Consider the following 72,089-nt stretch of genomic DNA (forward strand, 5'->3'; position numbering starts at 1 on the left):
GAAGAAAACCAAATATTTCATACTTCAAAGCATTTGGTTGTAAGTGCTATATTTTAAATAACAAGAAGGATAACTTAAAGAAATTTGATGCTAAATCCGATGAAGGAATCTTTCTTGGATATTCAACAAAGAGTAAAGCCTATAGAGTGTTCAATAGAAGAACTTTAGTTATTGAGGAAACTATTCATGTTTTGTTTGATGAGACTAATCCTTCTATCAGAAGGAAAAATATTTGTGATGATAACAATGAGCAGGTATTTGGAAAAGAAAATATGATATCAAGTCAAGAAATGGAACAAATTGATGACAAAGATGAAGAAACTAAAGAAGATACCACAATAGATATCCATGATGCCAATAATGATCAAATTAATGAAGAAATGCCAAATTTGGAAGAATTACAAGTGAATGAGCCCCAACATGAAGATTTACCTAAAGAATGGAGATTCCATAGAAATTATCCCCAAGAAGACATTATTGATGATCCATCTCAGAGGATGATGACTAGAGCACAATTGAAAAGATATTTTGGTAATGTTGCTTTTGTTTCACAAATTGAACCTAAATGTTTTGAAGATGCTCAAAATAATGAAAGTTGGATTCTTGCCATGCAAGAAGAACTAAATCAATTTGAGAGAAATAAAGTTTGGAATTTAGTGCCTAAACCAAAAGATCATTCAATTATTGGTACTAAATGGGTTTTTAGAAACAAAATGGATGAAAAAGGCAATGTTGTTAGGAACAAAGCTAGACTAGTAGCTCAAGACTACAACCAAGAGGAAGGGGTTGATTTTAGTGAAACCTTTGCTCCGGTTGCTAAAATTGAAGCTATTAGAATGTTGTGTGCCTTTGCATGTTACAAGGACTTTATGCTTTATCAAATGGATGTCAAGAGTGTATTTTTAAATGGTTATATTGATGAGGAAGTGTATGTTGCACAACCTCCAGGCTTTGAAAATCATGAGCATCCAAATCATGTTTATAAACTTACTAAAGCTTTATATGGTTTAAAACAAGATCCTAGAGCATGGTATGAAAGGCTTAGTAAATTCCTTTTACAAAATGATTTTCAAATAGGCAAAGTGGACACAACACTTTTTGTTAAGAAGCATCATAATGATATGCTCATTGTGAAAATTTATGTTGATGATATAATTTTTGGTGCTACTAACGAATCTCTTTGTAAGAAATTTTCAAAGATTATGCAGAATGAATTTGTGATGAGTATGATGGGTGAGCTTACATTCTTCCTTGGACTTCAAATTAAGCAAATGAAAGATGGCATCTTCATAAATCAATCAAAATACATCAAGGATATGCTAAAGAAATTTAAAATGGAAGATTTGAAGAGCATGAGCACTCCTATGAGTTCAACAATTAAAATGGACAATGATGAAAGAGGTAAAGAAGTAGATACCAAGCTTTATAGAGGTATGATTGGCTCTCTTTTGTACCTTACTGCATCTAGACCAGACATACACTTTAGTGTTTGCTTGTGTGCAAGATTTCAATCATGTCCAAAAGAATCCCATCTAAGTGCAGTTAAAAGGATCTTTAGATATCTCATTAGCACATACTCAATTGGTTTATGGTATACAAAATGTGAATCATTTAATCTTGTTGGTTATAGTGATTCCGATTTTGCTGGAAGTAGATTGGATAGAAAAAGTACTTCAGGTACTTGTCAATTTCTTGGTCTTGCACTAGTTTCTTGGCACAGTAAGAAACAAACTTCATTAGCTTTATCTACAGTTGAGGCAGAATATATAGCTGCTGGTAGTTGTGTCGCTCAAATTTTATGGATGAAACAACAATTGGAAGATTTTGATTTAAAATATAATGTTGTTCCAATTAGGTGTGACAACACAAGTGCCATAAATTTGATCAAAACTTCAGTCCAACATTCAAGAACTAAACATATTGAGATCAGACATCATTTCATTAGAGATCATGTTCAAAATGGAAATATCAAAATAGAATTTGTTGCCTATGAAAATCAACTTGCTGATATTTTTACAAAACCACTTAATGAGGAAACCTTTTGTAAAATTAGAAGGGAAATTGGCATGAGTGAACCACTTGCTTGAAATTTAAGTCATAGTAATTTAATATATTTGCATTTTATCTAATGTGTGAGTAATTTGCTATGATATAAGTTTGCTGAGAAAACTCTAAAGAACATTAGCTAACTTGTTTGTATACTCGAGAAATTAGTTTACTAAGTTGTATGATAATGTAGCGTGACTAAAATTAGTTTGCTATATCGTGTACTGTTCAAATTTCAAACCAAAAGGTGATTGTGCTTGAAACTCTCTGCACTTCAAACAATTCACTTACCTATTCACATTTGGTATCACATTCTCAGTGCTTTGTCAGACATATAGAAATATATATTTGTGCATATAAAGATAGATAGACATATTTGAAATAAATTAAAAAAAAAAGTTCAGATAAAGTACACTAGAATAGAAAAGCGCGAGACTCAAGAAACTTAAACCTCTGCTACACGAAACCGTCACCCATTTTTCCTCTCTCCTCTGCATTGGCTTACGGCATTACCCTCCAAATTTTTTTTTTTCGGCAAATCTAACCCATTTTCATCAAACCACTCATCTCTCTCTTTTCTCCTTCATTCATCACTACTCCGAAAGCCATTTTAGATTTCACCATTTTTTTTGTCGATGGCTCGCACTAAACGCAAATCCCCTGCTGCTGCTGCTTCGTCATCCTCATCAGCATCTGACGATCTCTCTGTCACCACATTATGGAAGAAATTGAAAGAAAAGAAGAACTCACGTGAACTTGAATCAACTGGTGCATCCTCTGACCCATCTAAGGTTGTCGAACCCACTGTATCGACACCAGAAAAGAAAAAGAGGAGAAAAATGTGAGGGATTGATACCCAACGCAAAAAAGGGTGCTACCCAATCTTCGGGTTCTATTGATAAAGCGCTGCTTGATTGTAAATTCATCAAATTGGATTACTTTGGTCAGGTAAATTTTCAATTCAAAGAACTTTTTGAGTTTCAAGAATGGATGACTGTTTGCGAGTGTACAAATGCGTATTACCCTAGACTTGTTCAAGACTTTTATAAAACTTTAAGAACAGTTGATGATGAAGACAAATTTGAAGTTGTTTTGAATGACAGTGTGTATGTTGTTTCTATTGAGATGATTGCTACGGCTTTGAAATTGCCTAATGATGGAAATAAAATCTCCACTCATAGAGATGTTGCTAGGGTTCTAGGCTTTAACTTGGCTGAGTTTGAAAATGAAGTCTTCCCTGCCAACACTGCCACCAATGAAAAGTCTACTAGTACAAAAGCTATTCAACATATTAAAATCATTCACAGTATGATGAACTACATTTTTTGTCCTAAGTCTGGCAGCTATGGCTATTTGAGTTACCTGGATATGTGCATCATGTGGCATATTGTTAACAAAGTAAGGATGAATTTGGCTTATTTGATTTTCAAGAATATGTGTAAAGCTTATGGGATTGGAAAATTGCCTTATGCACATCTCTTGACTGCTTTGTTTAAAGAGCTAAATATAAATGTCTCTAAGGAAAGTTCTAGGACAGACTTGATTGTGCTTAGAGAAATTCACTCTGACACTGATGGAAGAAAGAAAAGGTTTGAAAAAGGTGGTTCTTCGTCAGCTAAGGTTGGTTCAGATTCTACAAATGAGTTTATGAGTGAGCTTCAAGGGCTAAAAATTACTATTAATGAGCAATTTAGTACAACCCATCAGTCCATTGAACTTCTGAGAAAATTTATGGATGTGGTTGACTACAAAGTGAGTCACTTGCTTACTCAAAATGAGGAATTAAAGAAACTGATTGTGGATCTTCAGCAGGCCAAGGAAATTGGTTTCCCAACCAAAGTTGAGACTGCTATACCTGCAAATGATGCCTCATCTCCAGCCACTCAAGTCTCTATTCATGGTACTGATAGGGGTGAAGGTAATAAGGTTGATGAGTCTCCAGCTGCTGTAGCACATAAAAGTGAACAAGGGGTTGAATCTGAAATTGAACCTGCAGCTGAAGCCCTTGTTGAACATACTAGTGAACAGGTTGTTGAACCTGAAGTTGGACCTGAAACTGATGTCCCTATTGAGCATGGTAGTGAAAAAGTTGTAGAACCCGAAAGTGAGCCAGCTGTTGAACCTCAGAGTGAACCACTTCTGGAACCTGCAGCTGCCTCTACACAGCAGAAGGAAGCCTCTCTAAAGGATCACCAAGAGAGTGCTCCATCTCAACTATCTGCAGCTGCTGCACCTCCAGCCAAGAAAGGTAGAAAAAGATCTAAGTCTACTATGTCAAATCCATACCAGTCCCTAGCTGCTGCCCTTCAACCACCATCTGATGAAGAAGAAGCACAGAAGCATGATCAGTTGGCTGACCAAGGTTCTCAGCCACCTGCTGCTAAACCCACCAGGAAGAAGATGGTGCCTTCCAAAGCCACTCGTAGAAGCAAAAGACTTAATGATTAGCACAAAATTTGAATTTTAGTTTCCTATCTGCATTTTTAGTTTACTAGTCTGTTTGCTACTATTGTTGACTGCCTTTTTAGTTTGCTACTGTTTACCTTACTGCGTTTAAGTTTAGGCTAACATGATTCTTTTTGGGTTATTTTCTCCTGTTTCCTTTTTGAATGATGACAAAAAGAGGGAGAATAGGATGGATATGTGTTTATACTTGGATATGTGTTTATACTTGTGTTTATACTTTGACAAATGGAAGTATGTATATGTGCATATTATTTTTGAGAATATTGTGAAGTATGTTTATGTGCATATTATTTTTGAGAATATTGTGAATACCTTATGAATATGCTTTATAGCATAAACTCAGGGGGAGTTTTTGTATAGCTGATAATTGTCTTGAAAATTATGTGCATATATTTAGGGGGAGTATCTTTCTGCATACTAACTTGCTTGGATATACATGAACTTACGCTTATTCTTATTGATTCTTGATTGATGATTCAATTGAGTTTTGTCATCATCAAAAAGGGGGAGATTGTTGACCCCGTGTAGCTCAAAATGAGCATTGATTTTGATAATAACAAAACTCAAATAGAATCTATCTAACCCAACTTTAAAGTGATGTGTAGATTTTTTCTATTCTTTATAAAAGAACCTTTGAAGTTGCACCTAAGGAGAAAGGATACTCAAAGGCATTTCAAGACAAATCCAAGATGAGAAAAGAACAAGATTATGAAAACCAAAACCCAAAGTAAAGGTATAAAAGTCATAGAGTTAAAAATTAAGTCTTAGGACTTATGTGAAAAGAATAAATGAGAGTTTAGTCGAATGGAGCTCAAAAATGAAATTTTATTTTCTAATTATTTTATAAATTTTTTTCTCTCATCATGACCTTGGATACTGCTATTGGAACATATTTTTTTAAGGTCTAAATCAGATTTTTTAAATATTACAAGTTGAGACATGCAGTTGTTGACTTAGTTTGCTAACTGCTTTGCTAAAATATTAGTTTGCTAATGTGTTTGCTAAAACATTAGTTTACTAACTAGTTTACTGCTGTTGCCAAAATTTCATTAGTTTACTAAATGATCAAAGCTGCTCAACTTTGCACAAAAAGACAAAATAACGGCCATTTTGTCTTGAGTAGTGTGTATAACGTACCAAAAAGGTTTTAAACGGTCTAAAATGATTTGGGACTATAAATACACCTTATTTACTTCATTTTACATTAGATGAAAGCTTACATTTGAACTCGAACTTTGATTTTTTATTTATTGCTTTCATTCAAGAGCTTTAAAGTCTTTGAGCTACCATTGGCAAATCAACTCATCTCTTCTTTATAGTTTGATTTGTATTGAGTAAGAGTGAGTGTTACAACATTGAATTGCATTTAAGAGAGGTTGTACAAGCACCTATTGAAGCTTGAGAGTGTGAGTGCTTGAGATAGCACTTGTCAAGGGTTCAAGCTACCTTGGTAAAAGCTTGGTGTTGAAAAAGTGTAAAGGGCTTTTGGTCTCTTGCCTTTAAAAGAGCTAATAGTGGAGAGAAGACTCAAAGAGGGTTTTTTGAGAGAGTGGATGTAGGCTAGTTGAGCCGAACCACTATAAAAATCATTATGTTTGATCTCTCTAACCTTGACCTCCTTACTTTTGTGCAATTTAAATTTTATACATGATATTGAATGTTGATTGAATAGATTGAATTGACAAACTTGAGGATATATTGAGTGAGTGAGAAATTGGTTGAATATTGTATGATGTATGTTATGTTAAAAATTGCTATAAAAATTGATTAAGACTTGAATAGCAACTTAGGAACACATTGTTGAAACACATATTACTTTCATTATATATAAAGAAGTACCTAGTTGAACAAAGCCACAATTTTTCATTAGACTACAAGCAAGGGCCGAAAAATTGTTAAAGTTCAATTCACCCCCACCCCCCCCCCCCCCCCCCCCGGACTATTTTGGGACAACACTTTGTAAGCAATTTTCATTATGTGCTTGGATTTTAAAGCTGTATGGTTATTTGGGTTTCTGGGAATTAAAATTTTGTGAAAGAAAAAACATGGAATGCTGAAAATATAAGTATCATGAGGAAATAGATCTGTTGGGGACTGCTTTCATTGAAAGTTGCTGTCATATTGAGAGCCACTATATCTACAACGACTGGATGTTCTTTTTGCTAATTATTTGATGAGCACTTAGTGATATGAAAATTACTGAAGTTGCCAGACATTTCAGCAGCTATTGTCAGCGCTTGACCTTCAAGATTCTCACTTTTTTGTGCATGTAGGGATTCCCAGATAGCTATAAGTTTGTAGGAAATATTAATCACAAGCATAGGCAGATCGGAAACGCTGTTCCTCCTCCTTTGGCAATTGTTCTTGGGAGGAAGCTCAAGGAAGCAATAGAATAGAAAAAAGCTCAACATAATGCAGCTTCTTCATGTATACAGTGAGATTGCTAAATTGGATTTGAAGTTTGGCATCCCAAATAAATCAAATCTATCATTTCTTTCATTACTGTAGGTGCTTGTGCAAGAAGAGTGAAGATTGTTGTTTAGAATAGTTAGCCATGCACTTGCATTTTCACCCAATAAATACAAACTCGGTTGTAAAATTTGTTGTTTATAGTGCCAAACAAAGCTTCAAAGTTTCCTTCTGCCATCAATGTGTTAATGCTGCATGCAACTGGCCTTAAATTTTCTCTTCCCCGAACCTTATTAGCATCTTACCTTATTAAACTAAAATACATGTGATTCTATGGTATCTTGACCTCCCTCCACGACCTACTGGAATCAGAACCAACTAGAACCAACCAATGTGGGAGACCATGGACTTGCAAGTTTGCATACAAGGAATTGAACGATATGCCACTGGAATTCATAACCTTTGACAGCAATGTTGTGTTTGTGTGTACATTTGATATGGACCAGAAAAAGATACATATTATCAGCTGCAGATTTTAATTCCCTAAGCTGTAATTAAGGATGTTACCCTTTTGATTTAGATTCCTAGCGTTGTTAACCTTTGTTCCAAGTATCATCAACTCCATTGCTGTTCCTGGTTTTACTCAAATTTATGGCCTAACCATTCAAAAAATGCGTAAGGGCATTCAAGAAAGGCATTGAAACTTCAATAATGATCATCCCATGATTCGTTGCCAACTTCACTAAGCCGGAAGTTCAAAATATTATGCGTGGCTGAGGCGAAGAGGGGAGAGGGAGGAGAAATCATTCAACTTATCGTGGTTAGCAAGTTAAAACTCATTTTTAGTAAAGCGGGAGAGAGATGTTTTCATTGTATTTAAATAATAGAGAGAAGAGAGGAAAATTATAATAAAAGCCACATTTAAACTAATGAATTTAAACGAATCAACTTTAACTTAGTAGTCATGAGATTTTGAATTTAAAACATAATCAAAATTAATTATATTAAAAAATTAAAAAAAGAAACTTTTAAGAGGGAGTAAACATATAATCAACACCAACTTAATAGCAAGGAAATAAAAAAAGAATCACTATGGTTGAGGTCGATGGGTCAATTGGACGTGCCAAGAGATTGATCTTTCAAGATCTCATATTGGATGTGGAGTGTGCATATGTGTGAGTTACACAGAAAAAAAAAAACTATTAAAATTACTATAATTTTAATAACGGTTTGTTTCTACCGTTACCTTGTGTGTGTGTTTTATTTAAAAAAAAAAAAAAAACTTTTCTCTCCTTTCTTTAAAAACTTAAAATGCCAAAAAAAGTGAAAGAATGTTAAAAAAATTTCTCTTTCTTTCCTTCTTCCCCATTTTAGCTTTTGGCATGCATTGTAGTGTATCCTAAGATTATAATCAGGGGCCAACAGCTTACAAGAAATAATTAATACAAACTCCAATGTGTGAATTCCAATTGATTTAATGTGGGTTAGAAAGGAGAGAGTTACCTCATATCATTTAATTCAAACTCAATTAATCTTTGTGGGAAATTGTAAGAAGTGAACCTAGAAATAGCAACGAATAAAATATTTGCAAGTGCTTAATTGAATCAAATTTTAATATAATATATAATTAAATTTAAAATAAATTTAAATTTAAAAAATAATACATTTGAGTTGAATTCAGATTTTATATATTAACTACTGATTATTCAAATCTATTTATATAATTAATTAATTAAATATAAAATATATGTTTATTATAGTAATATTTATAAATGTTTATATATAATATTTTAAATAAATAGAATTTTTGCTAATACAGGTGATATTTATCAGGCAGTTTTGCTTTTATACAAGCTTCCTAGAAGTATATTCATCTCCCCAGCATCTTACTTTTCCAGGCCATCCATGGTTTTGTGCAAATATAATGGTGGCAAGAAAGCTTGGAAACCGTTTGCCGTATTATAATTTATCATAAGAGTGCACCATTACTGCAGCCGAATAATGCCAGATATTTATTATCTTCAATATACATTGACAAATACTAAAACTGAGAAGAAATTAACATACAAATTTAACAAGAAAGAGAAATCCAATTTGTAGCATGCTCATGACAAGTAAAATGGTTGGATAGCAATACATTTTCACTACAAGAACAATTATAGTTAATTTCATGATAAAAAGATTAATGACATACCCCCAACTGCTCATTGATTATAGGTAATTTCATGATCAAAAGCTCAATCCATATATCACAACCATCAGACCTTAAAGGTTAGACGCCACATTCTTTTGCCTCAGCCAACCAGTGCATATAAACAATGAACATAGTAAGTTCCTCCTCTACCTAAAGACTATTTTCAGTAAAAAATATGGAATTCGTGGTAATTCAATTTTAGTATTGACTGGTGAAGAATTTTTTGTTTGAAAGGCGTGATACTGTTCATAATGAATAAATGCCCAAATGGTGATGATGAACTCTCGTCACAGTGAGAGACGTGCTACCATATGCTTCTCTTTGAGCATCATTACAGCCTCAGAAAATTTCATCACACTGTAAGAGATGCACCATTATCAGCTCCTGTTAGATTGAGTATCATTGTAGCTGCCTTTGAGGCCCTGATGATTCATGAGCAACAGGTTAAGTGAAAATTAGAAAAGCCTCCAGGATTTTCACAATTAGGAAATGGAGTAGAAGTTATTTAATATATATTAACAAGCAATATCAACACAAAGTCAGTGAAATATACATATAGTATAAACCTAAGTTGGTGGCACAACTGCACAAGTTGGTTACTAGACCTGATATACATGCGTCACAACTCACAAAGAGACCTGTCTGCACATGGAAGCCATGTCGTATAAATTGGCCAACAGCAGCATGAGACTTATTGGTATAAAATAGTGGTAACTTATTGGTATAAAATAGTGTTAAGAGGATAAGAAGGTTCTTCTGTGTAGAATATGAATGAGAGAGAAATTATATAAATTAAATCTACAAATTATTACGTCCATTTCATTTTTTTTTCCCCACGTCAAGGAAGTTCGTTGCCTATCATATTTATAAAGAAACAAAAATAAATTGAGAGTGAGGCATCAAGGCTTTGGCTCAAGTTTGGAGGGTTACATTACTTCATAACTAAGACAAGCTTCTTGGCATTTAACACACAATGAGCAGATCCATAAACAATTTCATCATGTCTCTGACTTCACATGTTAACATTGCAACTTAGCTCCATTTCCTATGGTGATATAATTGCTCTATCTCTGGGAGTTTCTGGTTCAAGAAGATTTTGAGAAACAAAGTAGACACTAACAAAGGACATGTAACAAATAAGTTCTGCAAACTGTAATTTTCAGTAAAAGTTTATACACAGGATAAGATTTATACTCTGTGTTTTTATAGGAGCAACAGCTCAATTCAATGATCATTTGCAAGTTTTTCTTCAATGGAAGTAACATAATTACATGCACAGACTGTTAAAATGGGAACAATGTGCAGACAATTTTTTAAAAATATATATAAGTAAGCATATAGATAATCTAATTGAAGGAAAACTAATTACCATGCATCGGGTTCCTGGTAAATTGAAGCTGAAGTGCCAAAGCATGACTGGAGCATTTCAGTGTGTATCACTCCCGGATTAAGTGCAATAACTGCCATCCCATCAGGCAACTCTTTTGCAACTGATCTGGTCAAACCCTCAACAGCCCATTTAGATGCACAATAAGGCGCAACCTGTTAAAATATAATCAGATGAAAATCTGGAAAGTGAACTTGAAAGGAAGAACCAACATAAAGCAGAGGATAAACATTTAGCACAAAATCCTACTACCATAAGCGTTGACACTCCACCAGCAGACATCACAAATAAAAACTAGCATTTGTTGAATGAGCTAAATCCCACATTTTTATACTGATTTTACAATCAATTAAAAGGAAACATTAGAGCATGGCTACAGAAAATCAATTTTGAGGAAATTCATCTTACCAGGGCAGCACCGGATCTTCCCCATCCAGAAGAGAAGTTAACAATAATTCCTTGCTTGTTTGGTAACATTATAGGGATGAAGTGACGCAAAACATTAGCTATTCCTTTCACATTCGTATCAATTACAGCGTCAAACTCTTCCTCTGGAACTTCCCATATCTTGTTGTTTCTGTTAATGGTACCCGCATTGTTCACTGTTTAACAAAGTTAACAAGTAAAGGAATTTTCTTTTTTTTTTTTAAGAAATTATTAAAATTTAAAAAGAAAAGGGAAATTTTTGTATATGAAAATTCACCTATGATATCTGGAACACCCTTCTTTTCTATTACAGCTCTTGCCAGCTCTTCGACGCTACTATTAGACCTCTAACAATCGCCCGCCATTGAAATTAAACAATTAAAAACCAAAATAATGAAAGAAAGATTAAAAATTGATCAAGAAAATGTAGAATGGGGGGAAATACCACGTCGGCGATGAGGAGCAGGTGGTGGTTGTTATGGTCGGAGGAGAGTTCAGATTGGAGGGAATTGAGCTTATCCTGAGCACGAGAGCAACCGATGATGGTGTGACCTCTCTTGGCTAGTTCTAGAGCTAAGGCTCTGCCTAGTCCTTTGCTCACTCCGGTAATCATTACCGTCTTACCGCCAGAGCTCGCACCTGCAGCTCCAGCCGCGGCTCTGTTAACCGCCCCAAACGACGCCGCTTTCATCTCATCTGCAGCAGAGGCAAACTGCTAAAGGGAAATGAAATGATTCAGATGGAAGGCTCTGTATTTGAAGTTTCAATGGCAAAGGCTTTTGCCGCTCTCCGGGCCATTGCCACATTGTGGTTTACATATCCTATGGCAGATTCTAGATGCACTGCCTGGTTCCTTGATATGGCTCACAAGTTAGTCATATTTATTTAGATTAATATTCATTTTAATTTATAAATTAAAAAATTATTTAAAATAAAATAAAAATTAAAAGTAAAATAAAATTATATTTTTATTTTTAAAAAATTTATTAATCAAATAAAAAACTATATTATTTTAATAATTTAAAAAAATATGAATACTATTTTTATTTTAATAATCATAAAACTCAATGATATATTTATTTTAGTTATATTTTGACAAATTAAATTTTTTAAGTGTCTTTTAATTAAATAATTCAATTATTTAAAAATTAATTTAAAATAATTTTATTAAATATTTATTTATTTATTTTTAAATTAAACTTATAAGTTAAAAGTAATTAATCAAGTCAAAAAAATTTTTTTTCCTATTAAGTGAATATTTGGCTTGGTTTATAAATCAGTTAAACCTATTTAAGTAAAAAATCATATATATATTAGTGTTTAGTTTGACTTATAGGTCAAAAGTTATAAGTAAAGTTATTTATGATTTAATTATTTATTTTAAAACTACTTTTAATTAAATGAAAGATTATATTATTTTAATAATTTTTAAAAATATCTATATTATTCTCATTTTAACAGCTACAACACTTAATTATATATATATTTTTATAATTTTAACTAATTAAATTACTTATAGTCATCTTCTAACTAAATACTTAAACTATTTAAAAATTATTTTTAAATAATTTTATTAAATAATTAACTACTTATTTTAATTTGACTCAAAATAAAAAAAATATATTTTAAATGAAGAATTAAAAGTAAGTAGCCGAACTAAAATAGTCTTTAAATGCTAACACACCAAGCGTCTACATAATTTTCATGCTTTTATTGATACTAGTATATTTGAAGCATCGTAACAGTACATGTGCATCAAATAATTTATGATATATAATTATTTTATTTATATATAATAACTAAATATAGAATTCAATTATTTAAATAAAAATATTAAAATAATTAATATTAACATTTAATTAATGCATGTAATATAATTTATAAGAATTTAAATTTTTTTCATATCTATATTTTGCTATTATCAATTTTTTTCATAAGATAAATTTTCTTGAAATATGCTAATTTCATTATACTTGAAAACTATATTTTGTGTGAGTGAATCTCAAATTAAGACAACCAATTTTAGTTTGATTTTGAATTTTAATAATATTATGGACATGCTTAGTTGAACTTTCTAGGTGATCATAAGTCATAAAGGTGTGTGGCTTTAATTTCATTTTCGTAGTTAAGAATGGAACCGAAATCATATTTTAGTTTGATTCTTCAATATTTTAATTTTAATTTGTTTCATTTTTTATACATAAATTCTTGTTCAATTTGATTAGATTTCAATTATAGAAATAATTTCATGCAATTATTATTATGATATTTATACATTATTATTTAAGTTCTAAAGTTAGTTGTTAATATATAAGATATCATATAATATATTTTTTTAATTATCTTCAATTATATAAATTTTAACTATTGTGGGTATATATATATATATATATATATATATATATATATATATATATATATATATATATATTTGATTTTAATTTTGATTCTTTGAATATAAGGGTATTTGTAGAAGGCATGGGTTGGGTTCAAATCTTTCATACCAAAATCGAACTTTGGGCCTTTATTTATTTTTTTTTTTTAATTTTTTTTAACAAGCTTGTCAAACTGTGGTCATGTCCACCTAATTTAACGGCATTTTGCGTTTATATTATGATCAGAATTTTGCCCTCGCATGAGCGTAATTATTATTAATTAAATAAAAATATAATTATACAGTTCTTTTGAAAATATTTATATTTAATTTATTTAAAATATTTTAAGAACAACTTAATAAATTTAAAAATAGATATAAAAAATAAATATAAAAAATAAATATAAATTAAAAATAAATAATAAGATTATATATAAATAAATTCTGATCAAGATTACCTTAGTGATATTTGTTTATATTGTTTTCATCTTCTTTTAATGTCTTAATTATTAAAATATCATTTGATAAGTTTGAAAAAAAAATCTTGATTAAACATTATGTTTTCTATTGCATTAGAAGAAGCCTAATTTAATTTTTAATATGTAATTTTAATTTATATAATTTATAAATATGATTTTTAATTTTTTAGTATTAATTAAATTATAACCATTGTTATAATTTTTTTATTAAAAAAATTAAATACATGATTATGCTGACAATAAAAAAGTAGCTTTAATTTATATAATTTATAATTATGAATTTTAGTTTTCCTAATGTTAATTATTTATAACTATTATAGTTTATTATTATTATTATTATTATTATTATTATTATTAATTTTCCTATTATTAATTAAATTATAACTATTATCATAAGTTTTTATTATTATTAAATGTCTTATATATAGATTTATCTTCTAACAATATTTTAAAATTATTAGGAGAACAAGAGTAAAATTAAAAAAAAATTAATGAAGTGTAATTTGTCACTTTTTGGTGAAATTTATTTTGAGACTTAAAAATGCATAAATATTAATATAAATATTTAATTTAAAAATTATTAATTATGGATATTTTCATTCATATAAAATTTAATTTTTTTCTCTATGTTCATATTTAATAAAAAGACTACGAAATGTGTATTAAAATTATTTTTTAAAAATATATAAATATCCTATGCGCTATTATAAAGTAGATCCTTTTATTTTCCTTTTTCTTTTTGTCAAATTTCATCCTTATTAAATCCTGTCTAAAACGCGTTTATAGACGTGAAAGGGAAAAATTGTTGATAAATAATACTTCTTTTGACATTTTCAATTTCAAAGTATTCTTTAACTTTTCTTCATGCAAATTTACATAATCAATGGGGTGCAATTACTTTTCTATTTTTTTATATTAATTTTTTTTTCATAAAATTTATTTAAAAAATTTAAAAAAATTAAATTCAAGTTTAGAAAGAGCTCAAATTTAAATTTGAATTCCATTCATTTAAATTTTATTAAGTTTGGGCTTCGATTTAATTTGGCTTTTAATTTATTAGTTTATAAATTTAATTATGAGTTTGTTTTAAATATAATTTATTTTTTAAATTCATAAATTTGAAATTGACTCATTAAACTTAATTAATCAATTTTAAAAAAATTTATAATGTTATAGCTTCAATAAATCATAATTATTAAATTAATAATTATAAACATACTACTAATTAAATTATGATAACTATAAATTATGTATTTTAATTATATATTTGATTTTATAATAATATTATCACATTTAATTATTAGTTAAAATTATATATATACATAAAATAAAAATTAACATATTAACATATAAATTAGTTGGCTTATTTTTCAAATTTTTTTCTTAAATAGTTTAGTCAAATTACATTAATTATATTACAAGTTACAATTAATGAAAATTCATATATTTAAATAATGATATTTAAAATTAAATTTAACTAAAATAATTAAAAATTTTTAATCAAATTTAAATTAATTAAAATATTAAAATTATTAATAAATTTAAAATTAGGTAAAATTTTTATGAATGTTCTATCCATCCATCGCTATGCTTACTTATTACATTAATGTTCAAAACGCGTTTAAATTAAGATTTATTTAAAAATTTATTTTTCAATAAGACTAGCTTTATTATATTATATTATTATATATACATAGATAGATTAGTTATACAAATTAAATAAGCAAACTTATTATAATAAACAAAAACATTCTTCAGTAACATGATTTGTTTAGTAAATCAAGCATGTTGCTCCCTTTGGATTTATGATCCAGTACAAAATATGCAAGTATCTGCTACTCCAGGTATGCAAAAGTTTGATAACAAGAGCTGATTTAGAAGAGTCTGTCTCCATAGTTGAGTCTCAATTGAACAAATGAAACAGAAAAAAGGAACTGACCCAGAAATCCAGGATTTCTATATTAATAAAAGAACTTGAAAAAAAAATTCCCCACAGCTGATCACGTTTCAGCTGCCACAATTTAAGCTGAAATTAATACAAATTTGTCAAGAACGAGTGTAGCTGCAGCCTGCCAGCATTCACCTATTTATTTACAAATGGATGTTCTAAAAGCTCAGCAGCAGTGGGACGATCCTTTGGATTAACTTGTAGACATTGCTGGATAAAGTCTCGCGAATCATCTGACAGAGAATCTGAAAGAGAAGGTGGGTGGCCTCTTCCAATCCGAAAAATGAATTGACCTTGTTCCAAACCCAAATCAGAGTATGGAGGTTTTCCGGTTAACATCTCCAATACAGTGCACCCAACGCTCCTATATCAGCTTGAAACCCATACCTTCCTGCTATCTTGCTATTAAAAACCTCAGGAGCCATCCAGCATGCAGTCCCTTTACAGGACTTAATGATTGCATTTGAGTTGGTTACTTTTGCTAATCCAAAATCTGCGATTTTCACACATCCATTTTCATCCACCAATACATTGGCACATTTGATGTCCCTGTGAACAACATTTCGCTCATGGAGATAATTCAAGCCTTTCAATATCTGTTTTGTGTACACAGACACATGGGAATCCTGCAGCGGAAACTCTTTATAAACCTTTTCAAGGGAGCCCTTACTAACAAGCTCGAGGTAAAGATAGAGCTTCGATTCATCCTTGTGCCAAAGTATTTAACTATATTTGGATGAGTGAGCTGACATAATAAATCAGCCTCTTTCTCAAGCTGGCAATAGAAGTTCCTTCACAGCAAAGAAGAATCCATCAACCCCAAATCCTTCATAGACTGATCCAAATGACCAGCTCCCCAGTCGCACACCCCTCCTCCAATTTGTAATATTGCGACCCTGTCCTCTTACCTGCCAAGTAAAATTGCTTCTATGAGTTGATTTTAGAAGATTCACAGCATGTATGCGTTTTACTGGGAAAGTGAATTGGTAATCATTGTTCAAAGCCAATGAGCTTTAGCTTAATAGTTTTAGAGTAATCTCCACAATTGTGAAGTCTAAGTTCAATCACCGATTGAATTCAAATAAACTAAAAGGGAAAATCATGCTTCAGAAATTATGGACTTCCTATTCCACATACCTTTTGGAACCGATGCATCAGGGTATCACTTGTATTGCAGTCATTGTTCAAAAATTTTCTCTTGTTGAGTTGTGAAGTTCCACTAATTATGCATCCACGTAGTGACTCATTAAGATCTTCAAGCTCCAGTCCATTAGAAGAGAACAACTGGTCGATTGATGTACCAAAAACATCATCAAATCCTTTTCTGAAAAATAATAGCTGATAAGAGATAGATTTGACAAAGCGATGTTGAATTAGACGATCAACAAAAGACATCCTGCTATATTTGCTATACAAGTGGCTCAGTTCTGTGCTCCATTGGGGCCCCAATTCAGCTTCAGCGAATTCTAGAATTTCAGTGTCAATGAGCTCAGCATCTATGACCTTCTTGCACCAACGATATAAGTAAGGATCTACCTCTATTACATCTTCTAGTGAAATTTCCTCTTTTCCAGCCAGTTGCAAAAGAAACAAATGGGCAAAGGCAACACCCACTTGTATTTCGTACATCAAAGCTAATGCAACCAACTTCCCAACAAATTCCAAGCAATCGAAGTGGAAGGGTTCGAGCTCAATTTCAGTGTATTTAAATAAAAAAAATAAATAAATACTACATACATACGCTATTCTTGATGTCATGAGCCGGGATACTAATATATATACATAGTGATCATAGCTCAAACCAACTTTTAAAATCAAATTGCTTGCAAGTTCCAGATTTAATGTTTGAATCATAATCCAAAATTATATAACAAAGCATTACGACAGATTAGTGAATTGATCATGTCAAGATTGAGAAGGAATAAACAAACAGTAACAAATAAATGTCAGTTAAGTAATCAAAGGCAGTGTAAGCGTACCATGATTAGGATAAAACCTATTCGGAGCATTTGGGCAGGCTAGGAAAAGGGGTTTTGTGGATTGAATATAGCTCCACATAACTTGCATAACCAATGCTGCAGTACTCCACGATCTGTAACTTGCTGATTTTTGAATTGCATATACAGATTCTTGTTTAGATATATTTAGACCAATCAATGAGCATCTCATAAAATTTTGCATCATGTATTTTAGGAAATTTCCATGCCTGCATTTAATTAGGAAAGTGAATTAGTAATCATGCTTCAAAACCGTTGAGCTCTAATTCAGTGCTATTAAATCATCTCCAATCTAAGTCAAATTAAAAATGATGATTCAAAAATTATGCACTTCATATTCCAAACACCTATGGCAACCGAGACATCAGGGGATTACTTTTATTGTCGAGCTGTAAAGTTGTAGTAATTATGTGTCCGCACAGCGACTCATTAAGGTCTTCAAGCTCCAGTCCTTTAACAGACAACAACTTGACAATTAATGTTCCAAAAACACTGTTGCAAGGGTTTTGTGATCGCCAGACGATTCTCACCGAAGTGGAAAAGCGAGGAGTCGCCACTTTAATTTTGAGGAAAATTAAAAAAAAAAACGAGTTTTATTTTTGGAAAAGGTTTGACCACTTCTAAGTCTGAGATTCTTGGCTCGGGGTCCGTATACAAATGGGGAAGGTGTTAAGCACCCCACATCGTCCCTCCACGAGGGTAAGTAGATTTAAACGATGTGCTCTTTATAACTTAAGACCGATAAAGTCTAAGATTCTTGGCTCGGGGTCCGTATACAAATGGGGAAGGTGTTAAGCACCCCACATCGTCCCTCCACGAGGGTAAGTAGATTTAAACGATGTGCTCTTTATAACTTAAGACCGATAACCTTTGGGGCTTGAATTATGATATTGGTTCCCGTTATTTATTAAACGAACATTTGATATTTCACTAGTCCGGGTTTCCCAAGAAAACAAGTAAATGGGAAACCCTAAAGTGAGTTAAGGTTATGTTAGTTTAATTTTGTTACATATTTATTAAATTCCTCCTTCCTTGAATTAGGACTCTAATTCCGGAGAGGTATTATTTGATCTCTAGAGATTCACAATCAATAAGGAGGACTCTCGGCTTACTCATTATTTACCTCATCGTTGGCGTCTCAAATAATTGAGGGTGTGGTGTGTGTAGTGAATATACATGAACCAATATGGGTATAGGTTTTCATTCCTTTTAATTATGACTCTAATTCAAAAGGGATGTATTAACTATGACCTAGAGAATTCCCTTCACTAATGAGGACTCTCAGTTAATGAAGGAATATCTCATCATTGGCATAGTTATCTGTAAAACCTTCACCTGTATCGTTTCATATTTAATATATGTGATGTTTTATTTGATTAAACCGAACTGAAGAAGGAGCTTCCTTAATAATATTAGCACATGGACTTTAGGAGGGACTCTCCATTGAGGTCCCAAATATAAAGTTCGGAGTTCTTGAAGGGACTCTCCCGCGAATCGAACACCAAAATGTATTCGATAAATTTGTTGAAGAGTTTGTATAATTTTATAAAAAGGGAAATAAGCGCTGGGATTTCAAGGAAAGGACTCTCTCCCGATCTCCCCTATTTGCGCCAAATGAGTCTTTATAAAACATACAACTACGGGGATTCAAGGAAGGAAAGATCTTTCGAGCTCCCGTATTTATAAAAAACAAGCTTCATAAGGATATAAGACTATGGGAGTTCAAGAAAAGGACACTCTCCCGAACTCCCATATTGTAAAGGATGAGTTTTATAACAGATAAAATTGCAGGGTTCGAGGAAAGAACTCTCTCCTGAACTCCCATTAAATGATAGAAACAGTCGAAAAATGATGTAAAGGATAAAATAATTCCATATGTGAAATGTATAATTGCCGGTTATTTCCAATCTCTTATTCTGTGAACTTTTTTCACTCTCTATGTTTTCGATCTCTTATTAGTTATCTGAACTCTCCATTGTCACTTGAACTTATGTCTAACCTTTCCACTTTTATTGTTTCCGACCTCTCTAATCAAATCCGAACTCTTTATATCGAGCCAGATTCCATTATGTCAGACCTCTTTATTTCCATCATTCCCGACCTATCTCCAATCAAATCTAAACTCTCCATGTCAGCGCCCCCATTTTTACCTCGCTCCTCCCATCCGAACTCTTCAATATTCTTCCAAACATCAAGTAATATTTATACCACCCAAACTCTTATTTTACTAAAAAAATAAAGAGAAGTATACTTTTGAAATGACATATGCATTACTGTAGCACGCAGAGAGTAATATTTGTGTGACAAACTAATTTATTCTAAAAGTTTGGCATGATTAGATGTTCTAACAGTTCAAATTCTAGCCTATGTAACAAATACAACCTAATTACATTCAATCGGAAGTAGGGCTATTGAGGAGTTTACCTGTAAGGATCTATCAAAGATAACGGGTGTGCTCCTGCTAATATCTCACGTTAAAAGAAATCGTAAGAGATGGGCTGACCAAGAGTGCCTTTTGAGATGCCGAAAGTGATAGGAACAAGACCTTGATGACGAACCAAGATTGGACCACTAAGGTATTGCATGAATCTATCGAAGAGAGGGACCAAAGAGTCAGGAGTTCTGGTAGCAAGATCCTTCAAAAAACTAGTTTCTAAAGTCCCTTAAAGACCAAGAACTTCAAAGCAATGGCCAAGAAGCTAAAACAATACTTAAAATCAGAGATCCCCCCACTAAAGACTAGCAACCAGAGACCCCTTCTACAGTAGCATTCATATATTTATAGGAAACGGTGTCTTAAAATGGAGGTTAGGATTTGAGTAGGAAAAGATAAAGAGTCTGGATTTAGAAGGACACAATCCAATGGCTTGGAATTAAAGAGGATCAAGATTGAGAGTTGATATTTAGTTCAGAATTCTTTTGTCTTTTCTTCTCTAATCCAATGGTTGGGGGTTTTGTCTTACAGAATGGATCCGAAGGCTGGGAATGAAAGGTGCCAAATCTGTTTTTACTTTTAATCTAATGGCCTAAAACCCATCCTTACAAGTGAGATCAATGGTGCGGATTAAGGCATACTAGGAGGCTTTAACCGCCTCGGATCCAATGGTTTGGGTTTGTCCTTACAAATGGGATGGATGATGAAGATTAGATTGTACTCCAAATGCTTTAACTAACTCAGATCCGACAGTGAGGGAAGTTAATCTTGCAGATCAAGGGTCATAACTAGAGGTAACTTTTGAACTCCTGATTCCCCAAACCTTCCGATCTATATTGGCCATCTCTCGATCTACCCAATCTCTCATTATGGTTGGCAGCTCTGAGACCTTATATTCTTATCTCTTAAACCAACTCTATCCATGTTTGATCTCTTCTCGTTTCTCGATTTCTTTTCTATCCCTCCTCTGTATTTGGTATATGTCAGTGAACCTCGAATAATGGTAAAGCATTAAATCCTCCACTTACCAATGAGCCACTTTGGGTTTTGCAGACATTAAATGCCTAGGCCTATATATACTAGGGGCAGTAGGCTACCATTCTCACGTTTGCACCTTTCCTTCTCCGGTCAATTTTTGGCCTGTTTTTCACCATGCCTTACCTTTCCGGTACTTTTTTTTTTACTATGACAACCGCTTTGATCTTTGTTTGATTAATTCCTTTGCCTGTCACCTGAAAATGGATCACACCGATGGTTAGAGAATTACGAGAATGTCATCCAATGATGATGAGGGAATCGGACTAAATGGCCGACCAGGGTCCAAAATGACTATCGCACCGATATCTGATCGGCCTATCGGCCCGAGTCAAAGACCGATCTTGGGCGAGGGGGCTGCTAATTTTAATCTTGATATCGGTGATCGCCTCTTGAAGTTCATATGGCTCCTAACCATCTTAGGGGTCCCGATTGAGGCTTGGTTCTGGTTGATGACATCGACGATGACAATGAGCTTTCCCTAGTCTTTACCATAGTTGACGAGAGCCACCTTCTCGATCTCCACGTATCTCTTAAACGGCATCTTGAGATCGGGAAGTGTCAAACTGCGAAAACAAGGGTAAAACGTAGGGTAGAGTAGGTAGGAATATCTATAATTAATGATCGGGTTGGAGAGATCACCCAAATGATGTAATCTGATCTTTTAGAAATGAAATGGACTTTTTATTTAAGCTTAATTCCATTTTAACTCTTTATTATGTTTTTATTTATTTATTATGTTTTATTATTTGCATGGTTCTGATTACCCTTCTAATCGGTTTCCTAGCCGATCTCTCTTGTCCAGACTCTCTTACTCGATCTCTAATCATAGTCCTTTCAATAGAACTCTTTCGGCCCCCCTTTATATTCAATCTCTAAACAAAATCCTTTTAGTTGACCTTACATGTCCGATCTCTCCCCCTCTGGAACCTTCTCTAGGCGTACATGGAGAGCTGTGATAACATTTAATTTTTCGCTTACTGATGTGACGCCTAGGGTCTTGCGAGCATTCAATGCTCGGACGAGTATAAATAGGGAGGGGCTAAGTTATTTTCGCACTTTGCTCTCTCTATTTTTTCAAGCCTCTTAAACTCTCTCTCTTAGTTTCCTTGACTTTTCTGGTGCCGATTTGCAACCTGGTATTAGTTTGATCTTTTTTCGGTTAATTTTAATTTTATTACATAAAAATGAGTGCCACCGACGGTCAGAGAGTTACAATCCCGCCCTCTATTCACTTCTCATGGTCCTCAGAAGAGGGTGATGAGGGTGGACCAAGTGGGCAATCCGATCTTGCTATAACTACCATTTCGACCACTAGTTAGCCTACCGGGCCAATGCCAAGACAAGCTCTGGTTACGAGGAAGGAGAATCTACTTATGGACGAGCTCCCATCAAGCCTCAAGATATCTGATCTTGAGTTAATTATATTAGTAATATGCCCTAGAGCATATCATTTAGTATGTTTCTTGTACATATTTTATTAATAATAGGAAATTTCACTTTTTCGTTTACATAACATATTTATGTGTAATAGAAAAGGTCCATTGATATTTTGTTAAAAATTCTATTATTAAGTTTTTGAGAATATGAGTGACAGTATCTCTAGCACAAAGTATCATAAATTGGTTCACAATCGAGGATACTTCACAATAAGGACATGACTTATCTAGAAAGATTGTAATCATGTTTGTTCCCAAGTTATTTATATGAGATGTAAATAAGATGGAATGGTGAGTCTCATGCCATATAACAAACATGATAGGTACTTATGCATGATAAGTAGGCCGAACTAGTGACACTTATGACAAGCACGTTGAGTTTACTCTTGTCAATGCATTGTCATAAATCATATCAGTGCATATAATCTTTAGACCTGAGATAACACAGTTATCTTGTATATAGGTGATTTGAGTTTGATACTGCTTTCATACTTGTACTATATATGGGTATATGGGCATGTGTTGGCTCCTACTAGTTATATATGGAGGTAGGTGTTGATCAAGATGGAATCTGTTACCCTAAGTAAATAGGGATAAAATCCTATGTTCATTTAATTGTTCTTGATATTTCAAGTTCCTGGCCAGGACAGACAGATTTAATTAGAAAAGAGTTTCTGATGAGAAAAATCTTTTTAATTAAGAATTAGAATTAAAAGAGAACATAATATCCATAGCAAATGGGGTTTAACATAAACCATGACTCTAGTTCGAATTGAGATTTTGTAACAGAGAGATTCTAGTGCATGGTAACATATGATTAAAGGTTCATTTAAGGTATTCCTTATTACTAATTGGGTGGCCATGGCATGCTATGCTAGGTGTTAACCATGGTCTATGAGGTGCATAACATGATTTAGAGAAATCATTTATGGTAAGAAAGAGTTCTGATGATATTAAGAGTTAATATCATATCTCATTGCCAATTAATGATGAGCCTAGTGAGTCACACATATACACAAGTAATCACCAAGTTAAATGTGATTTAATTAATTAGTAAAAGAGTTTAATTGATTAATTAAATAGGTTTAGTTTGCAATTAGATTGCAAAGTCCCTAGCATGGCTTGAAACCAAATCTAGGTTATTGGATGTATAGTATAAGTTAAATTTATATTTAAAGTGTTTAAATATGAATTTAATTATGAGAAATTAATTAATATAGATTAATTAATCAATTTATATTTGATATAAATTGATTAGAAGAGGAGAAATAATTATTTTGGGTTGAGAATTTAAAATTAAAACACAAGGGTAATTTGATCATTTCACAGGGTGACATGTGGCACCATGAGATGGTGACACATGGCACCATATAAGCTTGCCATTTGTCTTTCTGTCATATCCTCGATAAGGTTTTCTGGTGGCCATTTGCCGGCGCACTTCTCAGAGGCCGGTAAGATTACAAGGTATGCTTTGGTGGAGTTCATCTTCGCCGCAGTTAGGATTCAACCTTATCACCACGATGAGCCGCTTTCTACCAATTGAGCCGCACCAATTGGTAAGAGGCTAAGCAAACTGTGAGGTGATATGGGTTCAATCCTAGCTCGCAGGCGAAGGGATTGAACTCCACCAAAGCGACAAGCATCGATTTGAGTTGCATCGCCGCCTTCAGAGGGGTACGCCGCAAGATGGCCACCCATAGAGGGGCTTGAGTCAGGGCCCACTAAGTCGGTGTGACAATAAAAAGGCGCTTTATTAGTCACATCTCGATGATCTTCAGTTCTCGGTGGTTATTTGCCGCAGATTTCTTAGCCGGCGGTGGCAGATCACATCGCGCAGGAGTTCGCCGCAGTTAGATTCGGCTTATCACCACGGAGCTTCGCCTCTTACCAATTGAGCTGCAGCTCAAGCTCAATTGGTAAGAGGCGAAGCAAACCCGTGAGGTGATAAGGGTTCGAATCCTAGCTCTGCAGGGCGAAGGGATTGAACTCCACCAAAGCGGACAGTACCTTGTGAGTCGCACCGCCGGCCTCTAGGGGGGGTACGCCGGCAAGATGGCCACCCAGAGAGGGGCTTGAGCTGGGGCCCGCTAAGTCGGGATGTGACACTTTCAATCATGTAAGATGATCAAAGTCAATATTAAATCTAGCTTTGACACTTGGCATAATGTGATTGGGTCAATTAAAATTAAGGAGCAATCAGAAGATGACATGTGGCAAGGGTTTTAAGTGATGACCTAATTATATAATGTGATGTTATGAAAGAATAACATAACATTTTGATTTTTATCAAAAGGTTCCGCCACCCATAGCCTCTCCTCTTCTCTTCTTCTTCTTCTCTCATCAATTCAAAGAGAATTGCCCATATTCTCTTGAATTAAAATTGCTAGAAATTGTTTCTAGTGTCCAACATACATCTACAACTTTCCTAAAGGCAAATCCCTATTTTCTAATTGGTTTGCAAGGCTTGAGAAGCTGTTCAAGGGGCTGCCATTGGTGATCTTGGTGTGGACAAACTAGAGAGACAACATTTGGGGTCCTAGGTGCTTCCCAAAGGTACCAAACACATCTACAGTGCATCAAAAGGTTAGTGCACATGTTCTTGAATTAATCTAGGGTTCTAATGAATTAATTTGTTAATTCTAAAATCTTAAATGGCAAATGTAGATCCAAATACATATTAAAAGTGTTTTAATATGCAATTGAACATTGAAATCAATTCGGTACATAATGAATCTTGCATGATGCATGATACCCTAGAAGAAAATTTTTGAATTCAATGTTCTAATTTGATAATTTTCATGCTTCCGCTCCTTCAAATTAGCCTAGAGTTCAATCTTCCTATCTACTTTTTTGAGCTCATTAAGTGCCACGGAGATCTTCAAGTTGATTACTTCTTCGATGAAGTAGATCTGATTATAGTGTACAAAGAGCAATTAAAAGCTGGGCTGCGGTTTCCTTTGGAAAAATTTTACAAAGACGTTCTAAAGTATCACCGACTTAGCATAGCTCAAGTACATCCAAACTCCTAGCGGACTCTGGTAGCCTTTAGAGGTCTTTGTCAAGCCAAGGGACTAGAGCCCACAATGAAGGTCTTCGTCGAACTTCATAGGCTTGCTAAGCGAAAAGATGATGAATTCTAGTTCTTTCAAGCAAAGCCGAACTATAGGCTCTTCACCGATCTTGCTTCCTTACTAAAAAATTGGAAAGATCGGTTCTTTATCCTTAGGAGTAAAGATCCCAGCGGTTTTGTGGGCATTCCCCGTAGTTGGAATTTCCTGGTCCCAAAGCCAGAAAAGAAAATCACCCTGAATGAAGCTGAGGACACCATGGTGAAGGAACTAAAAAGTCAAGCGACCACTCACAGATACTCATGTTCAGACGTGATCCTTGCAGAGCTATAATGGTGGATAATGAGTTTGATCGCCCATGAGAACATCAAGCTACAACTCTCTGATCTTGGCCCCGGGACGAGTAAAACTCGAATCTTTGATCTCTTAGTCCTAGCGATCTTACTAACTTTCTTTTCTGTGAAGATATGGCGGGAGGTGAAGCTGTGAGAGAAGCTCGAAAGCGGAACAAGGAGCTCAGCAAGAAAGTACTAGAAATGAGAGAGCCGAAGCTCGGAAGAGAGCCTAAACTGAAGAGATGAGCTTCGAGGTTCAAATCCAAGAGCAACCGATCCCAGAGGTGCAAATCCTCACCGTGGAGCCTCCCACTCGATCTAAGCCTCCTTCTTGACTTCTGGTCTCCTCAGCTACAGAGAGCGGATCCTCAGGGCAGGGAGCTTCATTTGGGCAACCTCTCTCGCAAGGTGCCAGAATACTACTCTAATCATTGGAGAAGAACAAATCAGTGTGGGGTAACCTTGACTTGGGAAAAGTATTGAGCACTACGATCTGCCTTCTTGAGGACCAGACCAGAATAGGCTCTGAAAGTATTAATGATCTTCTTAGTGTTTCAATGAGTTTGAGCTCGGAAGCGATGGTGACCCAGCATGTGGTAAGAGAGAAGGTTTATCTTATGAAGAGGGAGATGTCAAAGATGTCCCAAGATGTGGTGGCAGTGCAGAACTAACTCTCTGCAGCAAATGCTCGGATCGTCGAACTGGAAAAATAGACGAAGTCTCATGAAGAGAGGGTAGCTCTGCTAGAGAAGGAACTTGATGATGTCTGAGTTAAGTTTTATGAGAAGTTCCATGCGAAGGAGGAGGACGCTCTGATGAAGGAAGCTGCGGCTTATGTGAAAGCCCATGGTGATCTCCTTGCCGAGCTCACCAAGCGCTATCCCAACGAGGACTTCGCCTGGCTCGAGGAACTTGCTCCGGGTGCTAATGCAGAGAGTAAGGGCGATCAAGAGGGGGAGGAGGGAGTGACTATTGAGAATGTACTTGAGAAGCGTGCTGAGGAAGATCCTCCCGCTGAATGACTTTGTACTTTCTTACCCTTTGAAATGAATGAACTCTTTTTATGATTAATTTTCTTGATGAGATCGGAAAAACATTGGATCAAGTGACATGCGCAAGTACTGAAATTAACTCCCAATCAATTGAATGAAGTTAAACATAAAATTAGACGATCCTGAGATCGGTTAAAACATAAGATCACCTTAAAGAGATCGAAAAACCATTGCACACGAACACAAGATCAGATAGCCCTGAGACTGAACATCGATTGAAACATTTGAAACATCAAAAGAGTGATTTGGAATATTATCAAATAAAAAAGGTAACCTGAGATCGGATCATGATTGAAGTACTTAAGGTTGGAATAATTATTAGAGATCAGATTAAACATTAACTTCATTAAAGGTGTGAGCTATTCAGGCCAGATAACTGATCACAAAACTATCCGCAATTTAGAATTTTGGGGTATTTTGAACACAATGAGATCGAAAAACAATAGAATATAGGATCGGATGATCCAAAGATCAGATATCGATCAGAACAGGTCGAATAAAGACGAATAGATTAGAAAAATGACTTTAAGGTGTAGAACATTTTTTGAAACTTAAAAACCTAAACACATAATGAAAAGATTGGGAAATGACCTAACTGTGTGAATTTGAATTATTTTGAAGACGAACCATTGTTGAGTTCAGATAAGTGATCTGTGGTTGGATCATAATTTAGGTAGCTTACTGAGATCAGATGATGTTCAGATAGGAAGTTCATTTACTTAAAATTGCATCATAACTTTTAAAGAGAAAATTTGTATTTTTAAACAAGTTGTATATTTAAAGGCTGGCCAAAATATGGTGTCTACAAACACTATCAAATCCTTGTATGAAAAATGATACTTGCTCAGAGATGGATGTGACAAAACGATGTTCAATTAGATGATCAACATAAGCCTCCCTACTACTTTTGCTATTCACATAGCTCAGTTCTGTGCTCCATTGGCACCCCAACAAAGCTTCAGGGACTTTTAGAACTTTAGAGTCAATGACCTCACCATCTATGATCTCCTTGAACTAACTATGTAAGGAAGGATCTAGATCCCTTACATCTTCTAGTGAAATTTTCCTTCTTCCGACCAGTTGCATAAGAAACACATGGGCAAAGGCAACACCAATTTGTATTTCAGACATTAAAGCTAACACAACCAACTTCCTAACAAATTTAAAGCACTCGAGGTCTATGGTTTTGGGCTCAATTGCTGCGTATGTAAAATAAATAAATAAATAAATACTACATACATTCATAATTTATGGCTATTTAATACACACACACACACACACACACACACACAATTCTTGATGTTGTGAACCAAGATACTATATATGCATAATGATTATAGCACAAACCAACTTCTAAAATCAAATTGTTTGCAAGTTATAGAATTAATGTTTGAATCATATTCTGAAAATACATACAAAATATTGCAAGAGATTAGTAAATTTATTATGTCAAGACTTGAGAGGTAACCAACAAACATTGACTTGTAAATGTCAGTCAAATAATTTAAGCAGTGAAAGCTTATTAGGATTAGGATATAACCTCTTAGGATCATTTGGGCATGCCAAAAAAAGGGACTTTTGAGGATTGAATATAGTTCCACATAACTGGCGTAACCAATACTGTTGTACTTCATGATTTGTAATTTGTTGATTTTTGAATGCCATATAAAGATTCGCGTCCAGTTTTTCAGACCAAATGAGCATCTCATGTAACTCCACATCATGTATTCTTATCTCAGTAATCATCATCATGGCTAAATGCATCCTGGATTTACTATCCGTCACATCTTTGTACTCAAGTAGCCTCAAGTGATCATTGGTTCTATCGATGCTTTTAGCTATTAGTTCTACTAGTGAATGCCTTTTGTTTCTTAATATATTCCAAAAGCGTTCTTCACCACTCTTGCAAGTTTAGATATCCCATGCAAAGTCACATCTGTCCCTAACCTATAGAGACGGATGTAACTGGGAAACTGGCAGAGTTTCCCCTAAATCTATAGCTAAAAGAAATCTAGAAACCTGTGAAAATACATCTAATGTATAAAATATGGCATTTCATCAACATATTTAGATACACTAATATTCATATGCCCTCTCTGTGAGGATCAAAATAAAACATTTACAGTTCAGAGTTTCTTGCCATTTTTATAGATTTACAGTAAACTAAAACAAAATAATTATCTAAAAGAAAGATATTGGCCCGACCTCCACTGGACTGTATAGTTGGTGAAGTGGAAGAAAGGACAATATTGAAGAGAGGCTGCTATTGGTGGAGTCAACAAAAAGAATTTGAAATTTTGAAAATTAAGAGGGTGAGTACAACTACTTAGTGAGCAAATAAATAAATAACAAAGGGGAATAAATAAGGTTTTGATACTTAATAGTATCAATTTTGCTATGTTAGAACAGATCAACTGAATAAATATCATTTAATCTAAATCATATAGCTGAGCTAAAATAAAATTCATGCTGTAACAATATTGCTAAAATAAATATATCAAAATCATAAAGCTTGCAATATCCTCATACACTCGCAATATGCTTCCTGTAGATAATGCTAGCATCTTAGACGCAATAATAAACTCTGGCAACCTGAGAGCAATGCTGGCATTTTAGGCTCTATAATGACACCACAATAACCCAAGAGCAATAAAAATACTGGTCATACACATGCGCAGAGCTACCCTCAAAGGGCGACCACCTGATATGCGCCCCAAAGGCTATGTGTATATCAAGCACTGTTCCAAAGACAGTATAAGTATAAGTTGAGCTGAAAATAAATCACACGTCATCAATGTGTTATTTGTTCAGTGCATATATTGAGTGTGTTCGATCATTTATTTAGCTGTAATTATAAATCTCATTTTATTTAATAATAAAACATAAAATTACTATTCTCTGTCCCATTTTCATACTTAGAAATAATAATATAAATAATTTACATTTAATAAAATACCAGTGTTATATATTTATCCACTCATCTATACTGAAGACAGATTAAAGCTTAGACCGCTAGAGCACCCTTAGTATCTATAACAGGAGTTGGATTTTCTTCTAAAGTTAAAGAAAAAAAAGAGGCATCAATAAAGGAATTTAAATCCTAAACTGAAATTGTGAGATATAAAATGCATGATTTATATACGAAAATTTTAAAAGGAAGCCAGCAGCACTTCGGCATAACCTGAACTTTTCTCAAAATTTCAACAGTTTAACTAATTCTCAACAAGCTACAACACATCACAAATAAATTTAAAGTGTCTATCTGTGGCATACACTAAATAATATAATAAATTCCATATTTTTTGCATTTATTTCTCCTTCTCCATTTGATATATATTTCTTTATCCTTTAGCATTTCATGCTAAAATTCATTCCCTTTACTACATCAAAATTCTTGCTAATTTAATTACAATTAATCTCTATTAATAGCTCCAGAATAATCACATCATACTTTAAACATTTCATTATCCACCTAGCAATTAAGATATAAAACTTAAATCCATCCCTCTTTCTAACAACATTAGAAATTTTCCACTAGCTTATAACTTCTAATAATACTAGAGATATAATATTTAACTCTATTTTTTTTATGTACACAACATGCTAAATTTCTTGCATGTTTCTAGTTAAGATTTAATATACTCAACAATTATCAAACCATTAGTAGCTTGACCATACATCCCAAATTTGTTCATTCATGGGTTATATTCTCTAATTAAAATTAATTTTAATCCTTACTGCACCAACTTAAATCCATCTCTTCCTATAGAAACACCATTTTTTTTCAATTCAACCTATTAAAGAGCACCCACCTAATAGTTAGAAATTTCACCTCTCTATTAACCCACAAACACTTATTATTTCAAAATAAAATTCATCTCCCTATTAGTCTTATGCCATAAAAATTATCATAGAACAATAGAATATCAAATTAAACTTAGAAAATTGAAAGGAAGAAAATAAGAATTTGCTCACTTGAAAGAAATTAGTGGCTCTTGTGAGTGGAAGATGATTTTGAGTTAAAGTTATAAGACATGGGCCTTATCACTTGTGTTATGAGCTCTCATAAAGTGGGTTAATGGGCTGAGTATTACATGCAATGCTTCAGAATGGTAATGGTAAGATATTAAGAACATCCACAATAAACAGATTCTACATAGGAGAAATTTTCAAAATTAGCAATGTGCACTTCCATCTTTGAAAGCTTAAAATTCGGATCCTTTTTTAAAGCAGAATCCACTTGCAAAGGAATAGCATTAGATAAAACGAGTGAAAATGCCTTAAAAGTCACGAACATTAATGATGCCCGAGGATGGACTGCCGCTACAATCCAAATCTCTAGACAAGCTTTCTGCCAAATCTCTGAAAATGGGAAGAATATTTGTTATTGGGTATTCAAGATACTCGAAATTGATTTCATACTTAAAAACTTTTTCAAACAACCCTGTTAGACGAGTGCGGAAGAAGAGATACAGGCGGTTACCACCGCGATGATTCCGCCGAAGATAGCCGCATAATTGTAAAAGTATAGATGCATATTTATCAAGCCAACCTTTTGCTAACACAATCCTCAATAAAGAATCCAAGAAAAATCTGATTACAGCATCACCAATCTCTTTGTTATTTTTATAAAGCGCAGCAAAAGACCAAGGGAGACTAACTAGAAGAAACATCGTCTGCTGCCTCCCTCAAAATAGAGAAAAGGTCTCTTATTTTGTTGTTTATGCATCTTTAATCTCCATAATATATTAATGTAGGAAGGAGGAAAATTGAGATGTTTTAAAATATTCTTCTTATTTTTATTATTTATAATTATATTATTTTTTTATTATTTAATTAATTTTAAATTTTATATAAATTTAAAATTTTAATCTTATTTGTATTTAAATTCTATTAAATTAAGTGTTTTTATAATTTAAAATATTTATTTATAATTACAAAATTATTTTTATTATTTACAACTATATTATTTTTTTATTATCTAATTAACTTTAGAGTTCATATAAATTTAAAATTCTTAATTCTATTTGTATTTAAATTCTATTAAATTAAGTGTTTTTATAATTTAAAATATTTATTTATAATTTTAAAATCATTTTTATTATTTACAACTATATTATTTTTTTATTATCTAATTAATTTTAGAGTTTATATAAATTTAAAACTATTAATCCTATTTGTATTTAAATTTTATTAAATTACATGTTTTTATAATTTAAAATATTTATTTATAATTACAAAATTAAGTGCTCGACATGATATATAAAAGTGGGAAGGCTAGGATATCTAAAAATGTCTTTCATTATTTTTGTTATTTACAAAAATGCCAAAAACGTATTTCTCGCGACAAAAAATTAATTTGTCGCCACAACATATCTAACTCAAATCGCTTCATCGCTAATTCCCTTAGCGACACAAATATCGTCGCTAATACTTCACCAATGAAGTTTATTCATATTACATCGTCTTTTAGTGACATAAAATTCATTGCTAATACTTTGTCACTAATAATGTTTAGTGACAAAATATCCATCACTAAATTCCTTAAAATTTCAATTTCTAATATTACAATAGTTAACATAAATTAAAATTTTAATATTATTTTAATAATAATTATACTTAGTGATAATATATTAGAATTATTTAAATGGGAACTAAAATGCACAAATTATAAAAATAATTAATTTTAAATATTTTTTTCATAATTTTTATTAATTTTTTCCTATGATCACTATTTTTTTTAAAAAATAGTAAAATATTTTATTATGTTAATTTGTTTTAGTAATTTTTCTTAAGCATGGTCTATATATTTTTTTATTATAAACACTACTACTTTAGAACAATAAATGATTTTAACTGACATATTATTATTTCATAATAGTTATTACTATTATCATCATCCAAATAAAATATGTATTTTTCAAAATTACAAAATATATATTGTTAACATTATTTTAAACTATTATAGAATAATATCCATAAATCTTTTCATAATATTTATTAGAGTTAGTAGTGTATTAAATATATAAATAAAAAATTTCAAATGTTATAATATAATATAAAAGAATTTATTATATTAAAAAAGAATTTTTTACAAATTTTTTATTATTTATATTCTAAAATAAAAAATGTTAAAAATTAATATATTATATTAATATTATATTATAACAAAAATTAACAAAAAATTACGTATAAAAAAAATTAAATCACAAATATATATAATGAGTATAACAATGTGCATAGCACGTTATTAAAAAACTAGTAATATATAAATATTAATTTAATTATTTAACTTTAAATATTAAATCTTTAATAACTAATATTAAAATTTAATTACTGCAATATAACATATAAATATATAAATATTTGAAATGTTTTTGTATCTATTATTTTATTTGTTGTTAGAAGTATTTTCCATATATAGTGTAAAATTTTAAAATAAAATTTTTGAAATATGATAATTTTATTTTTCTTTAACAATTATGTATTGTGTGAGTATTAATTTACATATAATTTCCATTCATATTAATATATTTAGTATAAATAATTTAACTATATACACATTTTTGTTGTAATTTTGTTGAAATATATGTTCATATAGTGATTGACATATAATAAAAATAGTGAAACAATGTTGTTAATACCATAAAAAATTGATAATCAAAATGAGATAATCAAATTTGAGTTTCACATATATTATTTATTAATGTGATGCATTCACAATTTATGTTATTTCACTTGTATTAGGAATTAAATGAATTTATAATTTTTTGTGTAAATTTCATTTATTGTACTACAATTTTAGCCCTTATAATAACATTGTGAATTGTTTTTTTTTTTTTGTTCTTAATTAATATAAACATATTTTATGGACAATAAAATATTTTTAATTTATTTTTGTTAAATTTTTTATTAACATGTTGACCTAGCATTTCTATAAAAAAATGAAAATAATATAAATACCATATCTCTCTATTCTTTATCTATCTTTCACTCTTCCTTCCGTGTCTCTCTCACCCCTCTCTTCTCTCACACTATCTTCCTCTTTTTCTCTTTCTTTCTCTTTTGTCTCTCTCTCTCTCTATGGCTCTATATTTTCATTGAAATAATTTCTTATCAATAATGAAATTTGTATTAAATTAAAAATTATAATTATAATTTAAAATTCTTATAAAGAATATGAAAATTAAATTTCTTCTTTTATTTGGATATTTTAAGGTATTAATTTTATTTAAGTTAATAAAATATAAATTTCATGAATTAACTAAAAAAAGTGACATTTACGTTTTCCTCTCCTATTAAATTCCTTAATGAAAATTTTACTAAAATTTTATTAATATTTTCAAAATTTAATAATTTCACTATTTATAATATTTTGACACAATTTTAAAATTCAGAAAAGGTCATGCAATATTCTAATTAGACTATTAGTTGTTAATATATAAAATAATTAAAATTTGTCCTAACTTGTGTATAGACTTTTGTGGATAATTAGACATTTTTTTTTCTAAATTAAATAAACGGAACCATAGTTTTTATTGTTTGTAATTAAATTATATTTATATAATCTTAGTTATGTTAAAATTCTAATTAAAACATCCATCTTCCGAGTTATAATAAAATTAGAATTAAAATTTATAATAAAATTTTAATTTATATTAATTAGTTTTTATAAATAATAAATTTATGAGGCTATTTTAATCGGTTTAAGAGTTTGCCTCTCATTCATACATTTATATATATTGTAGAATTATAAATAGGTAGATATTATAGACGTTGATTATAGATAATTATTTTATAGTCATGATTATTCTAAAAATTGCTTTTTCAGAGTTATAATTATATATTAATCAATTAGAAGGATATCTACACTTATTATATTTATTAATATTTTTCATATTTTTATTTTCTGTAATATTGAAAGTCTGGGTGTACACAGTTCTAATTTTTTTTTAAGCCGAACTAAAAAAAGGTAAATTAATAAGAATTAAAATTTCAAAAAATTGACTTTGTAATAATCAAATCACATCGTCCGTCCAAACTTACTTTATTATTTTAATACCATAATGACATTTTATCGATAATTGAATAAAAAAATTATATCAGATAATACCAAATAACCTCAGGAAACTAACCCTTGAAGTTGATGGATGCGGTAGTGCTAAAGAAGATAATCCAGGGAAAAAGCCATTGTCCAAATACAGTCCAGAACAATAATTTTTTTTTTTAAAGCAAAAAATTTATTAAGAGGAAGAAATAGGTAAGGGAAAAACCACCTGTGGCTAGAACCCAAGAGCCAGCAGGCCCTAAACCCCAACACCCACCTAGAACCATAGCCAACAGTTGATAAAAAAACCCCATACAATTACAAACACAGCAAAGAACGACCAACAGTCCTTTACAAACACAGCGTAGAACAACCAACAGTTGCAACCCGAAACACAGCATACACCAACCTAAACGCGTGATGTTACAAAATGATTTGATTCACTGCAAGTTCATATAGCCAAGCTCTGCTAGCCTTTTTTTTTTTTTTTTAAATTTTTGCTTTATTTTAACGAAGCAACATGAAGAAATGCTCATAAAAAAACACTAGACGTTTGTTCACACAATTCAAGCTGAAGAAGAAATTTTAGGGGAGTTGATTGGAATCTGAAAAATACTAACAGCCAGAATCCTTCACAAACTTATGCTCCAAAAGCGTATCAGCAGTTGGACGCTCATTTGGATTACGTTTCAGGCACCGCTCGATAAAATCTAGTGCCAGAGGATAATCATGAAGACTATACTTAGGAAGATAATGTAAAATGGACCCTTTTTGAACCTCCAATTCTAGATCTGCTTTAAAATCTTTCAAAGGATCAGTGGACTTTGCATGCAACTCTTTGAAATGAGAGTACGGAAAATCCCTAATTAACATCTCCACGACGGTGCAGCCAAGGCTCCAAATATCAGCTTCAAATCCATACTCTTTGTCCTGTTTCATAACCTCCGGAGCTGTCCAGTCTATTTTCCCATATCGAGACTTCAAAAGAGCAATTACTCCAGTCACTTTTGTCAATCCAAAATCTGTAATTTTCACGTATCCTTTCTCATCCACCAGTATATTTGCACATTTGATGTCTCCATGGACTACCTTTCGCTCATGGAGATACTTCAAACCTTCCAGTATCTGTTTGGTGTAGTGGGACACTTGGGATTCTTCCAATTCAAAACTTCTATATACTTTTCGGAGGGAGCCTGTACTTACAAGCTCAAGAAAAATATTGACCTTCGACTCATCCTCCTCAGTGCCATAATATTTGACTATATTTGGATGACTAAATTGACACAATAAGTTAACCTCTTGATTAATTTTGTCAATTTCTCCTTTATTTTTAATTTGTATTTCCTTTACGGCGAAAAAGAAACCGCCATCAGCATATCCCTTGTACACTTTTCCGAAAATTCCTCCTCCTAGAGGCTTCTTACGATCCTTTCGCCACTTTGACTTTGTAATATTGAGTCTTTGTCTATTAATCTGGCAAGTATTTAACATAGTATCTATGTTAAAATTTAATAGAAATTGCAGTAATGCTAATGAAACTAGATATCCCAAAACTCACAGGATTTCTTCTAAAACATTTGCAACACTTACAGTAAACAATGAAATTGCTAAAAGGTTCTAAAAAGAAGTCCAGAAGCCTATAATTGTTTTAGAAAGATGAAAAAACACCATTTATTTCCAAAGAAGATTCCACTAATAAAGCAACTCAAGTAATAATATTTTGAAATCAATCTTCAGAGCTTTGATAAGTATTGAAAACATATAGGAAACAATAGCTATGCTATATTAAACCAATGGAAATTCTGTAAGCCCGTACCTTCAAGAACTGGGACATTAGAGGATCACTTTCATTGTTGTCATGATTCACATGTGTTCTCTCACCAGAATTAAATCCAAGATTTAAGTCTCCTTTTAGCACCAGGTTCAGATCTTCAACGTCTATTCCCCTATACTTTAGCAGTTTGTCGATTGATTTTCCAAAAACACTATTGAAGCCTTTTCTGAAAAAGGATATCTGTTCAGACATAGAGTTGATGAAGTCATCCAGAATTTCATCATCATCATGAAAACGATGCTTGGCCTTGTTATTGTAAAAAGATGGATTTGCATCTCTTAAATCTTTTACAGAAATTTCCTCCAATGGCAAAAGAAACAAACGATGAAAGGCAACACCTACTTGTACTTCATGCATCAATGCCAATGCAATCACTTTACCAGAAAATTCGAAACAGTCGAAGTGTAATGGTTCTAACTTCAATTCTGCATATATGATAAATGATAAAGAAAAAACTATACTTAAATGGAATCGATATTTAATAAATTTAAGATCAAAAAATGATTTTGTTGTGATGTGTCTCATATTTAGATATATTTTTATTGGTTTGAATTATGACCCTGTTTAAAAAATTTGCAATGTAATCTGAATTCGATATTATGATTTGATCAAATGAGCATGATAGAATCCAAGGGTAATTTTGAATTAAACCCAAAATCACATTTCGACACAACTCAACTATGAAATTTTTATTATCCTATGCAAAACTTCAATATGACCTGGTGGTCTAACTCTTCACACAGATTAACAGACCCATATCTTACTACTTTAAGACTTCACTTGGACACACCTTATCTTATTGTCTCTCCCGTACACACCTTAGCATAAATATTTCCTTACTCCAATGAGGGCCTAGTTCTATTATTATACTCATGAATCAGTAATCAAAGTATATATTGCAATACTTAACATTATGAATATCCAACAATGAGCTACTGTCTTAGCGCTGTGAGGTTTTGAATTTTATATTTAATAATGGTATCTCATAAATTAAATATATGATAAAGTTGTGGCAAAAAGCTTATATCAATCATTTCTCAAGAAAAAAAGCAGGACAAGTAATAATTGTGGATGCTATTCATAGCAAGGATCAATATTCATTGCAAGGATCAAAAGATACGGTCTTACCAGGATTAGGATAGAACTTCATAGGATCATTTGAGCACGCCAGAAAGAGGAGATTTTGCGGTTTGAATATAGCTTGGCATAACTTGTATAACCAATCCTGCAATTTTTTAGGACTGGTAATATTGTTATCTTTCAATGACTCATACAGATCTTCGTCTAGAAATCTAGACCAGTGAACGAGTGGCTTGTAGAACTCAGCATCAAGTAATTTTTCCTCAGGGATCATCATCATCGTAACTAAATGCATCCTGGATTTAGAATCAATCACATCATTGTGCTTAAGAAGCCAATGATAATCATCTTTCCACGTAGTTTTTTCAAGTATCAGCTGTAGTGAAATCTGCTGGTTCATTAATACATGCTGAAATTGCTTTTGTTCATTCTCCCAAAGTTGAGAAATGCTGTTTAGCTCTTTCAAAATGTCCAGATACACAATCGAAACAGAATGCAACCAACCACTTGTTTCGAATATTCTTGCTGTCTCTGGTATAAGTCTAAGATTATTCTCCATTTTATTCAACAGGTAACTAAATACACCTTTAATACCTGTTGACAATAAATCAACTATAGACTTATCCTCCTCTTTGGCATTATCTATACCACAAATTGCATTACGTAATACGCCTGAAAATACCTGGAATTCACAAAAATGAAATTTCAATGACTCAATTAGTGGGATTGGATATGAGGGTATTTGCCATCTCAAATAAGATGCTTAAGGTATTTGCCATCTCAAAAAAGGAGGGTCTAATTTGGAAAATTGTGCGTAGCTCGCTAAGGTTACCTCTTTCCAACAACTGCTTTAGAGTAGTCCGCCATGGCTGATACAGAGGATCACCATATACCGTACTAAGCGAAGCACAAAATTCTAACTAAATGTATACATCTATCAACAGAAACATTTGGACAATTCGATATTTCTTCCATGGAAAACCTTATCAAAGCAGAAGCATAGGCTTTGTATTGTGGAATTGCTGACCTGTAAAGCATAACCAAAGTCGCAGGGACAGAATACGAACTCATAAGATTCTCCGATTCCTCTTCTCTTAGAAGTGCCAACAGCGCGACAATCGTCTTCTCGTCATCCTGAAGATTATCTTTGGGGAGAGATTGCCCTCGGCACATGCGACAAATCTTTGAACTCATTTGGTGAATCTTTTGCAAAAGTACCGATTTGTCATCAAATACACGCTGCAATTCGAGGCAATCGTCGTTTTGAATTGAGCAGTCTTCAAGTGTCTGCCACCGCTGTAGCTGCTTTCCCTTACAATATAATTTCTGTTCCGTAACTGGAATTTTACACAAGGAATTCTTCAGTCGTCCCATCCGGTATTTTGATGGATAATCGAATGCAATTGGATTCACCATTCGCCATCTGCTCTGGATCAACACGCCGGAATACAAAATGTTTGTTCATTTTTAAATAAAACAGATAAATTAGAGATTATATTATTTATAAAGCTGTTTTTCTTCCATTTTTCCTTATTATTTAATAAATAAAAAAGTGTTTACAGTCTCACATCTAATAAATATAACAAATTTAAAAAATTTATAAGATAATTTAATTAATTCTTTTTAAAAAATAATTGATCTAAATTTAAGTATATTCATTCAACTCATTATGAAACTCTTACCTCCATCTATTTATTCGCATTCTTGTTCAGATCAATTTAATAATAAGAAGAAATAAAATTATTTTGTCTCCTCACTTTTTTTTTAATTTTTTTCTCTCTCTAAAAAATTAAGTTTTTCTAAATCTCATTGGTTGCCGTTGTAATCATTTCACCGACTATCGTTTGCCGTATTCACGGCGGCGCTTTGCGTTTAAAACACTAGTTTTCTTTCACAATGGACGACCTTTAAACAAAATGTCTAAAAAAGTGGCTATGACAGCAAGCTGAATTAAATAAAATAAAATTAGCAATTCGGTAAAGAGGGAACTAGTTTAATAAGGTGGTTTCGCAGTTGATTGTCAAAAAAATCTTAAATTTTATCAATTATTATAATTAAATTTTAAAATTTATATAATTATTAAATAAACTATCATATTTAATTGATTGTCCAAATTGATTCGATCATTAATAAATTTTTAACATACTTAACAGGAATTTCATATCAACTACCATATCATCAATGAAACAGTCACATAAGAAACTCTAAATTAGAGTTAATTGTCAAAAAAAATCATAAAGTTTACTAATTCTTACAATTAAACTCTAAAGTTTACATGATTACTAATTATATCCCCATGTTTCATTGATATCTCAAATATAAACCGTTAGTAACTTAGTATGTGGTACTGAAGGGTAATTGTAATTGCTTTTATTTTGACTATTTTTGTTGGAAGTTACATGTTATAAGTTTGTTGATACTAATATTAATAGATAATTGATTCAGAAAAATGATTGTTATTTCTTTCAGTAATTTGATCCACCTTGCAGTGGTCAATAGAAGGAGCTACTGACACATTTACTTAGGAAAGAAATGCTTTTATGATATACTAATTAATTATTTGTAGAGAAAAGTTGATGTGTTGAAAAATACCACAAAAAATTTAAAGAATGAAATAGTTTATTTGAAAAAAGAGTTGAATGTGCAGAAGAAGAAAATTTTGATTTTGGTCTATTTGATTTTGGATCGTATTATGTTGTTTTATATATGTATAGTAATAGTGAATAAACTTTGTTAATGTTGGCTTGAATGTATAAGTTAATTAGAATTAGATAGGGTATTTGTATCTGCAGAACAAAATTTAGCTTGTAATTTCTTGTTTATTGAAGTATACTAATGGTTTATTGACGATCAAGTCAATTTGAGACATCATTATAACGTAGAGGTTCATTAGCAATTATATAAATTTCAAGCTTTAATTACAAAAATTAGTAAATTTCATGAATTTTTTTTGTATTTAAACCTAATTTGAGATTTTTTATGTGACTTCTCCTGTAATGATATGGCAGCTAATGTAGAACTCCCCTCATATACTAACAGTTTTTTAACGATCGGGTTAATTTAAGACATTAATCAAATGTGAGAGATTAATTGATAATTATGTAAACTTTGGGATTTAATTATAATAATTACTAAATTTAAGAATTTTTTAATAGTTAACACATATATATTCATTAACTTGTAAATTTGTGTTGTTTGTTTGGAGTTTACATTAAATTTCTTCTTTTTAAGGTTGTTTCTCGCTTGCCAAGAATAAGGGTGTTTTGTTTTGGTTTGAGTTTTATTTTATTTAAAAATTAAAATTCAAATCAAAATTAAATCTCTAATTCTTTAATTTGGAGGAATTAAAATTAAAATCAAACTTTGAATTTAGTTTTTATTTATTCTTAATTACTTTTGGTATGATTATAATTTTAATTTTAATTCCAATTTTAACTTTTTTTTTAATATTATTAAATCAAAAGTCATTTTGATATTATGACTAATGGATTGTAACTATATTGTTGCGGTCCATGGAAATTTCTTATGGGTACGAACCTGCAAAACAGAAAATAGATGAGTCAGAGGCTTACCGGGTATGGACTTGGTGAGGACCCTCCGATGCTCAAGTTAGAACTGATATGAGAGAATAGTGTATTAGATTGAGTATGGACAAAGAACATACCTCCATAGATAATCTGTTCTCTTTATATAGGATATAGACAATGGTCGATTATGGTAAGTAAACTATATAATTATATGGATATTATTAGCTAGTATTATAAAATTATATTTTTATTTATAGTGCATAATTATAGGCATTGCTATATTTGACAATCCTATTAAGATTGCTTATCTTTAATCAAGATTCTTTTCTATTATTGAGTGGGTCTTACAGTAGTTAAACTATTTGAATGAATCTCATGATTGAACCATTAAATATCATTAGGCTCATGGGCTATCCAAAAACCCAAGTTACTTGATTAATTATATATATTTTGAGGAGCTATATCATTAGTTCCTCCCTCGAGTATGAATCTTTAGGTTCGTTTACATGTCAAAGCTTTGGTCATTGCCCTAATTTTTTTTTTAAGTGCAAACTATCATCTTGATAATCGCCTTTAGGTGAATTTGCACCTTTGATTTGCTTAGTTTGAACTATTCCTTAGGTGGACTTGCACCTTTAATTTGCTTACTTGGTGGGCTATCATTTTAGATGGGGTAAACACCTTTATTTTATCCTGACAGACTATCATTGTAGATAGGCTAAGAATCTTTATTTTAGCCTTGTAGACTGTCATTGTAGATTGGTTAAGCACCTTTGTTTTAACCTGGTGAACTATCACCGTTGATAGGCTAAGTACTCTTAGATTTTTTAGCCTAGCGAACTATCGCTGTGGATGGGCTAAGCACCCTTTATTTTAGCTTGGTAGACTTTTACCATGAATGGGCTAAGCACCCTTATTTTATTTAGCCTGGCAAACTATCGTCATGAATAAGCTAAGTACCCTTAGATTTTTTAGCATGGCGGACTATCGCTGTGGATGGGCTAAGTGCCCTTTATTTTAGCCTGCTGGATTATTACTGTGGATGGGCTAGGCACCCTTATTTTATTCAGCCTGGCGGACTTCGCCGTGGATGAGTGATGTGACTAAATCCGCAAGTATACGGGTCGTCTCAAGTAATAAAGTGATGAATCAAGTATCGTTCCCACGAGGATTTGCTGTTTGATTACTAAATTATGAATGAAGCGATTATTTGGGCTAATGATTAATGAATAAATGGTAAATGTAAATGAGCAAGGTAAATTGATTAATCTAATTGAAATGGGTAAAGAGCAAACAAATAAATTCTAATTCTAGTTCGCAATTAAACTAAAATTAACAATGGGTAATTTAAACGAAAGTCTAATTATGGTAAAAGTGATTCCAGAGTTGGGGTTTATGCATAAATTAATTGGGATTTGTCTTGGGCATTCCAATTTTTAGGGAAAAATAGAGTTTGAAGGAAATTGATTCTAAATCCCTTTGATATCTTTTTCAAGCAAATCAAAGTGTATTCTAAAATAACCAAACCTACTTTCGTACGTATTTGATTACTTTAAAACCCATTAAGTTTTGTAACCAATAATTAATTCCTCTTAAAGTCCTAGTTTATTTCTAAATCTAGGTGATTTTAAGTTCCAATCCATGATTACCCATCAATGACTTTCACCTTTCGGTCCTTCAATCAAAGATTAACACAATACCCAATGGGTACCAACATTAGGCAAGTAAATTAAGCACACAAGGAAGGAATCAAAACTCATATTCATATAAAATAAGGAAATACCCAGTCCAAATCCACAAATTAATCTAAAACATATTTCCCAACTCTGAAATCTAAAGAAATTACTCACTCATGATGGTATTTACAAGAAATATAGATGGAAGAATAAAGAAAAACATGATAAAAGGACTGAAATAGGAAAACCCAGGTGGAAGAACCAAGGTCTCTGGTTTCTGGAGCTCCAAACTCGTGCAGCAGCTCCTCTTCCAAGAGAGAATGGCTCCTCCTCTCTCTCTTTCTATTAAATTTTCTTTCCTTTTTTGTTTTTCCTTCCCTTCCTCTTGTGGCAAAAATAAGGAAATGATGAATTTATATGGTCCCTAAAAGTTTCCCTAAAAGTAAATAAAAGACAAGGAGTGGATAGGAAATGAGGTGTAAAATTATCCAAGTCAGCAGCACTATTCACGTTCTGGGCATTCTGCTTAGGGTTCGGCTTAACCCTAAGCAGCTTCTTAGCAAATTTTAGCCTCTGGTCGCACTGTCTGCTTAAGGTTAAGCAGACCTTCAGCAAATCTCGGCAGACTTAGAGTAGAATGGACTCTTCTGCTGGTGCTTGACTTGTGCTGCTCCTTAAGTACTGCCGCTTTACCCTAAGCATGACCTTAAGCAAAGTCTCAAGCAAATTTCGGCTGGTTTCCTCTTTCAAGGCTTGATTTCTTCAACTTTCCTCCATGCTTAAAGGATTCCAAATTTCTTCAAATCACTTCCTAATGCACTCATTGATCCTTGATTTGCCACAAAATCCTATCAAAAACAACAAAATTACAAAAATCAAATGTAAGGTATTTAAATTTAACAAATAAGCTAAAATAAAGCTAAAAACATAAAATATACTAAAATATAAGGGCAAAATAGATGCAAAACTACCATAAAATGCCTATATGAATTGAGTATAACAAATTCCCCCAAACTCAAACATTTGCTTGTCCTCAAGCAATTTAAAAACAATTAATGCAATTTGGGGTACCTTACCTTAAATTTATGAAAATTTCTTATCAAAACTCTCAAGCTTACCTTTAGCCACCAACAAGCTATATACCCACTTTCAAGATGCAAAGAATTCAATCCTTACCAAAGTTATCACCGCTTAGCCTTGGGTCAATTATCCATATCATTAAACCCAAACCAATCAATCACAAAGAATAATCATGCCTAAATAGACTATAGGATAATCCATAAGCTAAAGTGTCTCAAATAATGATGGAAGTAAATGAATGTATTAGTGATATCACAATCCCATAGGCAATTCTCCTATTCCAATCTCCACTAATGTAGCAAAACGCTATCAAAAGATCAAAAGGACTTTCAAGGGTTGTAATGGGGCTAAGGGGGTGATAATGTGGCTAACAAAGAAAGGATAAAGGTAACAAAATATGAGAATAATCAAATTATTAAAAGATCAAGATACACAAAAAATTTTTTTAAATCAATTGGGAGAAGGAACTTTACAACTTTTCACCAATGCTAGCATATAATTTTAAAGCTTTTAGAGGGACTACATAAATAACATTGACTTGAATTATAATTGTCCCGTGCAATTCACCCCCAAACTCATTTCTTTGTGTACTTGGGTGGTGAATTACTTTACATACCATAATTGAATTTGCTAGCTTTTTTTTTTTTTTTTTTTTTTTTTTTTTTTTTTTGGAATCAAATCACTTCTCCCAACTAATAATTATTATTATTATATTTTTTTTTAAGTGTATCTATCACTCAAAGAATTATTCTCATGGAGGGTAGGTAAGTGTTTGGGTTTATGGCTAGGTATTAATGTGGGTTCCAAAGAAATAAGAGGGATAAATGTAGGCTCAAATTGGTTTCAAAGGAAATTTTGAAGTGAGGTTGGCTAAGGCTAAAATATGGGTTTAAAATTCAAAGAATGCCTAGATCATTTCTTTTTTAAGTGCATGCTATGATTTCGCCTTGAAAGGTTTAGAAAGATTGTTCTAGGATTGGTGAGACATCAATTAGCTACTTCTCACCCTAGAGTTTTCTCTAAGCACTCAAAGTCAATGCAATTGATTGGGTGGCCCTTGGCTAAGAAGATATAAACTAAGACAAGAATCTAATAACTTTGCACCTATCTAGAACTTTCAATCCATCAAACCCTTCTAAAAGTAAGCTCAATTGCTCTTCAAAGCAATTCTCAATCCTCTAAGGTCAAGGTAAAAAGAATTATTTTTTTATGATATGCATGATCCTAAAATGAATGCATAAATCAAATTAAAACTAAGTGTAATCTATATGAAAACTATATGCAAATGTATGTGTATGAGTATAGACATGTGTGTGGTATATGTATAAGTGTATGGATTATCTATATATGGATGAATGAAATGCAATAAATGAATGAAAGAAAATTTTAAAGAAAATTTTGCAAAAGGTAAAAATTTTGCCCTCACCCCCAAACTCAAATGAAACATTGTCCTCAATGTCTAAAATGAATACAAAGATGGGCAAAATTGTGTAAACTAATCAATTAATGAAATTTATACAATTGGGGATTAAGTCAATATAAGGTCAAGAATTCCAAAATTAGCTCAAAGTGATATTAACAATGAAGCTTTAGAGAGAAAAAATGTGAAAAGGTATCCCAAATGTATGAATTGACACTGCTTAAGATGTTGCTTAACCTGCTGCGTAGGGTAAAGCGGAAGCATAAGCATTGGTAACATACCATAAGCTTAAATGGTGTAAGGGAAACTGTTACCTGCAACTGATGTGGAACAGGTGTGGCTCAAAGAAAATTTGTGCAACTCATCAATGTTAGCAAAATTAGGATTGAAGAAAAAGATAAAGTGCAAAAATAATGTGCAAGAAAATGAAAAAGTGTAAAGAAATAAAATCTAACAATTAAATCAAAAATTAAACCAAAAAGCTTTCACAGAGTAACTATGTCCATAGCAGAAAATAAAATAAAATAAAATAAAATAAAGTAAACTAAAGGAAAGAAGTGCAAGTATAATCATAAAAACTAATTACCAAAGTATTACAACTAGTACCAAAGTTCGAAAACTAAAATAAACAGATTACAAAATAAACTTAAAACAGAAATTAAAACTGCTGCTACTGATCAAGCTCTGCTATCAAGTCTTTGTTGCTTTGCATCAGGATGCTTGAGTTCCGTAGGTTCATTGTGATCTGAAGCTTCAGAAGCAGTTTCCAAATTTTCTGTGAGGTCTTTCATTTCTTGAAACATGGCTTGGCCCCAATGATATAAGTTGTTGTAGGATTAGGCCAGTTTGTTGTAAAGCTCCAACATTTGAATTTGATGTTGCTTCTGTTTCTTTTTAAGAGATAAAAATCTCTTTTTAAGTTTCTTTTCTAGCTTCTTCTTTTGGTTAACCTGCTGCTGACCCATGGTTTCAATTTTGATTTCTAAGTTTTTCAAGGCAGCAAGAATTTCTGTGTTGTCAGGTGAGGGAATAGATGGTTGGACAGTGAAACTTGTTAATTTGGATTCCAAGGATCTTAAAAGGGATAAAATGTCTGCTGAAAACTGTGGGGTAGTGGTTGGTTGTGGTTCTGCTGGTGTAAAGGTAGTGGGGTCTCAGTACCGGTGGTATCAGTGGTCTGAATGCAGTATAGGTATGGCCTATTTTCTCACAAACATCCATATGCAAAGAACATTGTGTCGTCTATATATGATTCCCTAAACCGGCAAAGAATTTATATAGACTAGCATCAAAGCTAAATGAGTTTGCTATAGCAGTTATATACCCCCCAAAAACTATACTACCTTTAGTATGCTTTGTGACAATTTGGTGCCAATGAGTGGCTATGAAATGGGTCAGGCTTACTTGTTTTCTCTCCTTCATGCACCACAAGAGAAACAAGTCACCAGCACCCACAATACTGTTACTGTGTCCCCTCCCTAAAACAGTGTAAGAAATGAACCTATGGAGGTATTTCAATACATGGTCAACTATCCTTTAGGCTTTTGCAGTCCTCTGTCTATAATAACCCCCAAAAGGTGCAATATCCTTCCGCACTGAACAGGTCATAAGCTTGTCGCCACTCAATGTTTTTATACCCCGAATCCTGAAAACCAAAAATTGCATTCATAGCAGCCATGTCTAACTCCCTATCAATTCCAGCACATCGAAAATATATCATATCTTTATGTTCAGGCACTGTTGGTTTGAAACTCAGCCTTAGGGAACTCAAAAATTCCAGGGTTAAATCCTTGTACACTGGTTCCCTAATTTTAGCAAAATCACCCAAATGCAACAAAGATTCAAATAGGCAAATACAGAGTCATAAATGCCTAATTCTTTCAAAATCTGCTCATCCATATACTTGTTTGCCAAAATAAAATAGTTTTAGAAACTAATTTCTCATAGGCCTTTTTCATATCCATATCCCTAAAAGCCCAAGGTAATGGAGAAATTACCTCCTCGATATTATCTGCCGATGATGCAAATGGAGAGTGTAAGGGAGACTGAGGTACTGGTGTTTGGACCGCTGGTGCTGGGGTTTGCGAGGAAGACCTGGTCCTTTTGCTAACTGGTTCAGAGGACGGCGGAGGTGGAGAGTTTAGGTCGAAAGGAACAGAGGGTACTCGTTTCCGTTTTCCAACAGGGGTTTCCTTGGGTCTACCTGCGGCCCTTTTTGTTTTGCCTTTTGTTTTTGTTTGAGTAGGCGCAGGTTCTGGGGAATGGGTGTCGAGAATTGGTGTTTCATTTTGCGGCTCGAATTGCGGCGAGAGGGGAGTCGGCGGAATGAGAGGTGGTATTTGGCTTGGGGGTAGTGGCGGTGACTGAGGTGGTGGCGATTGTGGTAATGGTGGCGTTTGTGGTGGCGGTGACTGAGGGAGTGGCGAACTGGGGCTGGGGTTAGGGTTTGTGGGCAATGAGGATGGAGTACCCATTTTAGATTTGACAGAATGTCGAAATCTACTGAGTTTGGGTTTGTGGGAAGACCACATTTTAGTTCTTACCATTTTAATGAAAGGAAAGAAACCGTTCGGCTTCCTGTAAAGATTGCCGGAAGAAATGGCGTGGGAAAGGAGTCGACGAGGTTTATCGGGAGTGTGGGCGAGGCTTTTGGAAAATTTGGCGGACATCTTAGGCTATTTTAAATTGTGGGGCAGACTTGTTGTAAGATGGGCCATGCATGGGGTTAAGCATAAGGTTCAGCAGAATTTGCTTAAGACTCTGCTTGACAAGCAATGTCATCAGCAAGTTTCGGCAGGTTTTGGGAAAAATTGTGGTTTTGCTTGCCAAAAACAGTCCACAAGCTATGGAATTCTATCATGACCCCCAGCAATTTCCAAATAAATACAAACACCATAAAATTGAGGGATTTAAGTTCATCATCTCTTAGCACTCATCAAACACAATATATTCATTTAGCTTATGCAAGCATTTTTCAATTTAGGCACCAATTGTGACTACCTTTTTGCACATTCAATGAAATGGTCTCCTTTCTAAACTTATACCAAAAGCATATTTTCAGCAGCATTTGAGACAAGTTCCAAACATTCAAGAATTGCAGAAAAGATATAGAAATTGACCTTTTTAGCAGTATGAACAGTAGCATGAACAGTAGCAAAAATCTGCAGATTGCAAAAAACTAGCAGCAATTCAAACAAAAACATGTAAATTCCTAACAGACTATAAAATTATATATACACTAAAAGGTAAAACTTAACAAACACTATTTTTGCACTTCAATAAAGCTCTCATCAGTCCTAAATATCAAAATTGATCCTCATTCAAGTTGCATTTCACAGAATTTACACAAAACACAAAATCAAGCATGTGCTATCAAGTAGATTGCAATATTAGTAATTTAGCACAAGTTTAAAGGTGTTACTGTTCACAAGCACTGGATAAAGTGCAGAATGTTGCTTATACTTGCTTCCCTTCAATTCTTTGTTTTTGCCACAAGTGTAAACTTGCCCAATCTTCATGAATGGCCTACAAAAGATAAACAAATGTCACTTTTGAGATTAATGAGGGTGAAAACTGAAAGTGAAATGAAATGGAAAATTAATGAACTATAAAAGGATACGCTTGGGTTGCCTCCCAAGAAGCGCTTGTTTAGGGTCTTAAGCTTGACCTTCCACTCCAATTCTAAGCATCCCTGATTGGGGAACTAAGCCATGAAACCTCTACGACCCTTTGCGTGGGTTCTCCAACAATATAATGCTTTAATCTCTGCCCATTAACTTTGAAAGTCCCTGAGGTTTCATTGCCTATCTCAACAGCTCCATAGGGGTATACCTTTATAACAGTGTAGGGTCCTGACCATCTTGACTTTAATTTTCCTGGAAATAACCTTAGCCTAGAGTTGTATAGAAGAACAACATCACCTTCCTGAAATTCTTTCCTCCTAATATGCTTATCATGCCATCTCTTAGTCCTTTCCTTGTAAAGCTTGGCATTTTCATAAGCATCCAGTCTAAGTTCCTCAAGTTCATTTAGTTGCAGCATTCTTTTTTCTCCTGCAGTTTTTAAGTCAAAGTTCAGTGTTCTTATGGCCCAATATGCTCTATGTTCCAACTCCAAAGGTAAATGACAAGCTTTCCCATAAACCAATCTAAATGGGGTAGTTCCAATAGGGGTTTTAAAAGCTGTTCTATAGGCCCAAAGAGCATCATCTAACTTTAGTGACCAATCTTTCCTTGAACTATTCACTGTTTTTTCAAGAATTCTTTTCACTCTCTCTATTGAGATCTCCACTTGACCACTAGTTTGTGGATGGTAGGGTGTTGCAATCTTATGCTTCACTCCATATTTTTGCAATAATCTTTCAAATTGATGGTTGCAAAAATGAGAACCTCCATCACTTATAATGGCACGTGGAGTTCCAAATCTTGTAAAAATGAACTTTTTAAGGAATTTAATCACAACTCTTACATCATTAATTGGAGATGGTATAGCTTCAACCCATTTGCTCACATAATCTACTCCAACTAAAATGTATTTGTGTCCCAAGGACGATGGAAAAGGTCCCATGAAATCAATGCCCCACACATCAAATAATTCCACTTCCAAAGATATTTTGAGGGGCATTTCATCTCTCTTTGAGATATTACCCATCCTTTGACACCTATCACATGCATTTACAAACTTCCTCACATCCTTAAACATGTGTGGCCAAAAGAACCCTGCTTGAAGAACTTTTTCTGCAGTCTTTGTTGCACTCATGTGACCCCCATAAAGTGAAGAATGGCAATCTTTGATAACATTCCCTATCTCCTCATCAGCTAAACATCTTCTAATCAGCCCATCTCCACATTTCTTGAACAAAAATGGCTCCTCCCAATCATAATCCTTCACATCAAAAAGAAATTTCTTCTTTTGCTGCCATGTTAGATCAGGTGGAGGGATTCCACACACTAGATAGTTCACAAAATCTGCGTACCAAGGGGTTTTTGCATTCATGATTACTAACAGTTGCTCATCAGAAAAATAATCATCTATTGGGGGCTCTTTTCCCAGATTGTCTCCTTGTTCTTGCCTCAATCTAGATAGATGATCCGCTACCACATTTTCTACTCCTTTCTTATCTTTAATTTCCAAGTCAAACTCTTGAAGGAGTAATACCCACCTTATCAATCTAGGTTTAGCCTCTTTTTTCTGAAGGAGATACTTGATAGCTGCATGATCCGTGTATACTATGACCTTAGACACCACAAGATAGGACTCGAATTTGTCTCATCGCAAATACTCTCGCCAAAAACTCTTTCTCTGTAGTAGAGTAATTTATTTGAGCATCATCTAAGGTCCTACTTGCATAGTATATTGCATACACCTTCTTATCTTTCCTTTGTCCCAAAACAACCCCAATGGCATAATCACTAGCATCGCACATTAACTCAAAAGGTAATGACCAATCGGGTGGCTGCATAATAGGAGCAGATATCAAAGCTTCCTTTATCCTGCAAAAAGCATTCATACAATTAGTATCAAAATTAAATTCCACATCTTTACTCAATAAATTGGTAAGAGGTTTAGAAATCTTAGAGAAATCATTGATGAATCTCCTATAAAATCCAAGATGCCCCAAGAAACTCCTCACTCCCTTCACGGATGTTGGGGTGGCATTTTCTCAATAATTTCTACCTTTGATTTATCCACCTCAATACCTGCTTGACACAAGATGTCCCAAAACAATTCCTCCTTGTACCATAAAATGGCACTTTTCCCAATTCAAAACTAAATTGAACTCTTCACATCTCTGCAAAACCTTAGACAAGTTAGATAAGCATTCATCAAAAGATTTACCATACACCTAAAAATCATCCATGAACACTTCAATAATACCTCAATCATGTCGAAAATATGGACATCATACATCGTTGAAATGTAGTGGGCATTACATAGTCCAAATGGCATCCTTGGTATGCAAAGGTACCATAAGGACATGTGAAGGTAGTTTTATCCTCGATCATGCGGGTGAATAGGGATCTGAAAGAACCCTGAATAGCCAACCAAGTAGCAAAAATAAGAATGATGATATATTCTCTCAATCATTTGATCTATAAATGGTAATGGAAAATGTTCCTTTCTAGTTGACTTATTCAATTTCCTATAGTCTATAAACATTCTCCATCCGATTCTGATTCTTGTAGGTATTAGTTCATCATTTTCATTTTTCACCACCGTGATGCCCCCTTTCTTAGGTACAACATGAATGGACTTACCCAATTGTCGTAAAGCAGGGTAAATAATACAGAATCAATCAATTTCTATATCTCCTTTTTCACATCCTATTTAATGTTTGGATTCAATCTGCTTTGTTATTCTCGAGAGGCTTTATGGTCATTTTCCAACAAAATTTTATGCATGCACACGAAGGATGTATTCCTTTAATATCATCAATGGTATAACCAATTATCCTTCTATGCTTCCTAAGAACTCTCAATAATTTTTCAACCTCACAATCAGTCAATTTAGCACTAACAATCACAGGATATGTAGAATTTTGCCCTAGAAAAGCATACGAGATTTGTTGGAAGAGGTTTCAACTCTACCTTAGGTGCTTCACCTTTTCAAACTTTGATGATGAAGTCGTTTCTTGCTTCAAGTTCGCAATCTTTTCATTATCAGCCATAGGCAATGGTGGATTTCCTTCCAAAATTGTAGCATATTCTGCAGCTTCTTCAATCTCATCCCCTTTTTTGATGTTATGAACCAAACAAGCTTCTAAGGGATCTTTAGGATGTTGCTTTTTAAGCACTTCTCTAACCTCTTCATCTATCACATCAACTCTCAAGCATGAGTTTGAATCATCTTTCTTTTTCATTGCTTGAAACAAATTGAATTCTACTTTCTCTTCCCCAACTTCTAATGTAAGCCTCCCATTTTTTACATCAATCAGCTCCAAAGAAGAGAGCAAGGAAAGGTCTACTAAGAATAATAGGAATGTGTACATCCTCCTCCATCTCCAATACCACAAAATCCACTGGTATGAAAAATTTCCCAACTTTTAGAGGAACATTCTCAACTACCCCAATTGGAAATTTAATAGACCTATCTGCTAACTGTAGTGATATGGTAGTAGGCTTCATTTCTCCAATCTTCATTTTCTCATAGATAGATAATGGCATCAGACTAACACTGGCTCCAAGATCGCATAAAGCCTTATCTATACTGATATCCCCAATGTGACATGGTATGGAGAAACTTCCAGGATCTTTCAGTTTGGGTGGAAGCTTATTTTGCAAAATAGCACTGCTTTCTTCCGTGAGAGCTACAGTCTCAAATTCCTCCAATTTCTTCTTGTTAGATAAAATCTCCTTCAAAAATTTGGCATATGAAGGCATTTGTGCTAAGGCATCAGTGAAAGGAATAGTCACATGCAAAGACTTCAATACCTCCAAAAACTTCCCAAATTGTTTATCCAATTTTGCTTTCTGAAACCTTTGTGGGAATGGTAAAGGTGGCATGTAGGCTTTAGGTGCAACGTATTTGGGCTCTTCTTCTTTACTCTCCCCCTCCTTACTTCCTTTTTCTTCTACTGAATTTTCTTTCTCCGCTTCAATTCTAACTTCAGCTTCGGTTTGTTCATCTCCTTCTCTGCTTTTCTTTTCTTCAACTTTCTCTTCAATCTTTTTATCTCCATCTTTCAATATTTTTCCACTTCTCAATGTAATAGCCTTGCAATGCTCCCTTGAATTTTCTGGTTGGCTAGGAAGCTTCCCAAATGCTTTATTACTTGAAGAGCTAGCTTGTTGAGCTATCTGATTCTCTAACATCTTGTTGTGTGTTGCCATTTGATCCACTTTAGATGCTAATTGAGAAATCATTTCTTGTTGACTTTGATGGCTCACAAGTAGAGTTTCAATCATAGATTCCAATCTAGCTGTCTTTTCTAGTTGTGCTTGTTGTGGTAGAGGTGGAGCAGGTGCATTTTGAGGTTTAGAAATTCCAGGAGGGGGGCCTCTATTCTTCTGAAAATTCTGATTTTGCCCTTGTCTACCTCCCCATGAGAAATTGGGGTGGTTTCTCCATGCTGGATCATAAGTTGCAGAAAATGGGTTACCACCTGGTCTTTGATTGTAGTTCCCCACATAATCCACTTGCTCACTTGAAAAATCTTGATTAAGTGCAGAAAAATCTGCTGCACAATTGACATTTGCAGCTCCAACTTCTACTGAATTACTAGAACCTCCGGCTGAAGAATCTACTTTCATGCTTAGCTTGTCCATTTTCCTTGTCAAAGCATCAAACTTAGCATTAATCATATTCATGGCATCAAGCTCAAACATACCAGCTGGTTTCTTGATCTCATTCCTCTCACAACTCCATTGGTAGTTGTTATAAGCAATTTTATCAAGAGCAGAAAAAGCTTCATCTTCAGATTTCTCCATAAGGTCACCTCCAGAAGATGCATCAATCGTACTTCTAATGGCTGGTGAAACTCCATTGTAAAAGTGTTGAACAAGCATCCACTTAGGAATCCCATGATGTGGACATCTCCTTTGCAAATCCTTGTACCTTTCCCATGCTTCATACAAGCTCTCATCATCTCTAGGTTTGAAAGAAGTCAGCTCATTTCTCAGCTTAGCTGTCTTGCTTGGTGGAAAATATTGAGCTAAAAATGCTTGAGAAAGTTCATCCCATGTTGTGATAGAACCCGGTGGCAAAGAATGTAACCACTCTCTAGCTCGGTCCTTCAGAGAAAAAGGAAATAATCTGAGTCGAATTGCATCATCAGAAACTCCATTTATCTTCAACATATCGCTGATCTCAAGAAAGTGTGCTAGATGCACATGTGGACTTTCACTTGGATTTCCTCCAAATTGTACTTGTTGTACCATTTGACAGAGTGCAGGCTTCAGTTCAAAATTATTAGCTTCTACTCTTGGTCTTGTAATACTTGGCATGAAATCTCCAATGTTAGGATAGGCATGATCTTTCACAGAGCGGTTGTTATTGTTGTTGTTGGCCATTTCTTCTTGTAGTTCCTCTTGCTCTTGTGCTCTTTCTTGTTGTTGTTGAGCTTTAATTTCAGCTTTTTTCCTCTTAGATTCTGCTCTTAAAGCTTTTGCTGTCTTCTCTATTTCTGGGTCAAAGAATAAATTGATTTCTTCACTTTTTGTCCTTCTCATAAAATAAAGCACCTGAAAAACAAAAATAAACAAATTCTCAAAGTAAAATAGTAAAAAGAAATAAAATAAAATGCCCAAATTAACCAAACAAACAATTGTTCAATATCAAACAAAAATCAAATCCCCGGCAACGGCGCCAAAAACTTAATGTGACTAAATCCGCAAGTATACGGGTCGTCTCAAGTAATAAAGTGATGAATCAAGTATCGTTCCCACGAGGATTTGCTGTTTGATTACTAAACCATGAATGAAGCGATTATTTGGGCTAATGATTAATGAATAAATGGTAAATGTAAATGAGCAAGGTAAATTGATTAATCTAATTGAAATGGGTAAAGAGCAAACAAATAAATTCTAATTCTAGTTCGCAATTAAACTAAAATTAACAATGGGTAATTTAAATGAAAGTCTAATTATGGTAAAAGTGATTCCAGAGTTGGGGGTTTATGCATAAATTAATTGGGATTTGTCTTGGGCATTCCAATTTTTAGGGAAAAATAGAGTTTGAAGGAAATTGATTCTAAATCCCTTTGATATCTTTTTCAAGCAAATCAAAGTGTATTCTAAAATAACCAAACCTACTTTAAATGCGTATTTGATTACTTTAAAACCCATTAAGTTTTGTAACCAATAATTAATTCCTCTTAAAGTCCTAGTTTATTTCTAAATCTAGGTGATTTTAAGTTCCAATCCATGATTACCCATCAATGACTTTCACCATTCGGTCCTTCAATCAAAGATTAACACAATACCCAATGGGTACCAACATTAGGCAAGTAAATCAAGCACACAAGGAAGGAATCAAAGCTCATATTCATATAAAATAAGGAAATACCCAGTCCAAATCCACAAATTAATCTAAAACATATTTCCCAACTCTGAAATCTAAAGAAATTACTCACTCATGATGGTATTTACAAGAAATATAGATGGAAGAATAAAGAAAAACATGATAAAAGGACTGAAATAGGAAAACACAGGTGGAAGAACCAAGGTCTCTGGTTTCTGGAGCTCCAAACTCGTGCAGTAGCTCCTCTTCCAAGAGAGAATGGCGCCTCCTCTCTCTCTTTCTATTAAATTTTCTTTCCTTTTTGTTTTTCCTTCCCTTCCTCTTGTGGCAAAAATAAGGAAATGATGAATTTATATGGTCCCTAAAAGTTGCCCTAAAAGTAAATAAAAGACAAGGAGTGGATAGGAAATGAGGTGTAAAATTATCTAAGTCAGCAGCACTATTCAAGTTCTGGGCATTCTGCTTAGGGTTCGGCTTAACCCTAAGCAGCTTCTTAGCAAATTTTAGCCTCTGGTCGCACTGTCTGCTTAAGGTTAAGCAGACCTTCAGCAAATCTCGGCAGACTTAGAGTAGAATGGACTCTTCTGCTGGTGCTTGACTTGTGCTGCTCCTTAAATCACGCTTTACCCTAAGCATGACCTTAAGCAAAGTCTCAAGCAAATTTCGGCTGGTTTCCTCTTTCAAGGCTTGATTTCTTCAACTTTCCTCCATGCTTAAAGGATTCCAAATTTCTTCAAATCACTTCCTAATGCACTCATTGATCCTTGATTTGCCACAAAATCCTATCAAAAACAACAAAATTACAAAAATCAAATATAAGGTATTTAAATTTAACAAATAAGCTAAAATAAAGCTAAAAACATAAAATATACTAAAATATAAGGGCAAAATGGATGCAAAACTACCCTAAAATGCATATATGAATTGAGTATAACAATGAGCTAAACACCCTTGATTTTAGCTTGTTGTACTAGTGTAACACTCTAAATTTTTAAATAATTATTTTATATGTAAATTATAATATTTTATTGTATTAAATATTATGAAAATTAAATTAGAATTTTCTGGATTTTTAAAATTGGGTTTGATTTTCTTGAGATAATAAATTTTATCGATTTTTAAAAATTAATTTAAAGACTACGTGGTAAATTTAAAAATATATTTGAACTTCACAAATTTTTCTAAATTTTCTATAACTTTTTTAGAATTTTCAAACCTCGTTTTGGGGTCCCAGGGCAAAGTAAAAATCGAATTTTGAGTATCTTGAATCAAACCGGCTGAATCGAATCGGTCCATTTCTTTTTCTTTTCCCCCTCCCTTGGGCGTCTACCCATTTCCCTTTCCCTTCCATTTTCTCTCTCCTCTCCCCTTCCTACTGCCGGCCGGCCATCCCCCTCCCTCCCCCACATGCCGGTGCCTCACCAGAACCCCTCACCGCTGCCGGTCGCTGCCCCAAACACTGAACAAACGTGTTTGAAGCTCCGCCATTACGCGCACATCCCTTGAGCTTCTCAGCCTAATTTCGACCAATCAGGCCACTAATTGGACTGGGTCCAGTCCCAAAAGTGTTCTACTCCTCGAGAGCTTTCCAAAGACATCAAAAATATAAATTTTTATTAAGAGGTTTGTCCGAATCAAGCCCAAGAAGTTTTAGCCTATTTTAACTTTTGGGCTAAATTTCTCCCAAATCGGGAACCCTACGGAGTCAGAGGTTCAGGTCGAGCTATGGTTCTAGTGGTGGACAGAGTTTGGGTTGTAGTAGTTCTGGATCTGGTTCAGGGTCTTCCTTGGCCCCTTGTACGTAGTGTGGGAGAGTATACTCAGAGCCTTGCTTGATGAGCTCTGGTGGATGTTTTTGATGTGGCCAGCAAGGTCACTTTGCTAGGGAATGCCCCATGTTTAGTGAGCATTATATGGGGTCTCAAGGTTCTTTTGCTTCACACCTTAGTACTTCCAGCATGGCAGGTAGCCAGTTTAGTGGCCAACAGCGCTATGGTCAGGGAGGATGCATCTTTGGGGATAGATTTAGTGGTAAAAGCCTATTTCAGAGGTTTGCATCCCATGGCAGAGGCCAGGCATAGGTTTTCACCCTGACACACTAAGATGCCCAGGCTTCGAAAGCTGTGGTAGCAGGTATTCTCTCAGTTTGCTCATTTGAGGCTCATTTTTTAATTAACTCGGGTGTTAAGCACTCATTTATTTCCTCTGTATTTGCCCTGAGATTGGGTAGGAACCCTACTACTTTAGAGTGTCCCCTGTTTAGTGACAATATGAATGTGGGTATGGTTTTTCTGAGTAGCCCAGGGGTAGTTGATGGAAAAATCCTCCCGGCAAATTTGGTTCTTTTACCAGTGATGGATTTTGATATGATCTTGAGTATGGATTGGCTGTCAACCCACTATGCTACTTAGATTGCAGAAATAAAAAGGTGTATTTTCATATACCTAGGGTAGAAGAGTTTAGTTTCGATGGTGACATAAGTGTGGCTCCATACAACTTAGTGTCAGCCATTAGCTCCAGAAACATGTTGAGGAGTGGATGTCAGGGTTATTTGACACTAGTGAGGGACACATCTATTCAAGGTATTGATATGGAGAAGGTACCTGTTGTCAGGGAATTCATGGATGTATTTTTTGAGGAGCTTCCTGGGTTGCCACCGAATAGGGAGATAGAGTTTTGTATAGATATTATGCCAGCTATGCATCCTAATTCTATGCCACCTTCCAGGATGGGACCAGCAAAGCTAAAGGAACTGAAGGAGCAATTGCAAGAGCTTTTGGACAAGGGTTTCATTCGGCCAAGTAATTCACCTTAGGGTGCTTTCATTTTATTGGTGGGGAAGAATGATGGGTCTTTAAGGTTGTGTATTGATTATAGACAGCTGAATAAAGTGACAATTAAGAATAAATATCTACTCCCTCGGATTGATGATTTAGTTGATCAGCTGCAAGTGATCAGATATTTTCAAAAATAGACCAACAGTTAGGGTATCACCAGTTGAGGATCAGACGCAAGATGTACCAAAAACAGCGTTCAGGATGAGGTATGGTCATTATGAGTTCTTGGTGATGTCTTTTGGACTCACTAATGCATTAGCGGCCTTTATAGATTTAATGAACAAGGTGTTTAGGCTATTCTTGGATCGCATTGTCATTGAGTTCATAGATGATATTTTGGTGTATTCTCGAACCAAGGAAGAACATGTTTGGCAAATAAGAATGGTGTTACAGACTAAGGGAGTATCAATTGTATGCTAAATTTTCAAAATGTGAGATTTGGTTAGAGAGCATCTCATTCTTGGGATATGTGGTATCTAGTGAAGGTATTCAGGTTGATCCCAAGAAAATTAAAGCAGTAACTGATTGGCTTAGGCCTACTACAGTCACTGAGGTGTGGAGTTTTCTGGGTCTAGTAGATTACCATAGGCGTTTTGTGTAAAATTTTTCTAAAATAGCAGCTCCTCTGACATTGTTGACTCTAAAGAATGTCCCATTCTCTTGGTCAAACGAGTGCAAGAAAAGCTTCTAGAAGCTTAAGAAATGCTTAACTACAGCTCTAGTGCGGACATTGCCTGCGAGTGAAGAAGGATATACAGTGTATTATGATGCTTCCAGAGTCATCTTGGGGTGTGTTTTGATGCCTCATGGTAAAGTAGTGGCTTATGCTTTAAGGCAGTTAAAAAGGCACGAGCAAAACTATCTTACTCATGATTTAGAGATGGCGGCTATAGTTTTTGCACTAAAGATCTAGATGCACTATTTATATAGTGAGGTGTATGAGATATACACTAACCATAAAAAGCTTAAAGTACATCTTCCAGCAAAGAGATCTTAATCTAAGGCAAAGGAGATGGATGGACCTTCTAAATGATTATGACTGTACCATTCAATATCACCCAGGTAAGGTGAATATGATGGCAGATGCTTTGAGCAGAAAATCTTCTGGCAGCTTGGCACATATATTAGTGGAAAGGAGACTGTTGATTTGGGAGATATATGAGTTGATGAATTAAGGTCTGATCTTAGATGTAAAAAAATGTATTTTTCATAATAAATAAATATTTTATATTTTATGTTATTAATAAAAAAATATTTTAACAATGTTGTAATGCTCAAATTAAGATATTAAAATTATAAATGAAAAAGATAAAAGCATTAATAATATTAATTTTCGAGTTAAATGAAAAAGGATAATATGGTCTAAATAAAAAATAAAATCAAATCAGCTACCAGTTGATGAGAAATAACTTTAAAAATAGAGCTAATACAAATTGCAGCTGATGGGTATCATATCAATTACCCATAAGCCATCAGCTCTATTTTTTTAAATTTGCCAAACACTCTAGTTCATCTGTTTGGGGAATAAATTTTAACAACTATCCATGAATTTATATAGTTGTAACATTATAGTCCTTCAACTTTAAAATGTAACATAAAACCCCTCCAACTTTCAAATTTTGCACAATAAAATCCTTCTAACTTCTAATTACTAATTTTTCAGTTAAATACTGATATAAATAGATCCAGCGTGACGCTTAGTCAGTATTTTTCTTTTATTTCTTATGTAAAGTGTAAAATTATTCTCTCTACATATGAAAAATTATTTTCTCTATAGAGAGTAGAAGGGTTCAATTTATACATGGCTTGAGAGAGAAAAGAGAAATGATGACTAAGCATTACGCTAGAACTGACCAGGTCAACGTTTAATTGGAAAACCAGTGATTGGAGGTTGGAGGGATTTCACTGTGCAAAATTTTGAAGTTGAGGGGGTTTTATGTTATATTTTTAAATTGAAGGATTGTAATGTTACAGCAATATAAGTTTAAGGACGGTTGTTAAAATTTAACCCCTATTTGAGTGTTTATCAGCTATCAGCTATACCCAACAGGTAAACCAAACATCCCTTAAGAAGACTTGGTGCAATAGTTAAATCAAGGTGTAGAACGCTAATGCAATGAGTAATTCTTGATGCAATAGGTTTGTCACCAAGCACATTTGATCCGATAGACTTAGCAACCCAACATGCCAACTCTATGAATAGAGGTGCAAGACTTTATTTTGAACACACAACATCAGCCAAATCAACTCAATAGACATAATGACTTAGCTTAATTTATTTTAGTTTAGCATTTTCCTTTACAATTTTAGCAATCTCTTTATTTTTTGGTCTAGCTTCTGTGACACACTCATTTTATATAGGTGTTTTAGGTTAATTTTTGTATTCATTTTGCCATTTTTATTTAGTAATTTTAGGTTTTTAGCTTTTATTTTAGTTAAATTGTTAATTTTAGTATTTTATATTTGATTTTTAGAATTTTGATTTTTTATTAGGTTTTAAAATGATTTGAAGATAAAAATGTGCAAGTGGAGATGATTCAAGATCGTTTGAAAGCTTAAAGTGGTGTAAAAGTTGAAGAAATTCTACTTGAAGAATCATGTGCAGCAAGGAGAAAGTAATTGGAGATTTAGAGATTTTTAGCCTAAATAACATACCTAGTGATACTGGGTAGTGTTGCCCCAGCGCTTCTAAATAAAGCTTGTTCTCAATCAACACGGAGCATATTAAAATACACTATGTTCAACATTGGATCTTCTTGGCTGGCGAGAAGCAATGCTGACTAGGATTAATTTTTAACACCTCACTTTTTTGTGCCTTTCGTCTTTTCTCCTTTTTACCTGTTCTAGCGCAGACTTCTTGGGCATATATGTTGATCATTTTCTAGTTTTTTACAAAAGTAGACAAAGTAGACAAAGAATGAAAGAGGGAAAAAGAAAAGGAGGATGCCATTCTTCTGCAGAGTCACACTTGCAAAGTGACGTTCCAGCCGCCATTTTTAGAGATTGGAACTCTTCCCATCTGGGCTTCTTTACTCTTGTTTCTATTTTCATGTTTATCTTCTTTATTTCATTATTTTCTCTTATAAAGATAATTATGAGTGAGCAAATACTTGATATTTTAGAGTCGAGTATAATGATTTAAATTTAATTTATTTGTGAATTTGGACTGAATTTATTCAAATTTTAATATATATGAGTTTTGATTCATATATTGTGTGCTTTTTTGACATGCTTATTGTTAGGTCTCTTTGAGTTTTGTTCTTAATCTTTGATTGAAAAATCGAGAGGTAAAAATTATTGATAGATAATCAAGATATTGAACTTAAATACTTAAATTTATTGATAACTAAGGATTAAGAGGGTTATTGATTGATTAAAATTCCTAACGGGTTTTGAATAAATCAAACATCACACTGTTTAATTTCTTTTAAAACTCTTTAGTTTACTTGAGAAAAAGATTAACGAATTTTAAAATCATCTACCTTCAAATCTCATACTTTTCTTAAAAAATTGGATTTACTCAATCAAATCCTGATAAATTTACTTCATGAATCCCAACTCTAGAATCATTTTTATTATCAATTAATTCTAGTTTATGCATAACTGTTGTTAATTTAATAAATTTTCATTTAGTTTAAAGATTTATTTACTTTACCTATCATTTATTTCTTTTAATTTCCCTATTAGTGTTACATTTACTTCTTTTAATTTTCATATACATCAATATTAGCCCAAATAATCATTAGAATTATATTTTAGTACTCAAACTCAAATCCCTGTGGGATGATAACTTTTGTTTACTACTTGAATAATCCGTATACTTGTGAAAAATCCTTATCAATCAATTTAATTTCTGCTTTCATATTTTTATTTCAAGCAATTATTTTACAATTCTTCAGCAACGTTTCAATTTATGTAATCATTTTCTTTAGTTTTCAATGCAATTTACAATTTTTTTGTTTATATTTCAATCCATGCGAGCCCATTTTTAATTTTCAATGCCAATTTATATTATCTACACATATTTACATTTCAACAATCAGCCTTGTTAATTTTTAATGCTCAATTTACTTTTTCCACAAATGATTTCATTCAAGCGATAAGTCTTTTAGTTTTCCAAAACAATCAGTTTACATTCAGCCAAAGGCATAAATTGCCCCTTGAACTTGTACTTGAAAGTTAATTTGCTCCCTCAATTTACAATTAAACCAATTTCCCCCATAAGCTTACAAATTTGAACCGATTGAACACAATTTTTCTTAATCAGTAGATGCGTGTGAAACACATGCTGAAGCACGTGTTATTCACTATAATTATGCATAAATGGCCAGTTTCTTTCTTTCTTTCTTTCTTTTTTCTTTTTCTTCTTCTTCTTTCAATCTATCTCTTCATAATATGCTATTTTTGCAGCACTAGACCTTTCATTTTGTCATCATCACCACTTCTCTTTCACTGTTTTCTCTCTTTTTTTTCCTTTTCTTCTCATTTTGTCATAACCACCTCTTCTCTTCCCTTGCTTTCTCTTTAAAATTTTTCTCTTTTAATATTTTGTTATCTCTCAAATGGTACAAGTATAGATCTTTTTTTTTTCTCTGTGTAGCTATGGCGAAGGGTTTTGAGCCCTACCATGTCCCACAACAAAGTAGAGTTGTGTCGTTGCTGGCATAGTGTTTGCTGGCTCTTACTGGCTTTGGGTTTATTTGTGCATAGGTAGCGTGTGGGTTTTAAAACAACTGTTCTTTTTTATTCTAATGGTTTTTTATTGGTTGATAGGTTGATTTTGATTATGTTTTTCTGGTTTTGGTTGGTTCTTTGGTTTGTCTTTCTATTTGGTAGCCTAAAGGTGTCCTTTCTTTAAGTTCGAATTGTTGCCCTGTTGCACATAAGGTATTTGCTCCTTGGTTCAGCTGCTATGTTAAAGTTTGGTGGTTGAGATTTTGTTCCCTACACTTATGCTTTCCCTTTTTTTTTAGTGATTTTCCCTAAACTCTCTCTTGGGTGTTAGTGAGGTTATAAAGCAAATTTAGTTTCTGTGGTAAAATAAGGTGTTAATTTAATGGCTTTGTTTCTGGGATTGTAAATGCTGGCTACTTCTTCTTCTTCCCCCACTACACATCATCTTTGCTTGGATCCATGATCCTCTTTGCCTATAAATTTGTGCACAATTCAAGTTCAATCTCACTTGGGCTATTCACGGATATGCTTTGATTTTAAAAGGACTGAGATTTTTGAACCAATTTAGCATTGAACCAATTTGCCCCCTAAATTTTAAAAATTGAATCAATTTAACTCATTTGCGCTGATGTGGATGACACCTCATAAGCTATTTTTCCAAGTCAGTAGTGCATGCATTTCATACATTTTTTCCCCTTTGCAATCTGAACTGGTTAAATTTAAAAGTTTAAGTATTAAATTGATTCAATTTTTAAGTTTAGAGGGCAAATTGGTTCAATGTTGAATTGAGGGAGCAAATTGACTTTACTATGAAAGTTTAGGGGTTAAAATATGCTTTTGGCCATTTACATTCCTTGCATAAGTCTACTGTATTTTAAGCAATCAATTTACTTTTTCTGCAAAGTAATCAATTTATTTTTCAGTCAAGCACTCAATTTGTTTTTCAATGTAATCTTTATAATTTTCACAATGATAACTCTCAATTTTTACATTTTAAATTAATTTTTCAAGCAATTAATTTCATTCTCAAATTTCTCAAAAGCTAAACAAGTAGAGATCCTAATGAAGCGCATCCTAGTGGAGTCAGGAAACCCAAGGGAAAATTCAATCATTTATTTCTCGCCAATCATTCTGATTAGAAGTAAGACTAGTGCAATTACATTTACAATTGGGATCATACGCATCCCTAGCATGCTTGTAATTCAACTCACACTTGTTAAAAAGGCTATATATGTGCATTTGACACGCTTAATTGAGTAAAAACAATTTTGCGTGGAAACAAATACTTATGATTTGAAAGAAAAAATGGTCTTCAGCACATGGAAAAATAGAATTTTATGGGACCTACTTATATCTAAATGCATGATTTTCATTTATTTGTTATTTCATGTAGGCCATCTTTCATGGAATCACCACTACATTATGTAATTTCTCATAAAAGAAGCCCTATTTTGATTAAATTACAAACATGCCACATCAATAACGATTAAAGGTGCGACAATTTTATTTTACTCACAATTTTCCATCAATTTCTTAACTATAAATGGCTCCTCTCTTTGATGGTTATACAATTATGCCACCAATCTGTTTTCGCTCTAAATTGATTTTACTCAATTTGAGCGCATCAAGCAGAAATTACCTTTTTTTTATGTGTGTGTTGGATTGCAGGCGTGCTAGGGACACTAAGATCCCAATTGTGTAGTATGAATGTGCTGGTCTAACTTCTAATATGATCAATAGGTGCAAACTAAAGGATCAAATTTTCCCTTGAATTCCTTGACTCCACTAGAATACGCTTTATGAAGATCTCTACCTAAATAAACTTTGAAAGTTGAGAAAATGGAATTTGAGTGCTTGTAATTGAAAGATTGCTTGTGCATGAAAGAGTAAAGGTTATGCTTGAAAAGTAAAGGTTGTTCATGGCTATCACTTCAAAAAGAAAATGTAAAATTTGTGCTTGATTGAAAGAGTAAATTACTTGCTGAGAAAATATAAATATATGCAAGAAATGAAAATGAGAGCTTTGAAAAATTGAAGAGTTGATTTACTTGAAAATATAGACATTTGTAAGAAAAAGTAAACTGGGCTTGCAGAAATTAAAAAGCTGATTTGTAAGAATTGAAATACAAACAAAAGAACTGTGAATTGCATTAAAAACTAAAGATCTTGATTATAGGTAACGAAATATTTGCAGAAGAATGGTAAATTAATATCTTGAAATGAAAATAAAAGGACTGGAATAAAACTAATACTAGATCAAAAAACTAAAAAGACTACTAAAATATAAAGAAAAAAAATTGAACTAAAGGAATTGAACTAAGACATTGTTCCTATCAGATTGTCTGTTTTGGCTATTGTTTGTGTTCTTTGAAATGGAGCCTTGATGCTCTATATATAGAGTTGGATTGCTTGGTGGCCAAGTCTGTTGCATCAAGTTTGCTTGGTGACCAAGTCTGCTACATCAAACAATAACTCAATGCATTAACTTTCCGCACCTTGAACCAATGATGCACCAAGTCTCTTAAAAAAAATCTCATGATTTTGTCTTTCAGATGCTTGCTTCTTGCTCCTGCCCACTACTTGCAATACTTTTTCCACCTTCTGCAACTAGTAAGGACCTACAACCAACTTCATCCACTATAGGTTCATTTTAAGTAACCATTAGGTAGTGCTCCATTATATCTGTAATTTCCTTGATTTAGGTTAATACTCATTTAATTCAAGTAACCACCTTAACTACTTTGAGCTCCAAATAATTATTACACTCTGCTTTTTGGTTTCTATTAGCTTGAATCCACTAAGTAATTTGGTCCTAAAATAATAAAATTAAATTGTGGTATAAACACAATCAAATGATGACATATTAGCCTTTTGTTTTAATCTTAATCACTAAAATGTCACCATTAATAAATTAATAGAAAAAATCTTGATCTTGTTCAAAATTACAACCACACCGCAGTTGTCTCTTTTGCTTGTCTTGGTCAAAATTACAAATATGCGACTGTATAAAATTTTACTTTTAGGGTGTATTTAGTAGAAGGTTAAAAAATTAAGGGTTACATTTTATCCTTATAAGTTTTAATATTTAATAAGGGTAATTATTAACCTAGGCTCCTCAAGGTTAACATTTAATCCCTCCAGAAGGTATAAATATTAATGATGCGAAAAGTTAATATGATCTCTTTAAAAATTTAAGCAATATTAATGAAGGGTTAAAAGTTACAAGGGTAACAATTATCTCTTTGTTAACTTCTTAGCAAACACCCCCTTTAAAAATTTTGAATTAATTACGTCATTGCCACCCTTTAATCGCTATGTAGATTTTGTCAAAATTTACGAGCACGCCACTAATTTGTTGTTTCTTACTCGCACTTTAGCTCTTCTTTGATCATTTTACAGTAATGTCTCCTCTGCTCGTTGCCATTGGTCTTTCAATTACTTATTAAAATATTCGTTTTATTTGTGTGATTATGTATTATTTTATTTAATGACGTAATTTAATATTTATTTTTTTATATTTTATAAAATTTATTAATGATTAATTTCTTAATTAATTATGTGAAATGTAACTTAAATATGCATAAAAATTATTTTTTAAATAATTATTAATTATTTTCATTTAAATATTATATATAATATTTTTGTAGTATGATTGTAATTAAAAAAAGACTGTACGGTTAAGATATATGTTCATGATAAAAAATATATATATATTAGTAAGTATGCTCCAATATATTACCTTAAATATCAGGTTAATATTCAAGAAATAATAATAAAAAAATTATAAAAAGTCATAATCACTGAAATTTTGACACTACAAGAAATTTAAAAAGTAGTTACAAAAATTACCGAACATAAAATTTCATTGCTAATTATCAACGATTTAACAACTTTTACTGATAAAAAAGGAAAGCCACAAGAATTAAAATTTAACCAATTTATGCCGATAAAATTATTGACCGATTAACAATGAAACCTTTACCAACGACACAATTTTGTAGGTAAAGGTGAAGCCAAATATTGGCGGCAAAGTTAGTGACAAAATAGAAAACGTACCGACTAAAAAATTCATTTGTAATTATAGACCAACTTGTATTTTATCAGTAATATTAAAAAGAAAATTTAAAAAATAAAAAAAAATGTATTTGGTGCTAAAGTTAGTGACAACATAAAAAAATTATTGGTAATTACCGATCAACTCGTATTTAGTTGGTAATATTGAACAGAAAATTAAAAAAAATTAAAAAATTTTATCTACCAAAATTTTTTGTCGGTAATTACCAATGAATTTGTATTTGGTTGGTAGTATTAACAGAAAAAAAAAATTTAAAATAAATTACCCACGAAATGGTTACTAATTACCAACGAACTCATATTTGGTTACTAATATTAAGAAAAAAAATTAAAAATCTTAAAAACTTTCACCTACAAAAATTTTTTATCAGTGATTACGGACGAACTGGTATTTGATTGGTAATATTAATAAGAAATTAAAAAAATAAAATTTTAAAATAAATTGCCTACAAAAATAATTCATAAGTAATTACCAACAAACTTGTTTCATCAGTAAATCAGAAAAAATGTGAAATTCTCACATCTTCTTTTAATAGATTGGAGAAGAGTTGGCTTAACTCCGCCTAAGTAGTTTGCGCTTAGCCGGTCCCAAGCCCGGATAAAGGAGGAGGGTTGCGGTAGGTGACAACCAGCGTAAAAATTTCGTCACACCCTATGATATGAATTCAAATGATATAAACGTTGGGGCGTCCTCTACTAACGACGCTCTACATTGGAGCCCGGGTGTAGTGAGAAATATGCAAGGGTGTAGGGCGTTCACCGAAAGCGACACGCCATGCCGGCGCCCGGGTGTGGTGTTAAGTGAGCAAGGGTTCCCACATCACGGACGGGTGTGGGTAAAGAAGTTAGTCCATAGGACAGATAGTAGAATAAATAGTGAAGTAGAATATAAGATAGACATAGAAAACAATAGAAGATATCATAGAAGGAGACCAATTAGGAACGAGCAGGATAGGAGGAGGATCAGGGTTGGTACTTGGAATGTTGGATCACTTACAGGAAAATTAATGGAGCTTGTGGATACCTTGAAAAGGAGAAGGGTGAATATTGCTTGCATTCAGGAGACTAAATGGGTAGGAGAGAAAAGCAAGGAAGTGGGTAATTCAGGTACAAGCGTGGTTTCTGGGAAAGGAGAGAAATAAGAACGGAGTGGGCATAATCATAAACAGAACATTGAAAGACGCAGTAATAGCTGTGAAAAGAGTAGGAGATAGAATTATACTAGTAAAGCTAGTATGAGAAGGAGAAACAATAAATATAGTTAGTGCTTATGCCCCACAAATAGGACTAGACAGTGAGAGTAAACAAAGGTTTTGGGAAGATATGGATGATTTAATGCAAAGCATACCGAATGAAGAGAATGTTTTCATTGGTGGATATTTGAATGGACATGTAGGAAGTGATAGACAAGGTTATGAGAATGTTCATGGAGGTTTTGGTTTTGGCAGTCGAAATGAGGAGGGAAAAAGCATCCTGGATTTTGCTATGGCATACGACCTAATACTAGCAAATACCTACTTTATAAAAAGAGAGTCATATTTAGTGACTTTCAAAAGTGGGCAACATAGAAGCCAAATCGACTTCCTCTTAACTAGGAAGACAAATAGAGCTCTATGCAAGGATTGCAAGGTCATTCCAGGAGAGGCTTTAACAAGTCAACATCGGTTGGTGGTCTTGGATGTTAAGTTTAGGAACAATTCAAGTAAGGTCAGAAGAAATAGTGTAGCTCGAACAAAGTGGTGGGAGTTCAAAGGAGTAAAGCAAGTGAAGTTCAAAAATGAGCTTCTCGAGTCCGAAGTATGGAGGCTAGATATGGAGGCCAATGATATGTGGATACAGATGGCATTAAAGATTAGAGAAGTAGCTAGAAAAGTACTTGGAGAGTCTAAAAGACATGGACCACCCTCAAAAGAGAGATGGTGGTGGAATGAGGAAGTACAAAAGGTAGTGAAGAGAAAAAGGGAATGGTATAAGAAATTACCTAAATGTGATAATAATGAGGCATATGAACAGTACAAGATAGCAAAGAAAGAGGCAAAAAAGGCAGTTAGTCAAGCAAGAGCACAGGCCTTTGAAAAGTTATATGAGAAACTTGGAACTAAAGAAGGGGAGAAAGATATTTATAGATTAGCAAGGAGGAGAGAAAGGAAATGTCAAGATCTCAATCAAGTTAGGTGCATTAAGGATAAAGAAGGAAAAGTGTTGGTGAAAGATGAGGACATTAAAGAAAGATGGAGAAATTATTTTAATGATCTCTTTAATAATAGTTAAAATGGTAATAGCGTGAATATAGATTATAGAACAATAGAAAAGAATGTGAATTATACTAGAAGGATTAGATCTTTAGAAGTAAAGGAAGCACTTAAGAGAATGAAAGTGGGTAAAGACTGTGGAACAGATGAAATACCAATTGAATTGTTGAAGTTTTTGGGAGATATAGGAGTGTCATGGTTAACTAAATTATTTTATTAGATTCTATACTTAAAGAAAATGCACGATGAATGGAGGAAGAGTATTTTAGTACCTATTTTTAAAAATAAGGAGACATACAGAGTTGCTCAAACTATAGGGGAATTAAACTCATGAGCCATACTATGAAGTTGTGGGAGAGAGTTGTGGAGCATCGACTACGTCATGATACTTCTATCTCTCTTAATCAATTTGGTTTCATGCCCGGTCATTCAACTATGGAAGCGATCTTTCTCATTAGAAGCTTGATGGAGAAATATAGAGATGTGAAGAAAGATCTACACATGGTTTTTATTGATTTGGAGAAGACTTATGATAGTGTTCCAAGAGAGGTCTTATGGAATGTGTTAGAACAAAAGAGGGTATCTATTAGGTACATACAAGTATTGAAAGATATGTATGAAGGAGCAACTACTATTGTGCGCACAGTGGGAGGGGACACAAGAGATTTTCCGATCTCAATTGGATTACACCAAGGATCAGCCATAAGCCCTTACCTTTTTACATTAGTTTTAGATGAACTGACGAAACATATACAAGAGAGTATTCCTTGGTGCATGATGTTTGCGGATGATATTGTTCTGATAGATGAGACACGAGAAGGAGTCAATAGAAAGCTAGAACTTTGGAGAAGTACTCTAGAGTCAAAGGGTTTTAAGTTAAGTAGAACGAAGACAGAATACATGCATTGCAAGTTCAGTGAAGGCCAAACTGGTGATAGGGAAGGAGTTAGCTTGAATTGAGTGATACTGTCCCAAAGTAATCACTTTAAATATCTAGGCTCAGTCCTTCAAGTAGATGGGGGATGTGAGGAGGATGTTAGTCATAGGATTAAAGCCGGATGGTTGAAGTGGAGACGTGCCACGGGAGTTTTATGTGATCATAAGATTCCCAATAAATTGAAAGGAAAATTTTACCGTACAGCCATACGACCGGCTATCTTATATGGTAGTGAGTGTTGGGCACTGAAAGAGTCATATGCATCTAAGATAAGAGTTGCAGAGATGAGAATGTTAAGGTGGATGAGTAGCCATACTAGACTAGATAAAGTCCGTAATGAGAGTATTAGAGAAAAGGTAGGAGTGGTGCCAATTGAAGATAAGTTGAGAGAAGGGAGATTGAGGTGGTTTGGTCATGTGAAGCATAGACATACGGAGGCTCCAGTTAGACAAGTAGAGCACATTAGGTTAGAGGATAGAAAGAAAAAAAGGGGTAGACCTAAATTGACTTGGAGGAGAGTAGTACAACATGACCTAGAAACATTACACATTTCTGAGGATTTAACCCAAAATCGTTCAGAGTGGAGAAAGCGAATCCATATAGCCGACCCCAAATTTTTGAGATAAAGGCTTAGTTGAGTTGAGTTGAGTTGGGTTGGAGAAGAGTTGGCTTCCCCATAAAAGGGAAGTTACTCCCCAACTTATGCAATCGTTGCATAGCCACTATATGGGGCATACTTTGGGCTGATAGTTATTTTTTAAAATTCATTATTCTTAAAAATAAAAATTAATTTTAAATTAAATTAAAATGATTAATAGTTAATTTAAAATTTAATATAACATTTTAAGAAGTAAAAAATAAATAAAATTAAAAATTTAAATTAAATTAGATTTAAATTAAATTAAATTAAATTTAGAAATTAAATTAAATTAAATTAAAAATTAGAAAATTAAATTAAAAATATGGAAAAAAATTACCTATGGAAAGTTGTCATTGGTAATTACGTATTACCAACGCAAAGTGTCATCATAAATAGTCGGTAATTTAAACCTACGATCCCCCACAAAAATTACTTACAAAAAATCCTAATTTACCTACAAATAGTTCATCAGTAAATTTAGCAATAACATTTTTTTTATTGGTAAAAAATACCTATGCTATAATTTTTGGACAAAAAAATTTTGTCGGCAAGTATTCGGTAATTCTAATTACCTATGAAATATAAGTATATTTGGCCACTATTTTTTGTTGCTATTTTTTTTATTTTTTTTGTATTGCGATAAGTGAAAAGAGGGAGATTTTAAGAATCCCTATATCTTGTATTCAAGAGAAGTGAGCAATGAATTTGATTTCGAGTATTAATAAATAATTTTTTTTAATGAAAGATAATGATATAACGATATAATAGATGATGATATAATTTTTTTAAGTAATTAATATGGCACTTTACGATATTTTAAGTTAATTAATATGAAGTATGACAATTTTTTTGATAGCAGTGGATATAATTTTATAATAGTAGTTGATATAATTTTATATCTAATAATAATTTTTAATAGTAGTTGATATAATTTTGTAATAATAGCTGATATAATTTTATATTTG

At 33.0% G+C, this 72,089-nt stretch overlaps 2 protein-coding genes, 1 non-coding gene and 2 pseudogenes across 4 annotated transcripts; 2 read left to right on the top strand and 3 right to left on the bottom strand.

Annotated features, from left to right (window-relative positions):
• The first annotated feature begins 2,681 nt into the window (after positions 1-2,681).
• On the top strand, positions 2,682-4,494 carry LOC131182007 (uncharacterized). Its single transcript, XM_058150629.1, has 2 exons — positions 2,682-2,837; positions 2,995-4,494. The coding sequence occupies exons 1-2, from the start codon at positions 2,682-2,684 to the stop codon at positions 4,492-4,494; spliced, it is 1,656 nt and encodes a 551-aa protein (XP_058006612.1).
• Positions 4,495-9,103: 4,609 nt separating this feature from the next.
• On the bottom strand, positions 9,104-11,778 carry LOC131182255 (NADPH-dependent pterin aldehyde reductase-like). 2 transcript variants are annotated; one of them, XM_058151196.1, is made up of 5 exons: positions 11,374-11,778; positions 11,206-11,275; positions 10,911-11,104; positions 10,485-10,657; positions 9,104-9,472 (listed from the first exon to the last, which is right to left on the bottom strand). In XM_058151196.1, the coding sequence occupies exons 1-5, from the start codon at positions 11,617-11,619 to the stop codon at positions 9,403-9,405; spliced, it is 753 nt and encodes a 250-aa protein (XP_058007179.1). In that variant the 5' UTR covers positions 11,620-11,778; the 3' UTR covers positions 9,104-9,402. The 2 variants fall into 2 exon arrangements, with proteins under 2 accessions (XP_058007179.1, XP_058007178.1); XM_058151195.1 differs by having other exon boundaries at positions 9,104-9,537.
• Positions 11,779-15,864: 4,086 nt separating this feature from the next.
• Positions 15,865-17,358, bottom strand: LOC131182008 (mitogen-activated protein kinase kinase kinase 1-like; annotated as a pseudogene).
• An 18,074-nt stretch (positions 17,359-35,432) lies between these two features.
• Positions 35,433-39,473, bottom strand: LOC131182256 (E3 ubiquitin-protein ligase UPL5-like; annotated as a pseudogene).
• Positions 39,474-54,267: 14,794 nt separating this feature from the next.
• On the top strand, positions 54,268-54,374 carry LOC131182759 (small nucleolar RNA R71). Its single transcript, XR_009151019.1, has one exon. It is a non-coding gene; the product is annotated as a small nucleolar RNA R71 (small nucleolar RNA).
• The last annotated feature ends 17,715 nt before the right edge of the window (positions 54,375-72,089 follow it).

This window comes from Hevea brasiliensis, chromosome 8 (genome assembly GCF_030052815.1).
Source record: "Hevea brasiliensis isolate MT/VB/25A 57/8 chromosome 8, ASM3005281v1, whole genome shotgun sequence".
NCBI lineage: Eukaryota > Viridiplantae > Streptophyta > Magnoliopsida > Malpighiales > Euphorbiaceae > Hevea > Hevea brasiliensis.

Bases quoted from the DNA above. Each gene is read 5' to 3' on its own strand.
- LOC131182007 (XM_058150629.1), top strand. From the start codon at position 2,682: ATGGCTCGCACTAAACGCAAATCCCCTGCTGCTGCTGCTTCGTCATCC. The intron at 2,838-2,994 runs GTTGTCGAACCC...TACTTTGGTCAG, and splicing joins CATCCTCTGACCCATCTAAG to GTAAATTTTCAATTCAAAGA.
- LOC131182255 (XM_058151196.1), bottom strand. From the start codon at position 11,619: ATGAAAGCGGCGTCGTTTGGGGCGGTTAACAGAGCCGCGGCTGGAGCT. The intron at 11,105-11,205 runs GTGAATTTTCAT...TTTGTTAAACAG, and splicing joins GGGTGTTCCAGATATCATAG to TGAACAATGCGGGTACCATT. The intron at 10,658-10,910 runs GTAAGATGAATT...ATATTTTAACAG, and splicing joins GAAGATCCGGTGCTGCCCTG to GTTGCGCCTTATTGTGCATC.